The sequence below is a fragment of the Sycon ciliatum genome, chromosome 6, assembly GCF_964019385.1.
Source record: "Sycon ciliatum chromosome 6, ocSycCili1.1, whole genome shotgun sequence".
Classification (NCBI taxonomy): Eukaryota; Metazoa; Porifera; class Calcarea; order Leucosolenida; family Sycettidae; genus Sycon; species Sycon ciliatum.
In genome coordinates, this window is record NC_088648.1 from 645,983 (window position 1) to 706,575 (window position 60,593).

The following is a 60,593-nucleotide window of genomic DNA, read 5'->3' on the forward strand; positions in this document are numbered from 1 at the left end:
GTTAGCATTTCTCCGTTCACGTTATTTTTTACGGTCGGCGGGTAGAGGGCGAGTCTACTGTTTTTTTGTGTGTTTTCGAGACACGGTTAGCAGTTCGGCTTCTGAGTCCTCACTCCTGACGCAACGATCGACTTGTGACGTATCCCTAGTTGGAGTTTTACCGTTTCGTTCTGCCGCTAAACAGAGCTTTCTATCGTCGAAACGGTACCAAAACGACGGTATTTTGGGTGTTGGGTACGAGTACCGTTGGATCTAGCGCGTGAATGGTAAAATGCCATGTCGACTAGGCATGGGCGGGTAATGCTAGCATTATGGCTGGCATTACAGTCCCTTTTTCCAGGTGGCATAATGCTGGCATTATAACACCATTTCGCATGCAAAATTGGCATTACAAGCATAATTGCCGGTCGGCAACGGCGTCATGCATGAAGCTGGCTAGGTCCGGTTCCGAAAATCGTGCATCTGAACCCGTCCGGCTTCGTCGGGCGACTTCACGTTGCAAACCAACCTTCTTAGTGGATTGTCAGTGGAAGCTTCCTCACTGCTGTTTAAGTGTATTTCTTCTATGCTTTGGCCTTGATCCAAGACGGCCTTCTTAAATCGACTTTTTCAACTTTCAAACTGGCATTATGGAGTAGTGTGAGTAGGTATGGGCGGGTAATGCTGGCATTATGGCTGGCATTAAAGTCCCTTTTTTCCAGGTGGCATAATGCTGGCATTATAACACCATTTCGCAGTGGGATGGTCTAAGACCATGATTGAGAAACAGAGGGTACCAGGTTCAAGTCCTGCTTGGAAGCGGAAGGATTTTTTCCAGCCGTGCTGCGACCCACAGTTAATTGGGAACTCGTGGCCTGGCACGAGGAAAACATGGATGCAGTGAATGGGATTTTCGGTCTTTGACCACTTGCTGGTGAGCTGATCTACTCACCTCCCACCGCTTTAGGAGCTGCATCTGCGCATTGATCCTTGAAGGGTGGTGGCGTTCCTACGGATGCGGAAAACCCGGCTTCCAGCCGAGTCTCACGCGAACCGTGAAATTTTTTTTCGCATGCAAAATTGGCATTACAAGCATACATAGCAATTGCCGGTCGACAACGGTGTCATGCATGAAGCTGGCTAGGTCCAGTTGCGAAAATCGTGCATCTGAACCCATCCGGCTTCGTCCGAAGACTTGACGTTGCAAATCAACCTTCTCTCAGTGGATTGTTTCAGACAACATGCTCACTGCTGTTTAAGTTTATTTCTTCTCTGCTTTGGCCTTGATCCAAGACGGCCTTCTTAAATCGACTTTTCCAACTTTCAAACTGGCATTATGGAGTAGTGTGAGCATCACACATCATGTAAGTGGCATTATATCCTCATTATTATGAGCATTGCCTTCAGCATTATCGCAGCAAATAACTAGCATTACCCGCCCATGCCTAAGTGTGAGCATTATAAGTGGCATTATATCATCATAATTATGAGCATTGCCTTTAGCATTATCGCAGCAAATAACTAGCATTACCCGCCCACGCCTAATGTCGACACACAAAAAACGGTACAGGCCGACCGTCGAAAATAGCGTGAACGGTAAAATGCTAACCATGTCTACTGAAATGTAACGGTGCGTAACTTTTAAAATAAAGTTATAGTTCCTTGGCCATTGGACCTTCAAAAGTTGGTCCTTTTTCTTTCCCTTTTTTTAATAATATAAATATTAAATAATGGAAAGAAAAAGGACCAAGGAACTCGAACTACGGCTGTCGACTTACATAAGTTACAAGTAACAAACCTGAGCGATTATACGATTTAGAAAAAAAATCGCTCAGGTTTGAAAGAAATCTTTATCACCCCCTCCCATGGGCCATGGCCCAAGCCAAGGTCCCGGTCAAGCGTTTCTGTTCTTCTCGGTGCGATTATGGTTTGCGTGGCACGTGACCGTGGTCACTTTCATTTTGTGCATTTTTTGTTTCATTTTGTGCGTCGGGTGGGCGCACTCGAAAAGACGGACGGTGGACGTGGTGGGCCTGGTAATCTTGTCACCCGATCGAGAAGACCCTCAGTCTTATACTAAAAGTTAATGTCAGTGTAGATGTTGCTCAGCCGACCAGACTATAGAGGCAGATCGGAGGTCTCGCTCGGCTTTATCATAATCTCAGCGCAAAGGCCGGCGCAAGGGAGATCGGGTAGGGAGAATTACATGTAGATTGTAAAAAAAGAAGAAAAAGACCAACAATTATGATTGTAAATAATCGACGTGGAGACAACAATTTTATAATAGCAATCAAGAGAACAAATTCTGCAGTCATCGCCACACTACAACGAAGTTATGAAAGTTTACGAGAATTAATTTTCTTGTCACATTCATCAGTGGAAAGTCGTGACTGAAGAGTAACCATGCTGAACAATGATTAAATATACATTCAATGATGTGTTACGAGAACAAAATACAGTGCCAAAATAGAATGAGGGAAGGTGAGACAATAGAAGCGAAGTGAGAGCTAAGTGCAACGGCGGGTGAGAAACTAATAATTATAACGCTAAAACTGTGTAGTGAGACAAACAATCATGCTGTGCACCTACGAAAACAATTTTAACGCAACTACATGTTTCTTCTGCTTACAAAGATCAGGCTTATGCAAACGAATACAAACAGCCTCAAGTACTTTCAACTCCCTTCAATTTAGACTACGTCTTTGGGAAATCCTCAAATATATTATAATAATAATAAAATAAAAAATAACTGACTAGCATACCGTGCACGACAAAGAACAGAAAAAAACTAAAATCATCATACACCTGCAGACACTTAGGGTGAGACAACAAGTGAAGAAAAAGGCAGACTTCTTACGATCACAATCACCATCTGACTCCTCGTCTCCAACAACCGCAACCTCGTCCCCCGTCTCATCTCCCAACTCGTCCTCAGTGAGTCAGTGTCGTCCTCCGTGTCATTCTCCTCATCAACACCGACCGGTCCCAGGCTCGCGTCGTGTTGTTTAACCTCTGTTCGTTAACTCCTCCTTTGATCTTGATGGTAAATTGTTACCATTGTTGTTGTTGTTGTTGTTGTTGTTAAATCGTGTGTTCCCAGTGTCCTCGCCGGTGCTTGATCTCCAGTACTGTAATAATTCATTGAATAATTAGCCGTTGATCGTCTAGGTCTTTGAATGTTGATTGTGTTACTTTCTTTGTTGAATTCCGTTCCCTTCAGCCTTCTTTCTCGTTGTTCATGTTCAGTGCTTGCCTCATCCATATATGCACGTGCCACCGACACCACAGACTCAGCCCCAGCACCGCCGATGATAGATGTAGGTGGCGGTTATGGGGGAGGCAACGGCAAAGACGGCGATGAGGATATTACCTCATCACAGCGTCCACTTTGGTCTTGAGCTGAATGTTGTTGTGGTGTGTTATCTTGTGTTGTTATGGTGCATTGTGTTGTGGTGACAATATGCCCATTACCCGACTCCAAGGCTCTCGATACGGGTAATGGAGGCACTATTGCCGATGACGGAAATTGTGCTAACGATGGCTGTGGCCGAGGGTTCTTCAGTGGCCTGCCGCGGCGTTTGGGTCGCAGTGCCCGTGCCGAGCCAGTCAGCATATGCAGTGGGACGTGCTGCTTGATACGTGCGTTCAGATGTTGAAGAGTCCTACCAACGTACCGACTACCGCATTGTCGGCACTCAAATTGGTATACCAATTTAGATGCAAGTTGGGTTGGTAGGACATCCTTCCTCACCCTTGTGGAAAAGTCTAGTCAGGGTGCCGTAACATCTGTGTACAGAAAGCCTACATTCACCGGCCAGTACATAATGTTTGACTCGTATTGTTCGTACCAATACAAGGTGAATTTGGTGCGTAACTTGGTGGATCGAGCAGAGCGTATTTGCTCCTCTTCCAAACTAGCTGAGGAACTGGACTTCCTTAAGTCCGTTTTTCTAAAGAACGGGTACCCCGACGATCTATTGAAGGAACTCATGAGCGAAAGGCTGCATAAAAAGGAAAAACGTTTTGGCCCGGACAAATGTCCCACGTATCTTTCTCTCCCCTGGAAAGGTAACCTCTCATTATCCATGAGTCGCGTGGTATGGAAAATTGTACAGCAAACTTACTACGCGGTACATTTTGTACCCGTTTTCACAACTGTACGTGCGTTCACGGTGAGGAAGGATGTCCTACCAACCCAACTTGCATCTAAATTGGTATACCAATTTGAGTGCCGACAATGCGGTAGTCGGTACGTTGGTAGGACTCTTCAACATCTGAACGCACGTATCAAGCAGCACGTCCCACTGCATATGCTGACTGGCTCGGCACGGGCACTGCGACCCAAACGCCGCGGCAGGCCACTGAAGAACCCTCGGCCACAGCCATCGTTAGCACAATTTCCGTCATCGGCAATAGTGCCTCCATTACCCGTATCGAGAGCCTTGGAGTCGGGTAATGGGCATATTGTCACCACAACATAATGCACCATAACAACACAAGATAACACACCACAACAACATTCAGCTCAAGACCAAAGTGGACGCTGTGATGAGGTAATGCCCTCATCGCCGTCTTTGCCGTTGCCTCCCCCAGAACCGCCACCTACATGTACATCTATCATCGGCGGTGCTGGGGCTGAGTCTGTGGTGTCGGTGGCACGTGCATATATGGATGAGGCAAGCCCTGAACATGAACAACGAGAAAGAAGGCTGAAGGGAACGGAATTCAACAAAGAAAGTAACACAATCAACATTCAAAGACCTAGACGATCAACGGCTAATGATTCAATGAATTATTACAGTACTGGAGATCAAGCACCGGCGAGGACACTGGGAACACACGATTTAACAACAACAACAACAACAATGGTAACAATTTACCATCAAGATCAAAGGAGGAGTCAACGAACAGAGGTTAAACAACATGACGCGAGCCTGGGACCGATCGGTGTTGATGAGGAGAATGACACGGAGGACGACACTGACTCACTGAGGACGAGTTGGGAGATGAGACGGGGGACGAGGTTGCGGTTGTTGGAGACGAGGAATCAGATGGTGATTGTGATCGTAAGAAGTCTGCCTTTTTCTTCACTTGTTGTCTCACCCTAAGTGTCTGCAGGTGTATTATTATTATTATTATTATTATTATTATTATTATTATTAAATTTTGAATAGGGCAGTCCCACAGGCCTAGGGCCTTTTTACAGGGTACCCTAATGTGTATGGTGATTTTAGTTTTTCTGTTCTTTGTCGTGCAAGGTATGCTAGTCAGTTGAAAGTACTTGAGGCTGTTTGTATTCGTTTGCATAAGCCTGATCTTTGTAAGCAGAAGAAACATGTAGTTGCGTTAAAATTGTTTTCGTAGGTGCACAGCATGATTGTTTGTCTCACTACACAGTTTTAGTGTAATATGATTATTAGTTTCTCACCCGCCGTTGCACTTAGCTCTCACTTCACTTCTATTGTCTCACCTTCCCTCATTCTATTTTGGCACTGTATTTTGTTCTCGTAACACATCATTGAATGTATATTTAATCATTGTTCAGCATGGTTACTCTTCAGTCACGACTTTCCACTGATGAATGTGACAAGAAAATTAATTCTCGTAAACTTTCATGACTTCGTTGTAGTGTGGCGATGACTGCAGAATTTGTTCTCTTGATAGCTAGTATTATAAAATTATGATTGTATTGAGAATGTCTTCCTCAGTGACGTGCGACTTCACCAAGCGATAATGACAGAGTAGCCTGGTACACTGTACTGTAGCGGGCTGTTGTGTTTTCCCAGTGACCCATGGCTATGTTTGTCAGCGGAGGTGGCGAGAACTGCACGCGGATATTTTCGCTTTGTCTCTCTGTAGCTGTAGCTGTGGCGTATCTAGCTGGCGAGGTGGCTGGAATGTGCCTCGGACTCGCCATACCTGTTCTTGTCTCTCTAGTACTGTAGTGACCAGGGAGCACTACTCAGTACTCCCTGCTACTAGTACTAGTGCTAGTGACTACTCTACAACAAAAATTACTGTAGTTCGTTGTACTGCAAGCTAGTAGTAGTACTACAGCTGTAGTGTAGTATACTGACTGGTAGACTGTACTCACTACTGCTGCAAATGTCGACACTGGTCCGAATGCGAGCAGATAGTCTCAGTTTTGCAGAGCGCAACACTCAACGCGCAACAGGTAGACATCTACTAGTGTTTGCTTCCGTGTTCATGGTGTTCATGAGTTGACGGCCTCGGCGCAAGGCTGCGACAGCCAAACTCGTAGATCTAGAGCGCTGCATGCAGCCGCATTATTACATGTCCGGACTGCACTCTGATCTGTAGCCGCCGTGTAGCCCGTGTGAATGCGTGCTAGTATGCTCCGCTCGCTGTCGATATCGTATGGCTTCGTGGCTAGCCTAATCACGTCATGGTGTCGGGTCGAGTACGACTCAGAGTTCGTACTCTCTCTCCTCATGTAACTGTTGCCCTGTTCGGGATTCGAAATAGTTTGAGCAAAGCGAGGTGGCAGGCAGCAGTTGTTGCTTCTCCTGGAGATTGATGTTGAAGCAGAGCACGAGACAATCCACGCTGCGAGCATGGAGTTGCTGAAGCAATCTTTCGACTACGACAGCAAGGCATTGCTTGGCCGGTAAGTGAGTGACTTTTCGTAAGACTGTAGCTGTTCGTTGTACAACATGCTGTGTGGGGATGAACGAACTCTTACAAATTTAATTTCACTGCAGTGGAATTGCAAGTTCCAGTTCCGACCGAGCACTTCAGCAGTCAAAAACCTTACTCGTGGAAGCTCGAAGACGAGCAAGGAGGATCCTCATCCATAAAAGGACAGTAGTGTGTTTTTATGTAGGGGAGATCGAGAACCCTTTTGTGTTGAATGTTGCCCTAAACAAGGCAATTGTATAACAAAGGGTGGAGACGCGTACGGGAACTGTCATTCAAACATCGGGGTCAAACAGTAACTGAGCTGGAGTTCATTTTGTCAGAGGAAGTAAATTTAGTTCAGTGTTCTGATTCTGTCAAAAGATTTAAGTCGATCTGTACTGACTGTTCGTCTTCCGGTATCCTAGTGCGGTGACAGTAATAGCACGAGTGATGACTGTACTCTTTGCTGGTTGCGGGTAATACAGCGACAGCTGTGGCAGTGTTGAGAGTCGATGTGCCTCGAGGTGATTGGGACCGGGAGCAGCACAATACTGATCTCAGACTAAAAATATAATAAATTTAGTTGTCTATTTTGTATCATGGGATAGCAGTCTCAACTGAAAATCTGGCCATGCACTACAGTCCATTTCAAAACTATAGACGCGTACCTAGGCAAAAACCGTCATCTATACCACATAAAACCTGTGATCACTTTGTGCATGATTTTTCCAAATTGGGCCTCTGTTATCCAATCGTTTAGAAACTATATGAGAGTAATTGTGGAGCGGACCTGAGCAATATTCCGAAAACTATTCTCAAAAAGTTCCAGCCATATTTGAAATATTTCAAAAACCCTACGCGTCTATAGTTTTGAAATGGACTGTAGCTACATGTACATAATTATACTCCATAGGTACTAGGTGTACTCCAGAGACAGTAGTACTATTCTAGTTCCAAGGTGTCTGTGGACAATCCAGTGGCAGTGTGAATAGGTGTGTGTGTGTGTGTGTGTGTGTGTGTGTGTGTGTGTGTGTGTGTGTGTGTGTGTGTGTGTGTGTTTGTGTGTGTGTGTGTGTGTGTGTGTGTGTGTGTGTGTGTGTGTGTGTGTGTTGCTCCTGATGCAGCGTACATTGTATGTCCCGTAATGCCATCCTGAAGTAATACTTGTACCTGGAACCGTGTGGTGATGGCGTGTGCGGGGAAGATAGCGGGAGAGAGAGAGAGAGAGAGAGAGAGAGAGAGAGAGAGAGAGAGAGAGAGAGAGAGTGAGAGAGAGAGGTGCTGTGCGGGGCATCTGCCGTCTCCCCTCCCCCCCCTCGCTCTGAGCAAGGGGGGGGGGGGGGAGGGGGGGGGGGGAGTTTGGGACGTTTGTAATGCTAGTATTTAATTTGTAATGCTAGTATTAAATTGTTCATGCATGTTATTTTATATTGTACTTGTTGAAACACGGTATGGCCTTGTGGAATGTTGGTATTCCACATGTACCTGCATTCTCACGCTTGTGACATCTGTAGTAGAAATCACAAACTGTACGCTGCACTAGTCCCACACTAGTACAATACATGACATGCAGGTCAAGACGGGCAGCAGTCTTACTCATTGACAGGTTTCTGCCGAAATCCATTGTGCTGGAAGCAGGCATGTGGGATGGGGAAAACTGGCACAGATTGCCAAACGGGCACTTTCTGGCATACAGGACGAGGTGCTGAATTCTTTTGGTTTGGCTAAAATAGCTCTTGAAGGATGATGCTAGAAAGAGTGACAGATTCTGCTCCAAGTGCAGTAAAATTGGCAGGTTCTGTTCTAAAAGCAGTGAAAATGGCAGATTCTGCTCAGTGAAATTAGCAGAACCATACAAACTGTATGGCTGGCACTTCTTTGATCTCTGCACCGCAATACATGAGTGGCTAGCATGATACATCAATTTCTTTATCCACATGCCAAATATGCATGAAACCTACTAGAAGAAGTACCAAGCTCTGCTCATTTTTCTCCTGGCATCATCCTGCAAGGGCTAGGATTGTAGAGGTAGCGTACAGGGCCTACACATGGACGTTTTCCACCAGTGTATGCTGTGTTGACAACCACAGGAGTGATGGTATCTCATAGCATAGACAGTAGGCTGAGTGAGGTGCGCCCATTCTGCACTAATCCTGGGATAGCAGTAATCATGCATGCAGTCACTATAGTATGCAGTCACTATAGTATGCCGTGTGACACTCACTTATGCTGGCCTGGTTGACACTTGCACTGGAACATCAACATCGGCCACTTTCACCAGAACCTCACTTGAGTTTCCCACACTTGAGAGTTTGAGAGTTTCCCACACCGCATGCAATGTTGACGCTGATCTCACACATAGGGTTCTCAAGAGGCTCTAAGAGGTTTACGAGTTCTCCTACTACTACTAGTCCTCACTCCTGGCCCGGTGGACTGGTACATCTGTACAGCTGTACACACGCACACACACACACACACACACACACACACACACACACACACACACACACACACACACACACACACACACACACACACACACACACACACATACACACACACACACACACACACACACACACTGAGGGAACAATGAGTAATTGCCAAACTACATGCACTTGATTGCCTAGGAGTGTACAGTGACAGTGTAATAATTTACAGTGTCTGCTCCAGAGCCAGGTCGACCCGCTTGGGCGAAGAACACAGGGTCAGCTTGGGACTCCATCAGGGAATCCTAATCAGGGAATCCTAATCAGGGACTCCATCAGGGAGTCCTAATCAGGGAGTCCTAATCAGGGAGTCCTACGACTACCTGATGTACAATACTAGTAGACACACTTGACCGTACCGGCGGCTGGGACCCGGTTGCAATGGTTGTGCCAGGTACGTGTGTACCCGGTTGGGTTGAAATCCTAGAGTAGACACCGAGTGTACCAGCAGTAATACCGTAAAAGTCCGTAAATAAGTACGTATTTACTTTCGAATTTAGTGACCACACCCGTACTAACTTTCGGGCGGGTACTGACTTTCGGGCACGAACTAACTTTCGGACCTGACTTGTGTGTAGTGGAGAAGTCATTTTCATGTTGATGTACATGCTAGGTGCTGCATGCGCTCACCGTACCGGTACTTATTTCGGGCAGTATGTTTATCGGGCTTGACTTGACTTCAACAGACAGAGCCAAAAGAATGAAGGGGGTATTTCTTTCGGGCAGGTACTTAGTTACGGACTTTTACGGTAGTCCCCCAGGGTAGTCCCCCAGGGTAGTCCCCCAGGGTAGTCCCCCAGGGTAGTCCCTCAGGGTAGTCCCCCAGGGTAGATAATACACTCTATGCAGTAGTCCATTGGTGGATCATGTGGATGAGAAAAGCCAACAGAATATGTTGCCTCCTTCAAAGATATCTCAGAGATATTTCGGAGACATTTCAGAGACATTTCAGAGACATGTCTTGTCAGGACTGCCGGAAGCAGTTTTTGATTGGTCCGGTAGTTTCGTGACCCTTTATACTTTGCGTGTGATAATCTGATATTGCGGGTATACATGCATTAATTTTTGGTGGCCGAAAAGTTGGTCCGGTGATAACCTGACCAACCGAACCGGTTCCGGAGGACCTGCTTGTACATGAGTAAGGAAGAGGGGGTAAAATTACCCCAATTGTCCATGGTGTGGTATGCTTCCACGTATGGCTTTACTGGTACCATAACATACAAAAAGCAGTTGTAGGCAGTCAGGGAAGCTGGTGCATTTAGGGGTGTGGTGGTGGAGTTGTTCTGTGTGTGTGCATTATTGTTGGTGTTGTAGTGTTCCGTGTGGTGGCCTCTAGTTTGTGGTTACAAGCCTGTCTGGAAATGTAAAGTCGCTGATTGCATACACCGCTTAGGAGCTGCATCTGTGCCTTGACCTATGGAGGGCGGTGGCGGTCCTACGGATGCCGAAAACTCGGCCTGCAGCTGAGTCTGACGCGGGCTGTGACATTTTTGTTGTATGCACGATACGTACGGTGCTTGTCAACCTGTTGTACAGTTGCAGAGAACATCTGCTTCAACAGACACACCGCACAACACTAATCTATAACTTGGACCTGGCCTGCATGGTTGGAGTGGCGTGGTCGTATGGTATGTTCTGCCAATTGTGCAAAGTCTCACTATGACATGTTACTAGGTGTTGATCATGCGTTGTGGATGGTCGACGCAGACGTCATTGTTGTGTGGTTGGTCAAATCTTACATGCTGCACACACACACATACACGCTGCACACACACACACACGCGCGCACATGCACACACACACACACCTGCGACCTATGACAGATGTGATCTGATCGCATGGCAAGCTGACTTACTGCAACTCCTGCTGCTTGCCCGGAGCAGCTGTAAGATGGGATTTCTTTGTTTCCAACGCACGCTATCTCACCACCCACCCCCCACGTGCAGCCTATGACAGATGTGATCACATGCCAAGCTGAACTTCTGCAACTCCTGCTCCTGGGCGAAACAGCTGTATGATGGGATTGGTTGCTCGCATTCTCAGAGCACATCGTATTGTTTGCGCATTCAGCATGCCCGTGGTCCGTCTCCCTGTATTGTATCCATGTCCGTTTGTGTGTACTGTCGATGGGTGACTATGTCTGCTGTGGAAATCTGCAAACTTTCAAGTGAATAACACAGGTCTTGTATGATAGTGTAGAGCTGCTTTGGTTGTGCTAATCTGTGCTAAGTTGCTGGCTGGTTGTCGATAGTAGTGCCTAATGGGTATCAATAAGGCAATGTTCCTCTGTCCGCTCCCCGTCTTGATCGGTTTAGACAAGTGTTTCTGAAGAAGAACGACAGGAGTGTTTTGATACGGGTTTATCAATGCCACACGGTATACCAGACTAGTGTCTTGACCTGCTCAGATAGCAGCAGTGTCTGCGATGGGTCCATTGTAATTAATGGTTACTGGGGCTGACCAGGGCAGATAGTAATGTCCATGCATGCTTGGGTGGGTGTGTGTGTGTGGGGGGGGGGGGGGGGGGGGTAGAGAGAGAGAGAGAGAGAGAGAGAGAGAGAGAGAGAGAGAGAGAGAGAACCCTGTGTTTCTCACCCCATCCTCCGGCTGTCTGTCTGAGGAGAAAGAGAGCGTCTAAAAGAGAGACAAAGACGGAGACCGACTGAAAGAGACAGAAAAGGAGAGCGGCTGAAAGAGGGTTAGAGACTAAGATGGACTGAATGTGTCATGTAGATCTCTTGGTTCATCGCTGGCATGTATGTAGTGATGCATGGACAGCAGCCTGGCATGTATGTAGTGATGCATGGACAGCAGCCTGGCATGTATGTAGTGATGCATGGACAGCAGTTTTGAAATAGTTTAAAAAAAGTTTTGTGACAAGGCCCACCCACTACAGACACCTCTGAAAAGCTTTGGACGGGCACATTCCAATCTGTCATAGCCGATCTGACTCTCACTTACAGACTCACTCAGTACTTCCCTGCCTCCTTGCACAGCCCTGTAACAGCTTACATCTTTCACCCAGGGTGGGTGTATAGAGTGTTTGGATTAGTGTCACTGTGTGCATGTAATGTATGCATGTGTGTGTGTTGTTTTGTGCTCCTTGGGAGCAGGTTACACTTTCTGAGCTCCGTGTTCTTGGCTTTCTCCCAAGTTTTCTGCCTGCCCAGGGCGACTCTGGCGTAGCCAGAGTCGACCCTGGAGCACCCTCGCACACTGCCAAGGTAGTGCTGCATGATTGGAGCGTGGAATCGCGATGTAGCTTGCAGGACAATTTACTTCGATATTGTCACTGCTGCGTCGGCCGTGGTCCACCACTCGCAGTGGAGTAGCTGTCCCTCGAGTGCTGTGAAGAATCCAAGCTCGAAGAATGCAGTGGTGGGAATTGCGGATTGGCTGGTGGAGTGCTGGAACAACTCGTTGTTTTCAGTGGAGTGGACGAGCGGGTGCGGAGAGGAAGGTCCCAATGGCGGAATGGTGGGAATTGAAACTTCAATCTTTCGTCGTCATCAGTGCACTGGTCAAGCGTTGTAGAAGTCTGTCGGATCTGTGAGGCCTTGCCCTGCCGCTAACATCGTCAACGTGGAAGAACTGCTAGTGGAGTCCTGGTGGGATTTCGGATGCCCACACTCCTTTTGCCTGGTGGATTCTTTCGTGGACAGTGTTTTTCATGACGTGAAATTTTGAATTTTTTCCTTCCTGTTCATTTTCAGTCGTTGTCACTGTAGCTGTCGGGTTGTTATTACAGTACAGCAGTCGTCCGTTCTGCTGCATTGTTTCATCTGTTTTGCCAGTTCTGCTAGCTGATTCTCTTTATTTGCCACTGCCCCTCATAGTGCCCATGCTTGGGTGGAGGGCGGCGTGACCCGTTTAGGGTAGCTGTATCATAGTAGTATCATAGTAGTAGTAGTGTGTGTGTGTGTGTGTGTGTGTGTGTGTGTGTGTGTGTGTGTGTGTATGTGTGTGTGTGTGTAAAAAAAATGAAAAATAGGGATTCACTGGCCAGAAAAAGCCACTTCAATCAGCTGTGTGGTGGATACGAGGCTAGAAAATAGTGGCGGTCAATTCATCAGCCTTGCAAGCTGTTGAATGGTGTAATCCCAGCACAAGTTGCTATGTCTAACATAGCTGTTTGCTATCATCGTTTCCGCGATGGGCATGTCTGAGGTGTGTGTATGTGTATGTGTGAGTGTGTATGTGTGTGTGTGTGTGTGGGGGGGGGGGGAGGGGGTATTAGTTCACTCTTGCAGCATCTTGTTCCTCCATTTCAGCACATAATAGACCTTAACGGCATACTCATGGCTATGTGTGAGTATGTGATATTCATAAGCTGCTAGGCATGAAGGTGGCAGTTGACAGCGTACATGTAGATCAACTGTGCAGTGCATTCTTCAGCTGTTCCAGTACTGTTTGGGGTTCAGAGTCATAGCCTCGGTTGTTCCTACTTTTCACGTACTAGTTTATGTGTAGTGGAGTCGTCGCAGTGCTATTGGACATGCTACCGTGACTCTGGGGCGTGACTCGGTATTGGACATGCTACCGTGACTCGGTATTGGATGTACCACTCTTTGCCTCGGGTACCTGGTGAACCCTCAAAATGCACTGTTTTTGGTTCCAAATTTTGAACATTTTCAGCAGCCCCCCCCCCCCCCTTGAGTACATTGTACTGCAGATGTCTCGCCATACCACCCTCCAATACCTTCCGACACGCCTGTGTCACCGTGTGTATACGGGTACAGTCGGCCCTCTTTAATCCAGCGCTTCTAGTTATAAATCAGCACCCTCTGTAAACCAGCATAAATTTCAGCAACCAAAATGTCACCTTCCTGCACATTGCAGCAGTAAATCAGATTAGTTTTAAAATCCAGCACCCTTCCTAATCCTGCACCCTTCCTTATCCTGCACAATTTCCTTCGCACAAAATGGTGGCGGAATATACAGTGACCACTGCATACTGTATTTGTAACAGTAATCTTTTTCAAGTAGGAACCGGCCTCTTGTATGGGCAGAAGTAACACAATGCTACAATGATACAATAAAAACAATAATACGACGATGAAAAAAGTGTTTTTACTCCGAGTTGCACGCACTGAGCGATCATCAAAAACGTGTTTGTTCGAGGTAGTGAGCAGTCTATTGGACAGTCTGGAACCTCTCTGCTATACTGTAATTGGTGGGATTGTAACTTGTTCAGACGTCCATGCCTAGCAGTTAGACTGTACTGTACTGGCTTGCAGACCAGTGACTCTAATTGCCCAGGTGTTTGTGAAGAGTGATACGGAGACAGGTGTTGGCGTGGAAATCAGACTCTTTAGACCGAACCTTGTCACGTTGTATTCCTGTTACTGTCATGTTGGTCAGAAACTGCTAGGGCAAGGCGTTCATGGCACCATCATCCCTGACAGTAATCGTGACGCACTCAGAGTAGAGACTGAGAGGATACGTTATTTTTCGCGTAGGATGGCGTGAGCGGCTCTGAACTTCCCTTGCATCAAGCACTCTTTCAACACCAGTAGTAGTAGTAGTAGTATTTATTATTTGACTAGGGGAGTCCCAACAGGCATGGCCTTGTTACAGGGAACCCACCCCTCAGTGCCTGCCTTTATGTGACAGTTCTGAAGAACTCATGAAACAGCTCATTTGAAATGATAATTACTCACAGGGTTACGTTCATTGGAAGCTAACCTGCTCACTAGCGTCGCTCTCATCCCCATTATCGCCGATTATTCCAGAGAAACCTTGTATTCGGAGCTGCCATCCTGCTGGTGAGCAGGACGCCTTTTCATGACAGTGAGACACACTCCAATAACCACATGTCCGGACCGCCTCAAACACCAGGCCATTCTTTCAGACCATGACTACCTCTAAAGAAGATGTACCATGATGATGGGCCATGGCTGAAAATTTGCAGAAATATACTAAATGATTTGATTCGCAGTGAAGAGGCTGTTATTGGAGTGTTGGAGTGAAGTTTCGTACAGTCATTTGTAAGGGGTTGTGTTGGAGTTGGAGGACAATGAGCAAGTTAATCACTACCTCACTGTAATAGTTCGCGAACAACTGGCACCTGTGTTGCAAAGTGTGTGTGTGTGTACGCGTGTGTGTGTGTGTGTGTGTGTTGCAAAGTGTATGTGTGTGTCCGTGCATGTGTGTGTGTGTCCGTGTGTGTCCGTGCATGTGTGTGTGTCGACTGTACGGCAATACCGACATCCCAGCATACACGTCACTTCACCAAATGTCTCCTTGATTTTCCTCCATTTCTAAATGTCTTGTGTAGCGGTGCATTTGCAAATGTTTACCGCGGTACACGTCTCTCAGACCAGTGCAGTGTAGCTGTGAAGTTCATGGAAAAGCCCCGTTCCAGTTCTCGTGACTACCAGGAGAAGATAGAGACAATGCGTCGAGAGCTTAACATCATGCAGTCCCTGGATCATCCGGACGTGGTGGAGTTGCTGGGCAAGTTTGAAGACACTGCTAGCTGTATTATTGTACAAGAACTGTAAGTTAATACTCCGATGTTGCCAATGCTGATGCTGTTGCTCTTGCCTCTATGCTGGCTGCTGCTGTTGCTGTTGCCGCTGGTGATGTAGTCTCTATGGTGGGTGTGGCTGCTAGTGTTGCACTCCAACCCTCATATCCTCTCTCTTTCTGACTATTGGTGATGGTACTACTGCTGCTGCTCTTGTCGTCACCGCCGCCGTTGTTGTTGTTGTTGTTGTTGTTGTTGTTGTTGTTGTTTGTTTGAGATCTTTTATTCTCACGATGGCCTGTGGCCAATAAGAGAAATGTTGTTGTTGTTGTTGTTGTTGTTGGTGTTGGTGTTGGTGTTGGTGTTGTTGTTGTTGTTGTTGTTGTTGTTGTTGTCGTCCCCCATGCACTGCTCCTGCAGTGTTCCAGGTGGTGAACTGTTTGACTACCTCACAGAGAAAGAGACACTGGAGGAGATTGTTGCCATGGAGTTTATCAAGCAGTTACTCGGCGTGCTGCACTATCTGCATGCCACGCTCCGTGTCATGCATCTCGATATCAAGGTGAGAGAGAGAGAGAGCGCGAGCGTGTGTGTGTCAACATAGAGAAATGGGAATGGGGATATGAAGGGGCAGGAGACGGACAAACTGACAAGTCGACACTCAGACAAGTCAACAAATACAATAAAAGTCTGCGTACATTGACTACACAACCACCACCACACCAACACCACCACCACACCAACACCACCACCACCATTGTCGTGCACTGTGGCCAACCACTGACACTCCCCACAACAACAAGAGGTGTAGGTCGACAAGCACACAACTTGACAGACAGGTATATACTGTTGCGTACATTGAAATTCGTTGAGAAGTCCAGCAGCCACGGGGCGCTGGTCGTGCAGCCGTGAGCACAGGCACGGAGCGCTGGACGTGCAGCCGTGAGCACAGGCACGGAGCGCTGGACGTGCAGCCGTGAGCACAGGCACGGAGCGCTGGACGTGCAGCCGTGAGCACAGGCACAGGACGTGCAGCCGTGAGCACAGGCACGGAGCGCTGGACGTGCAGCCATGAGCACAGGCACGGAGCGCTGGACGTGCAGCCGTGAGCACAGGCACGGAGCGCTGGACGTGCAGCCGTGAGCACAGGCACGGAGCGCTGGACGTGCAGCCGTGAGCACAGGCACGGAGCGCTGGACGTGCAGCCGTGAGCACAGGCACGGAGCGCTGGACGTGCAGCCGTGAGCACAGGCACGGAGCGCTGGACGTGCAGCCGTGAGCACAGGCACGGAGCGCTGGACGTGCAGCCGTGAGCACAGGCACGGAGCGCTGGACGTGCAGCCGTGAGCACAGGCACGGAGCGCTGGACGTGCAGCCGTGAGCACAGGCACGGAGCGCTGGACGTGCAGCCGTGAGCACAGGCACGGAGCGCTGGACGTGCAGCCGTGAGCACAGGCACGGAGCGCTGGACGTGCAGCCGTGAGCACAGGCACGGAGCGCTGGACGTGCAGCCGTGAGCACAGGCACGGAGCGCTGGACGTGCAGCCGTGAGCACAGGCACGGAGCGCTGGACGTGCAGCCGTGAGCACAGGCACGGAGCGCTGGACGTGCAGCCGTGAGCACAGGCACGGAGCGCTGGACGTGCAGCCGTGAGCACAGGCACGGAGCGCTGGACGTGCAGCCGTGAGCACTTCTGGTCGATGTCTACAGTGTTACAGTGTTACAGTGTGCGCGTTAAGCAAGCAAGTACGCCATCCCCGGTCATTCCTCCGGATTTCTAGGTCCACAATAGTAGCAGAGCAGGGTAACAGGTGAGGAGCCTTGTACAGAGCGACAAAGCTGATCACAAATGAATATACTTTACGGCCTCACTGGTGTTCTTCAGAAAGTAGAAGGCAGACCTAGGCGAAAGCGCGCAGAGGCAGACCGATCTGCCATTGTTGCTCCTGTAAGCAGAATTACGAATTTGTCTGTGGGACATCTCGCGCAACTCCAAGAGTGCAATTGGTCTCTTCAAAAAGATTATCCGATGAAAGACCAAGCCTCTTGACTGGCTGCATAGTCAAATTTTCACATAATTGAGTCACAGAGGTATATATTTTCCAAACGAAGGTAAGTTCGCAAGTACCCACGTAGTTTCACACATCAATGTGTAAAATTGCTTGGGCACTTGCGAACTTACCTTCGTTTGGAAATAATCAAGTCAGCTATTATTTTTCATTGCACCTGGTAAAATCAATACTTTGTTTTTTGTACAGCCTGAGAATCTTCTATTGAATGCCGACCACACCAAGCTGAAACTGATTGACTTTGGTCTGGCACATCGCTACGATCCCAGCAAGCCACTCAAGAAGATGATTGGAACTCCGGAGTTTCTATGTGAGTAGGGGAAATCCCCGTGCAGTGGGGAGAGCTTGGGGATATTCCGTCCCCTTGTCAAGGGTTATTTGTCCTCCGCTTGTCCAGGGGCATTCCCTCCCATTGTCCAGGGGCATTCCCTCCCATTGTCCAGGGGTAATTCATTGGGAATCACACCTTTTTGCCCGCCCCGGATCTGGTGGTCCTTTGGGACTGGACAGGTGGCCTTGTGGCCTTGTTAGTCTTACAGAGAGGTTCTTTTGACATGTTTTATTATCACTGTTGTCTGTTGTCTGTTGTCTTGATCTGGTACCTATGTAGTAGTACTGTACTGCACCTTCCTCTGTGGGTAACACGCATACATATTTACCTACGGCCTGTGATCACACAGACGTGTGTGTGTGTGGGGGTGGGTGGGTGGATGGTTGGGTGTGTGGTTGGGTGTGTGTGTGTGTGTAAGCGTGTGTGTGTGTGTGTGTGTGTGTGTGTGTATGCGTGTATGTGTGTCCCATATGGTGCAGTGGTATGTGCAGCGATTTCCAATCGATAGGTTGCGGGTTCGATTCCCGACGATTATGGTCACACACGTCTTTCTTCTCTTTCTCAGACTCTTCCTGACTTTTCTTTCATTCTCCTGGGTGGTTACCAACAGCCAGTGCATGCCGGAGTATGTGGTGTGATGTGTGTGCGGGAAAAAATCAAAAAGACCAAAAAGTAGGGATTCACTGGCCAGAAAAAGCCACTTTATAGCTGTGTGGTGTAGACCAGGCTGAATAGTGGCGGTCAATTGTTCAGCCTTGCAAGCTGTTGAATGGTGCAATCCCAGCACAAGTTGCTATGGCTTCTGCTGTAGCATCGCTATCATCGCCTCCGGCGATGGGCGTCCAATGGTGTGTGTATGTGTGTGTGCGTGTGCATGTGTATGCGTGTGTATAAGCGTGTGTGCTTGCACATGTTTTTGGATACGGATACGGGATGTGTGTGCGTGCTCTAACACATGCGCTCCTTCACGTTTGTCTACGCGTGTTTGTCTGTTCAGCGCCTGAGATTTGTTCCTTTGACGCCATCACTCCGGTAACTGATATCTGGTGAGTCCGTGCATTCTTCCCAGGCGAGGAAAGAACGCAAATGACAGTGTTTCTATTCTTAGTGTCCATGCTGCTAGTTAGAACGCCACTCATCTCGGCGAAATCCTGTTGCTATTGTTGTCCGCACCGTTTACTCAACTACAACTACTGTCACTATATCACTGCAAAATTGCTTTCTGTTGAAGAACACTACGCTTTACTATTTAACACTACGCTTTACCATTTAACACTACGCTTTACCATTTAGCTGATTAAAAGATCATTGGACTCGGATGGAGAGCCCAGGATACACTTATACAAACAGTTGTTTTAAAGGGGAAGAGTGTGTTGCTCCCTACATGGGAGCTCGCGGTTTTCCTGCCGACTTGAATTCTCACTTGACTGACTGCCGACTGCCATCCAGAGCACACGAGAAGTCCACCGAACCGTCCACTCGGCAAACCTGCAGTCAAGTGAGAATTCAAGTCGGCAGGAAAACCGTGAGCTCCCATGTAGGGAGCAACACACTCTTCCCCTACTATCGCCGAAGTCGCACCAACCTCTTCTTCAAGTTATGTTAAAGTAAAGAAAAAGAACCAAGAAACTTCAAGTACTTCAAGTTAGTTAGTGGACATTATAGCGTAACTTGTAGTTTCTTGGTCCTTTTTTTCTTTACTATAAAGGATCATTTGTTGAATTTTGAATTCATTTTCTGCAAACAATATTGCACGCATATCTAGTATGTACAGTGGTGCTTGATGACATACGATGGCGTAAAGTCAAGTTTCCGCCCTGTGCCAGTGTTCGCATTCCAGTGTTCACAGGTGTGGGGCTGCACAGCACAGTGCTATGTACCAGTGAGCATCTCTGTGTTTGCAGGTCTAGGGCTGCGCAGTGCCCGCAGTGGCATTCACTCGTTTGATCGTATTTCTTTGAGAAGCACTCTACGTGTGCAGGCCGCATTTGCAGATGTTGTCATTCAGAATCCATCCAGGATTGGTAGATTAGACCGTGAGCGAACTACAGTACTTGCTTGTGTTACTTCCCACTGGTTCCCTGAATGCTATTGTAAATGTCATGAACTCTCTATCTGACACGTTGAATTGCTTTCGATGTGTGTTTCCTCCCTGGGTATGTGTGTGTGTGTGTGTGTGTGTGTGTGTATGTATGTGTGTGTGTGTGTGTGTGTGTGTGTGTGTTTGTACATGTGTGTGTGTGTGTGTGTGTGTGTGTGTACGTGTGTGTGTGTGTGTGTGTGTTCACTGCAGGGCGATGGGAGTTCTCACGTACATCATGTAAGAGTTTAGGTATTATGGGATGCTTGACCTTCGTCACTATCACTATTTTACTCTGTTCAAATATTCTGTCATTTCCGCGTACGGTCTCGGGCGCGTTCGTTTTGTAGCAATCCAGAACAGGATTCACCAGAACAGCGCGTTTGTTTGGGACTGCACCTGTTCTAGATTGGCCAGAACATGTTCTGCTTGCTCCTGCCTCGAGGCTTGAGGATGAGCTAGGGCAGTTTTATTCTTTTTTTTGTTAAAGCTTTTTGATGTGAAACCTGGTGGGAACCCTGTTTTTGTCCAAAATGATCACGTGCATACGCTTTGAGTTGCATTTGGCATTCACTTGTTGCACCGAACGAAATGACTCGTACACATTTCAATGAATGGAACTAAGTTTGGCGCACTCAGATGCACTCTGTTTCTAGAACACCGCTGGGTTGGCGTGGGGCTGCTCCTTGTGCACCAGCCTGTTCAATCCTATTCTAGATTGTACCAACCAAACGTACCCTAAGGAGTTATTGATGGTTATAATTTTGAGACAGCGTGCAGGGTCTATAGGACGGTCAGTCAGCCAGACTCAAGTCTGACGTTTGTGCTGATTTCTCGGACCATGTTCTAAATACATGTACACGTACACACAGTCTTTTGGAAGAGAATATAGAGCGGTTGCTGCTGCTGCTGGCCATAAGCGAGGGTCTCTGATTCGAGTACGGGTGGTGAAAGTCAATTTTCCTTAAAATTCTCCCTAACCAGTCCTCTAAAAATAGAGAAGAAATAGTTACTGTCACCACCAGGACTCGAGCCAGGGACCTTCACTTGAGCCAGGGACCTTCACTTGAGCCAGGGACCTTCACTTGAGCCAGGGACCTTCACTTGAGCCAGGGACCTTCACTTGAGCCAGGGACCTTCACTTGAGCCAGGGACCTTCACTTGAGGCTAGCGATGCTCGACCACCAAGCTAGGGTGTAGCCGTCATCCCAGCAGAGATCGTTCAACATTTTCTTCGGACTTTGAAATTCATGCTTCCTGGTCTTGTTTTACATTTGCGTCGCCGCCTGTACCTCGTTAGGTTGACAGGCTATTCGCCGTATCTTGGCGATGATGACCAGGAAACAATTGGAAACGTCTCACAGAATGAGCCACCGGATTTTGACGACGAGGAGATTACCACCGCACTCTCCGAAGACAGTCTGGATTTCCTCAAGTACTGCCTTCAGCCCAGTGTAAGGTAAGGACATGAGCTGTTTTTTTTTTTTTTTTTTTTTCATCAAACTCAATAGCAGTCAATAATTTTCCCAATTCGGTTTTTTTTATTTTTTTAATTTTTTTATAGCTAGTACATAAGCTGTACTGCCTTCAGCCCAGTGTGAGGTGAGTACATAGAGCTGTACTGTTTACAGCCCCCGTGTAAAGTAGGTGCAGTGGTCCCTGTATAATCCGACATGCACCTTTTGTGCTATGGAAATTTTGCTGGATTGGGAACGGTGCTGGATTCGATTATCTGATTTACTGCTGCAATGTGCATGAAAAGGACATCTGGGTTGCTGAAAGTTATGGTTGATAAATATGGTGGTAAAGACACACCTGGCAATATGGCGGTAAACACACGCCTGCCCACACACGCTCTCTAAGCTGCAAAGTTCTGGCACAGAGCTCTCCTTCTCACCACCACCACCATCAGTTTGCTGAAAGTTATGCTGCTTTATTGAGGGTGCTGGTTGAAGAGAGGCGACTGTACTGCCTTCAGCCGTTGTTTCTATTGTTTATGGAGACATTCTCCGCTGCAGGAATGCTACAGTTATAGTAAAACCGGTGCTTGCCGAACCCTGTACCAGTCGCAGTCTTGGATTGACCGGCACGATTTTTCATGTACCGACGACGTGCAGTGTATTGAACATGAATACTTGGATCAAGTGGAATCCTGTGGTATCAGGAGATTTTCCGCTGCATCAACCAAGGCTGTCCCTCGGTTAGGTCAGGTTTTCCCGTACACTCATGCGTCGGTTATCCGGACACCGATGTTACGGGCACTTCGGTCTACCGCACCCTTTGGACGAGTATAAGTGGAAATATTACTACTCTTTTGTCACTTTTTGTGGAATTAATGACGTCATATGCCATATCTATGGCCTTTCCCCATCAAAATGTAGGTGATTCTGAGTTAGTGACATTTCAAATTTACGGGCAATGCCTGGTCCCGGACCGCCCGATAAACGAGGTCTGACTGTACTTAAACTTCTCGTTGACATTGTGTATGAGGGTGGTGACCTTCTCATCGATTTTAGAGGAGGCCTTCCTCTGCTGAATCTGATCACTTGAGTGTGTATGTGTGTGAATCTCTCTCCTCTCTCCCGGGTAAACCTATGCGACGTGCGTCTGGCAGTGAGCAAGTACCAATAGCTGTGTGGTCGTGGTGGTGTGTGCGTGCGTGCGTGCGCGAAATGGAAGGATAGCTACGTTTGCAGCCATGGCTGTGTAGTGTAGACCAGGCCATGGTTGCTGCAGCATGTCCCAGTGGATTTGCGCTCTGCTGGGAGTAGGTACACAAGCACAAGCGAGACGAGGCAAAGGTGTGTGTGCGTGCGTGTGTGTGTGTGTGCCCACATTCTATGCTCTTACACTATTTCTGTAGAAAGCGTCCGACAGCAGAACAATGTCTTGGGCATTCATGGTTCAGACCACCTGAGGACGGGGTGAGGAACTCATTGCTCTCTCTCTCTCTCTCTCTCTCTCTCTCTCTCTCCTCTCTCTCTCTCTCCTCTCTCTCTGTCTCTGTCTCTCTCTCTCTCTTTCTCTCCCTCTCTCTCTATCTATCTATCTATCTCCTTTGCACCATGGCTGGAAGCTCAGCCTACTTAAAGGTCGTAGCTGTACTGATAAGGCATTTATTGCCGAAACGGGTATTTATCGCGTATTTAACTCTCTATCTATCTTTATCTCTAACACTCCCTATCCCTGTATCTCCCTGTATGTGAAGAGAAAAGGATCTATAAGGTAGGAGTTATGACTAACAGTCCACCAAGGTAATGAGATAATATAGTAAATATACAGTCAGATAGTGCGACAACAAGGCACGCGATTGACAAGGATATTGAGACGTTAGACCACCTGACATTTACATATTGCTTCTGAAGTACTATTGGCTCTACATCCGAGTTGTATTAAGCACTCCCTTAATGTGTTTTTGCTGCTGCTGCTGCTGCTGCTGTTGTTGTTGTTGTTGTTGTTGTTGTTGTTGTTGTGCTGCTGCTGCTACTACTGTTGTCGTCGTTGTCATTGCTGTTCTCAGCAAGTCCGTCCTTCCGTGTCACTGTCGACAAAGAAGTTGCGAGAGACGGCAGCTAAGCGGAGGTTTAGGGTCAGTACTAGCTCCCTGCATGTGACTGTGTGTGTGTATAAAGGGCTTGGAAAGAATGCCTTCCAACAACTAACTATTATGTTGATCATGTTGTGCTTGCAGGCTTACTATGAGTAAGGTCTTTGATTCAAGCCTCAATTTTCCAGGCTCCAACTTTCTATTATTCGAAATGGAACCCCATGCACTGATGTGTACAGCCTACCCATTGAATAATAACTTCAGATAATTATAACAACACCTCACCAATAGACTCCCTTTGATTCTAATCCCAATTTTCCATACAACATAATTATGTAAATAACTGGACCTCGCGATTCGCATACCGGTGCATGGTTCGTGTACAAAGGGGTTCAAATCCCCCCCCCCCGACCCCGGTTACGGGTGCATGGTTTGTATGCAAAGGGGGTTAAAATCCCCCGACCCCGGTTACTTGCCTGTGGATGGTCCGAATATGGAAGCCTGTTGGACCTGTTTCCCTTTCGCCGCTTGCATTTGAGGCACGTGTCTGTTGTGTTTGATACGTTTAGTGGCGATGGCATGCGCACAGATAAGGAGAATGTCCGATAATTTTGTACCAGCACTGTGATAATCACGTGCCTCTAACTGTGTTCGCTGAGCTATGTGTGTGCTTGCGTGCCTGCATACTGCTCTGGTCGACTGAGCTTAATGGGCCCCACCACCACACTCCATTATTCACCCCAGTGTTTGGAGATAATGTGGATTTTGTAAAAAAACTACTTCAAAGTATGAATATAGCTCTGCATGTGCGTATGAACCTAGACGTCAACGGCATCACACTAAGATATACAACCTTGCTCACACGATGACACACAACCTTGCTCACACGATGACACACCAGGGGCGCCGGAAGGTATTTTAGTGTGGTACGGTCAGCCATCTGAAGTACAATTGACTCGTGGGGGAGTGGTGGCTGAGCCGAAAATTCTGGAATTTTAGATCCTAGATCAGTGTATTTTGTTGATTCACGGTGTATCTGGGGCAAAAAGTGGTACGGTCAATACCGTAGTGACCGTACCGTGTGCGACGCCCCTGCACACAGCCTTGTATACTATGAATCACACAACCTTGTTAATCACACAACCTTGTTAATCACACAACCTTGTTAATCACACAACCTTGTTAATCACACAACCTTGCTAATCACACAACCTTGTTGCTGGCGTGTTGTTTATGCTGTACCATACAGGACGCAGCTAGAGCTATTCGTTTTGCAAATCGCATGAGTCGCCTAAGCCATTCCTTACTCTCACCGACCAGCCCCACCACCACTCGCTCCGAATCCGACTGCTTGCCCGCTTGACATGGTCGATGTGCCTAGTTGTCAGCTACCACACAGAGGCAGTCATGAGCTGCCACGAGGCTGCCTGTTGTGATGTTACTGTTGGCATCCTGTAGCTGAGCATGCCTAGTGCTATTGTCCCATCGTAGACATTGATGCTGGCAGGGGCAGCTCCGTACAGATGGCGTGATGTTGGAGAGAGGCAAGGCCAGTTGAAGTCTGTGATTGCGAGTTCTCTCTCTCTATCTCTCTCTCTCTCTCTCTCTCTCTCTCTCTCTCTCGCTCTCTCTCTCTCTCGCTCTCTCTCTCTCTCTGCGTCTGTCTGTCTCTGTCAGTCTCTCTCTCTCTCTCTCTCTCTCTCTCTCTCTCTCTCTCTCTCTCTCTCTCTCTCTCTCTCTCTCTCCCGTTTGCTGATTCGTATGTCCCAGACTTATGATCGTTGTGCTTATGCCACAAGTCTTGTGAGCTGATCAAGATGCAGTAATCATGACGTAATTGTCACACAACACTAAGAGTTTAAACTAACCCGGACACGATCACTACTATGATCATATACATGACAGTCACTGGTCAAGTTTAACGCACATCTTCGACGGCTGCTCCTAATGCTCACCCCGTAACCTAGAAACAATTCACCACCGTGTGCATTTTATTAATCCACCCCGCTCTGCTTTATCTGCACACACACACACACTCGCGCGCGTGCCCTGGCAATCTCCCCACACAGAATTGATAGGCATCGGAGAGATCAGTTCCCTTCCCTTAGAAGCCTTCTCTTTTTTACATTTTTAGACTTTCATGATTTTTTAATTTTATTTTCACACGATACACAACTCACCGACAGGCACATGAGGCTAGCACGTTCTTTTCTCCGGCGATGCCGGGTTCTGTATGCGTATGGTGTATCGTTAGTTCCTACGTAGCACTCACGCTGTCGGTCTCCGTTGCTTTCCTTCTGGCCACGACCGACTGCCAAGCTTTCTTCTCCATGCACAGTTATCACTGCTTGCTCGCTTTATATTTCTTAGGCAGTGCCCGCATGCCCAAGCTGGCAAGCACCGTAGCGTGCCCAAGCTGGCAAGCACCGTAGCGTGCCCAAGCTGGCAAGCACCGTAGCGTGCCCAAGCTGGCAAACACCGTAGTTGTATGATTGTGCATCATGAACTAGCCAATGATTTGCAAGTCTGAGCCTTTCTTATAATCAGCTGTAATGCTGTATAATAATTATATTCGCACATCCACAGTGTTATTTTGTTTAAGACCTGGCCAACCCCTGTAGCTTTTTTACAAATTATTGCCCTCACCTTAGAAGACGGTATTAGAGTCTTGGATCAATACGTTCATACGGCTAGTGCTGGAATCAACTGTGCTATGCTGTTTTGCCTGTGCATCTCTCTCCGTCTCTGTCTCTCTCTCCCTGTCTGTCTCTCTCTCTCTCCCTCTCTCTCTCTCTCTCTCTCTCTTTCTCTCTCTCTCTCTCTCTCTCTCTCTCTCTCTCTCTCTCTCTTCCGCTCTCTCTCTCTCTCTCTCTCTCTCTCTCTCTCTATCTATCTATCTATCTCTCTCTCTACCTCTACCTCTCTCGTGCACACATGTCATACTTAGTGCATCGCTATCATCGCCTCTGGCGATGAGCGTCAAAAGGTGTATGTATGTGTGTGTGTATGTGTGTGTGTGTGTGTGTGTGTGTGTGTGTGTGTGTGTGTGTGTGTGTGTGTGTGTGTGTGGTCAATTCTTCAGCCTTGCAAGCTGCATATTGAATGGTGCAATCCCAGCACAAGTTGCTATGTAGCATTGCTAGGCACGAGTCACAATCACGGTGATTTAAAATGATTTTCCGATTGGATGGTGACATGTACACGATGTGGTCGATTCCACCACGCACAACATTCTCATCCAAACAAAAAGGCGAGTTTGCGCGCCACCTTACTCCCATGTTAATCAGGTGATCTGCGCTCACTGGATATTCCGGAGTCCGGGTGATATCAGCTCGCACAGTATCGCCCGGAATGGCGTAGGTGGGTCTATCAACATCGTCTTCCTCTCCCAGCACCGAGGGACTTCCGCTGCGCATGCGGCAGAGCGCTTAGGAGAAGTGGCGATTTGAAGCGTCACCTCAAGTACTGCCCAACTCAGTAGCCTATCACCTCCACTGGAGATGGGGCGTCAAAGGTCAAAAGGTTAATCATGCAGCAAGATGTGCGCAGAAAAGAGCTGGGAAGTTGCTGCATTTGTACACATGCTTTTGTCTGCCATGGCCGCTACAATGTATACTTATTGAAGGGTTGAGAGTATGTTACAAGGCGGAGGATGCACTGTGTTGAAAACAGTGCTTCTGACTACAACCATGATCGGTTGGCAGAGCCCCGGAGCAGTGTTTCCAACACAGTGCATCCTCTGCCTTGTAACATGCTGTCAACCCATCAACATGTTAATCAACCAAACAAGATTTACCTCGTAACTACATCATACAATGTCTAATGTAACTGGGACGTGCTAGCTCTGTTGCAAAACTGCTGCGGCGCATGTCAGCTCATCTGGTGGTACAGACACACACACACACACACACACACACGCGCACACACACATACACGCGCACACACAGATGCACGCGCACATACACACACACAGTAGCTCTAACGAGAGAGCTTGGAAGCTCAGGGCCCTACGCTACGCTTTTTTGCCTTGATGACCTAGACAAAAAAAAAGCATAGGGATGTTATAAATTCTTTAAAAAAATCCTCTTTTTTTAAGACATAACCTGGGATTCGAACCCGCACTATCGCGCGCCCTGCATGCATCCCCCGATACACTTCGCATACATACTAATTCTTCCAACTTGTTTCACATAGTCATTGTGATCTGACGGGAAAAAAGCATAGGATGTTATAAATTTTTCAATTCTCCTATTTTTTTCAGGCATATCCTGGGATTCGAACCCGCACTATCGCCCTACATGCATTCCCCCATACACTTCGCATTCATACCCATTCTTCCAAGTTGTTTCACATTGTGATCTTGCATTAATTTTTAAAGCCCTATTTGAATATGCATTGTGGCCAGCTGTCTTTGATGGCACGGTACGGTAGGGGATAGGTACGATCGAGGGTAATGGGACACCGTCTCCCGTACCGTACCATCAAACACAGCTGGCCACATACAGCTGCCCGCAATATTCAAATAGGGCTTTCAAACGCAAGATAATAACGTGAAGCAACTTGGAAGAATGGGTATGAATGCGAAGTGTACGGGGGAATGCATGTAGGGCGATAGTGCGGGTTCGAATCCCAGGATATGCCTGAAAAAATAGGAGAATTGAAAAATTTATAACATCCTATGCTTTTTTTGCCGTCAGATACGGATAGCGCCAGGCGTGACACAAACAAACAAACAAACAAACACACACACAAATACCAAATTAAAGCTGTGTGGACCCTGGCTAGCGCCAGACGTTACTGAAGTAACGTCTTCTGCATAGCTACGGGAATAAAGTGTGTAGTTGAACGTAGCACGCGTACGTCTGTGCATTACGCAATTGCGATAATGACATGATGTCATCGGATTTCAACTACAAAGAAAGAAAACATGCTCCAAAAGCGAGCACACACTACAGCCAGCTGCAGGTGAGAGAGAGCTCAAGAAAATCAGCCTAAAAGCAGAGAGGTCACGCCAGCGTGCAATCAATAGCTCATAGCAGATCTTTTCAAGTTCGAAGCAACAGAAAGCCAGTGAATCGCATCATTCTCTGCTGAGTGAAAGCACACAGAACTCATAATGTGTGTCGTTGTGCCTGTTGATGTTATAGAGGTCATTGTTATTGAAGTATTAACTGACAATCGTACTGATCAGGCGGTGGACAGGCGTAGAAACCAGAAAGCAAGCAAGTGTACGCCGGTCAATCACTTTAATACTTAGCGTAGATGCTTGGGTTTCGTCATGTCCAGCAGGGCTTTCAGGCAATCCTCTGCTGGCTCCTGCGACTGCGACACATCCGCCAGGGGTAGGATACCTACCCTCCAGCCCTTGTCATCGAGAATGCGACGTTGCTTCTCCACCACACCACTCCAGTAACCCTTCGGCTGAACCAGCATGTGCTGGCCTTCGACCAGGAACAGGGCAACTGGCATGGCAGGGAGACGATCAACATTCTCCTTGGTGACCTGCTCCGGTGTAATGTTCTGCGGCCAGGGCACAATCGACTGTGTGTCCTTGCAGACCAGAGCCATCACTGGCACCACGCCGCACTCCAGCCACCGGTACGACAGCACGTTCGGCTGGAAGGCTTGCAACGCGTCCACCACGCCGCTGAGTCGCTGGTCACGACGCGCCTCACGGAGCATGACGTCCCGTAGCGGCGTCTTGCTCTTCTCCAGATACGGCATCAGCAGCTGCAGCTCGCGTGCCACGCGCGCATCATACCTGTAGTCGTGGCGCTCCAGGAATGACGTCATCGTCCGCAGCGATGACGTCGGCGGATCCAGGTCCTGCGCCTGCATTGCCCAGTTGAGACGCACGTACACGCGCAGGCTGTTGGTCTGCAGCTCGGTGCGCCGTCGGTTGTCGACGGCCTTGCGTATGTGTCTCAATACCTCCTTGTCCTGATGTCCAAAGTAGCTGAGCAGGTACGCGCAGCCGGACGCCTCCGTCACGTGACGCATGCCCTCGCACCTCAGGATCGAGTGCAGGCGGCGGCAGTAGCCGGCGAGGAACTCCTCGTGGCGCATGGCCACGCGCGACACGATGTTGGCGCCCTCCAGCGTGACCTGCACACCATGTATGCTCTTGCCGGGTAAACGCTCGGGCAGGTAGTCGCCGAGCCTCCTGAGCACCGCCTTGCACAGCTCCGGGTAGGCAACGTCAGAGTCGTCGTCCTTACGATACCCCACTGTGGTCAGCATGCGTAGCAACATCGGCACCGTCTTCACGGTCCCGATGTAGCGCAATACCAGGTCGTGAACGCCGCCGAACGACTTCACAATCTCCGGCGTGACGTCGTCGTTGTACGTCAGCACTCTCAGCATGAACGTGACGTCATGGATGTTCAGTGTGCACTGATCCTCCGCTGTCATAGCCCTGAGCATACTGGCTGTGAACCTCTGCAGCTCTCTGGGGGCGTCCGCTTGTCCACTGGCCAGGATCTGGTGAACATGCGCCAGCTCCTTGAAGTGAGCAAACACGGCGTCTTCTTTCTCGGCAAAAAACTGAAGAACATGTGTCGTCAGGGCGATGCGATCAACGTCTCTCAATGCCGGTCTGTTGCACAGCGAACTGGTCTGACGAATCACCTGGTCGAAATCCACCAGGTGATAAGTGGCAATGAACGCCCTGACGTCTTTGTTGATATTACGATTCCGCTCTTCGGGAACTACTTCGTACGTAGCAGCCTCTTGTGGTGTGGTACTCGTGGAGTCCCCCACGCCAGAGATCATCTGCTCCGATTCCACATTGACCACCAATGGTTCATTCTCGCTGCGAAAGCACAGATTCGCATGGAATCCTCTCCGACCCTGGCAACAAGGTAGTCTGAAGTCAGGCTTTGCTGACACCGCCCTCGCAACGCTGGCCAAGTAATGGCTACTCGCACGGCGTACTACACGGGCAACCACCAACATCTTCCAAGCTCAAGGTAGGGCCAATGAATTTCTGGACATTGCTATTTTCCTTTCTTTTCAACCTGTTTCTCCAACACTTCTTTCATTTGAACAAAAAGTGAGAGGAAAAAAACAGTTCAAACATTTTTACGTAGCGGTGACGTAATCGATCCCAAGAAGCAAAACTGTGACAACACAAAAAATCGAAATAATAATTATTTTTCAAAGCATCGATCGATGCAAGTCTTGTAGTCGTACAGCTGTTTCGACCTTCATCATGGAAGAACTAAACTACTTTGCCACTTTGTTGGGTCTGAGTCTCTGACTCTCATCAATGTTCAATGGAGCTCAGAGTAACTTACCCGCTCGCAATGAAGTGTAGCGAACAACTATTTACTTACTTGTAGAACTACAGCGTTGAATAAGCTGCCAGATCTGCTGTGTGCCATCGACATCCTCGTTCGCTGTTGTTGCCATCCATGCGTAGGCACTATGGGTTTACGAGTACTCGGTGATAAAGGTATCCCGAAGTTTTGTACTTACAGACTGTCAGTTACATGTACATATACATGTAGGTTTGCTTTGCTTCTACATGACGTCATTGTATATGTATGTCCCTCTTCATTGGTGGTACTACAGACAGTACAGGTACAAAGATAAAACAGTAAATTAAATGCTGTTGTTATCCTCAACGTTGCAAATAATTGGCCCTCGGCGCAGCAAACTGTTGAGCGGCGTACACGTACGTGTGCATGACTTTGTACAGTAACTCCAGCACAGAACGACAAAGAGCAAGGCTGTCAGGGAGGCAATTCTCACACAACCATCAGAAGCTATCCAGTTCTTGCAACTGGAGAAACTGATCTAAGTTTCTACTACATGTACACTGTACTCTCACAGTCATTTTCATATTTATTATGACTTGTAGTTACCGAAGAAGAAGAAGAAGAAGAAGGCTGAGTTTCCGCATGCTTCTGCAATCATCAGGGACCTGTGTGTAATACGCTCTGCCTCTGGGTGCCCTGCATCCTCCAGTGTAACTCCAGCACAAATAAAATTATACATTTCTTTGCCTCAGTGGCATAGAACATCTTTGTAGGTAGATCGCTAATAATATCGCTCGACGATGCCGATGGGCATGCGACTACAAAAACAGTGTAGGTACCCGTACTGATATTACTGTTTTATCTTGGTACCTGTACTGGCTGTAGGCTGCAGTACCACACATGTGCAGCTAGCCCTTGCTGGACTGGAAGTTTTGCTCGAAAAGCAGTGAAATTGGCAGATTTTGCTCGAAAAGCAAAGAAATTGGCAGAACCGTGGAAACGTTATGGCAGGCACTTTCTCATTTCTTTACCCACATACCAAACAGGCATGATGAAACATACCCGAAAATTCACCAAATTCTGCCCGTGTTCAAAGTTCTGCCGGCATTATCCCGGCCAAAAGCTATGCGCACTGCGTGCTGGTTGTTGGACTACTGGCCTACAATACAGATTATTACGTGTACATGTATATACAATGTACAGCCATTAGCTGTGCCTGTGGTCATGGTACACTGCCATGTACCACGCTACATACAATGATGAATATTCACACTCAGCAGCATCTCATGCAGCTAGCCCGACTGAATAAACACGCACTGTACATAAATTGTCACTGCGCATATGGCGACGATAAGAGTACTATGATGTCATTCCATGACGTCATGGGCCCTGGTTATAAAGTTGGTACACAACAGCATAAACAGTTGGTTTGCTGTTTCCTTAGCAACAGTACATAAACATGCTGTAACCAAGTAACCGACCAACTCATCACCGGCAGTCTTACTTCAGCATATCTCCACTATCACAGTATCAGTGTGAGTACATACACAAGTCATGTACATTGTACGTTTGCACGACTCCAATATCCAGCAGCCACTGCACTGGCCCATACTCCATAGCCTGACAGAGAGCTAGAGAGAGAGAGAGAGAGTGTGTGTGTGGGGGGGGGGGGGGGGTGTGCGAGAGAGAGAATGTGTGTGTGTGTGTGTGTGTGTGTGTGTGTGTGTGTGTGTGTGTGTGTGTGTCCAACCTGTCGGAAGGCTACCTTCTTGCCAAAGCATTTGGAAGTTGGACTAGTTTCGGCTCCACAATCCAGTGTGTCGTTACTATAATTATTATAGCTTTCATGGCTGAGGTTGTTGGTATGTCTGTTGGCTCTGGGTTCCCAGTACTCAGTAGCCGAGGCTGGTTGGTAAAGTAACTCCAATTTCACTTCAAGGTACTGTACCAGTGCATCTAGTGTCTGCTTCTATCAAAGCAGCGTGCTGTCTATACTGGTTACCCCAGCAAGTGTAGGGTGTGCATACCGTATTATCTCCAATATAAGCACGGTCCTTTATTTTTTCAATGTACCTCGCCCCGTGCTATTAATGGAGAAATTCCTTTATTGGAGACTGTTCCATTATTATTTCAACCTCATTTCAGAGGCATGTTGCCATGCCAAATTCATGTCAGACACACACATTTCAGGGTTTTTTCGCCGGTACAGATATAATGAATTTACACCGTGTGCTTTTAATGGAGACTGAGCACTTTATTTTTTGAATGCCGCCCCAAGGTGTTCTATTATTGGAGACGTGCTATTATTGGAGACTGTGCTTATATTAGAGAGAATACGGTAGGTAACTGTCTTGGCTGTCCTTGTCCGATGTACTCCGTGTTGTGTAGACCAGGTGTGCATTGGTGGTCGATTCACATGGCTTCGCCAGTTGTGTGGATTAGACACGGTTATCTGGCGCAAGTCTTGATCTGTCTCATTCAGATCTTGTTCACTATCCTTGCTATAAGAGAACATCTGTGGGTGCACATCCAGTGCATTTGTAGATTTGCGTGCTTCTCTTGCGATGGGCGTATACATGTACATGGTACATGGTGTGTGTGTGTGTGTGTGTGTGTGTGTGTGTGTGTGTGTGTGTGTGTGTGTGTGTCACGGTGTGTGTGTGTGTGTGTATGGTTATGTGTGTGTGTGTGTGTGTGTGTGTGTTAGTGAGAGAGAGAGAGAGAAAGAGGTCGTTGACCTTGTCACTATGAATCACATTTTTTATGCCATTGTTGGCTGATTAATTAGTGCTAATTGCTTGTGAAGAAGTATGTGCATATACTTGAATGGGCGTGATCAGCCCATACTCGTGTCACGTGATCAGCCCATACATCTCTGACATTGTTGTCATCTTGTGATCTTGCAAATTGCAATGCAAGCCTTGATGAATGACCAGTACATGTAGGATAGTAGCGGTAGTGGCAGTACTGCAGTCAGACTCTGCAGTAATGGTATGGTGTATGGTAGATCTGGGCCGTGAGCATACCATCACTGATCACGTGAGTAATCACGAGAGGCGTCAACAGGAAGGGGAAGTCTGGGGTACCGGGTACCAAGGTCACACACAGTAAGTAGATACTAATACCGGTATGTACCATGAATGATGTACATGTACAGTGTATGCATTCATCGGTATAATAATAATGTGTCTTAGCCCTCGGCCTGGCGCAAACAAAGACGAAAGTAGCAGGCAGATTATATCACGCTACACCTAGTAGTACGGTACTACCTGCCCTCCAGGTCTAGTTTTTATAAATCACGTGATCAAGAGCAGATCACCACATGACCTAAATTATAAGTAAAGGAAGAATTCCCGCAAACTGAAACAGCAGAATGGTTTTCAGCATACTTGTTATGACGTAATCTCAACTAAGCACATGACATGGGCCATGGCCAATGCTCCACAATTTTGTAAATACATTACTACCTCTCTGTAAGTTTGTATCCCTGGTGATGTTTGTGCCTGGAGAGCACTATAAGTGGTGCTCTTCAGGCACAATCTTCCTCAGCCTACCCAAGCTCAACTGAGTGATGAGGGGTGAATTCCCCGAAACACTGTGTATTGAGCAGGGAGTGATGCTTTCTTGCAGGTCTGCCGAGTGGACGGTTCGATGCACTTCTCGTGTGCTCTGGATGGCAGTCATGAGTCAGTCAAGTGAGAATTCTCAAGTCAGCAGGAAAACGGCGAGCTCCCATGTAGGGAGCAACACTCTCTTCCCTTACATCACTACTAGGCTGGGAGAATCCCGTGGTAGCACCGGTGCATTCCATGCTTTACTGAAACGCAGCCTAAGAAGACGTACGAATAACACACTGTATTGGAAAATTGAGTGTGGTAGCATACAGGCCGCATCCAGTCACTGACATGATATTATGGATTGGTCTGCTGGTGGTTTGTGTCTGAGATTTGAGGACAATGTCACCTTTACCGACTGTGCATTGTAGTATCATACTGATAGTCCACATCAGTGCGGGACATCGACATTCATGTACACGATTGTACAAGCAAATCCCTGAACATTAATAAACAGCGTCCGCAGCAGAGTGAGAGTTGCAGGTATACATGTACATGTACATGTTCATGTGGAGTTGAGTAATTGAGACATGTACATTGCATGAAGGCAGAAGTGGAAGGGTTACCAGTGGTTACTTGCCACCGCGGCGCCGTCTCGGACTATCGTCGGATCATGTGATCGCCAGTGTGGATCAGACAACATAATTAAAATAATCCCTTCCATTTATCTTCTTGCTTGCATGGCTCATGTGATGAAAACATCACCTAGGACTTCCGTCTGAGGACACCAGTGGATAGGTTCGAAATCACGCACTATCTCTCGCATTTCTTGGAGCGAAATCATCACCTAGCCATGCGAGACGCGACCGATGGTTCTATCAAGGCACGCAAGCTTTGGGCTCCGTCTTATCTACACTGGACAAGAACGATTTGAGCCATTCCCTGCAGTTAGCTCCACTAGTGAAGTTCGTGAGTTTTTTCCTCAGCACCGCAAGACCAGTGTTCTGTGCTCCTCCGCCGTTTGCTAGCGATGTGTCGGTTAGTAAAGGTGCGATGCGTCATGTGGCTAATGAGCCTGGGGGTTAGCTAGCAATCCTTCTCTCCCCTGCGCAGTTTTGATTCGAGATAGTAGCTGGAGAATCACCTTAGAGGTGCCCAGTTCTCCCCAATCCCTGAATTGTTCTGAGAACTAACTACTGTAGTTGCTTCCTCAGCTTGTGAAGTTGTGCTAAGCTGCAGACTGGCCGGCAGTGTTCCGATTAACCGCGGTCGGATTTCGCTAGTGCGTACTCGTACTGTGGTCCCCTGCCACGAGTATGGCATGCTGACAGTCATGACGACACTGGAACAGAAGGTGAGAAAATGTGTAGTCCACAAAATACAGATGCATGATGTATGTACAGCGCCAACAGGTACGCATAGTTTTCCAAAAGCCTCTCTTCTCATAATACACGGGCAAATGGAATTCACGAATTGTAAACCCAACGGCTTAGAAACGCAATCTGTGATTGGTACTGAGCCGAGTCTGTCACTGTAACATACGTACATGGGTATACAGTCATGTATACGTGAGCACACGTGACCCCATTTACAAGCCAGTACTGCACCGGTACGTTGGGTAAGACCGGCCCAGCCTGGGGAAAGATTTTGAGACGCAAAGGATGTGAGACAAGCAATGCTGGAATTCATCCCATATAATGCTCAAGCAAGACATCACGTGTGCTGGCCTTGACGTCACACTGTTCTACAGTAACAACATCATACCATCAACAGGAAGATTGATATCCTAAACACATACTATGTGCTTCCATAGCTTTTACTATGTTCTTCCATAGCCACTTCTAGGCTAAGCCTTCGCCGTCATGTAATTGGGTCGTCATCCCGTTTGAATGTGCGAAGTGAAATAAAAACCAACCAACCAACCAGCCAGCCAAACACTGTCAAGTGCAATGCTTGTGAACATAGCCACCTTTGCTGTCACTAGTATTCATCCGAATACTTGTACACGAATGAACATTGTTTAAAAATCTCCGCTGGCCAATATGGAATTCGTTCAATTTGTCTACATGTAGGGGAACGTTAGCTTCGCTACGAAGAGGCGTTAGTGAATTGTGCACCGCACAGCGTCGACTAGACTAAAATAAGTAATAGTATACGATTCAGCCTATAGAAGTCTTATGTCGATCACAATACGACATTGTGAGCCGGGACCTTGAACTCGCCATTGCAATTCTTCGTCTGTGAGATAGACACCACTCCTCACCCTAGAGGCCAAAACAGCGCCAAGGCAGCAGCACCGGGAACGAAGGAGTTCTGCTCCCGAAAGCACCACGTCCATTCACGCACTCTATTTACCTGACTCACACTCACACGTTTTGATGACAACGGTTTTCCTGAGAATTGCTTTGGTTAGGATGCAGGTGCAGGTACATGTACATTGTACGTGGATAGTGTAATGTACTCCCCTAGCCTAGGCCCTGGTGTTGATATCCGGGTGGACATGCAACATCCGCGGTGCCTTCCAGTGGTTATACAACTGAGCCGTGGGGCGTGGTAGGGTTGCTTTGTGAACGTATAATGTCATGCACTTGCATGAGCAACTAACGTGTTTGCTACCTCATATTAATATACGTGCATTGCAAATGAACCATCTAGTACTAGTAGACACGAGGGCACAAATGCACGTCTCTCACGTAACGTGGTTCCAAATTTCCCCCCTACCTGCCTGGGGCCGGCCAGGTGTCAATAGTTGAAGTAGACTGTCGAGTATCACTGCATAAAGACTCAAAGAGTGAATGAATGACTGATAGTGATGTAGGTGAATCCAACGCGAACACGTCCTTTCATAGAGCAGAAAATATTCGAAGAAAGAGGAATGTACATGTAGATGACGTATGAGACAGCTGACATCCAGGCTCGTAGGCGATGTGGGGCAATCCATTTTCACGTTCCATCGCAGGATAGTACTTGTCCACATACACCCTTTACTGTTCTCTTGGTGCACTGCTTGTCTGCCTCCGATCCCATTTTCTTGAACACTCGTCTACTGTGCTCAATTCAACGGTATACTGCTACCGCTAACCATTCTGTGCTTGCTAATCGTGCAGCGAGAAAGCGTTCCAATGGTAGTTGACAACAATAATGTGACATTAGCCACGTATGCTATTGACAATGTGTCAACAGCCTGCTAACCTTCCAGGCTATTGCCAACGTTATCTGTTTGTACGGTGTCTGTTTGTACTATTCGTGCTGTCTGTTTGCAATGGTTTGTAGATGTCGAAAGGCTCGAAGCGGCATTATGCAGCCTGACATCAACACACTGTAGCCATGCAACGCTCTCCCATGCAGGCATACATGTACATGTACATGTACCTGCTCAGCGATGACAGAGAGCACAAGCTCAGGGGACCTTTAGGGACAGGGCGGACAGCCTACAGAGAGAGAAGCTTGAAGCACGTCCAGCCTCGTACATGTAGACTCAGCAAAGGGAGTTTTTTTTTCTCTCTCTACTAGACTAAGACATAACAAGACAGCGGACACGGTGAGGGTGGGTAGTCAGTCTAAGAGTGACGTCGGGTCTGCCAGTCCCAAAATGCTTGTAGCGATAACAAGGGGAGAAGCTTTTAGACGGTCCTCGCGAACATACGGCAGGACCTCCATGCCTTCAAGTTGATCGAAGCGAACATTTTTTACGGTTTGCTTTGGTATTGCCGTCGTCTCGCTATGTCCCACACTAACCATTTATAGCGCCACCCACAGTCTCCTGCCTGGAGAAATGAAAACACATATAACAAGCCACCGCCAAAATGAGGCAACCACTTTAGCAGAAATGGAACTGCCGATGCCCAGATCTCCTCCCGAAATTAGTTCCTTTTCTTCGGGACGTTAGATCACTGGAACAATCTCGGAAGACGATGTTTCAGGCAAACTGGGATGGCGATGGTGCTCTGACCAACATTGATCCTAGTTGGAATTTGCTGGGGCAGACGCCAAAGGTAGGAGTGGCAACAACTGCCGACACTTGTCCTCGCCCAAATCCAATTTCACTGCTGCACCATCAGCCAATACCTCCGGCTGGGTTCGAGGCATCTCATACTACCTCAACGACGCAGTCTCTGCAAAGCCAGACGAATCCCAGCATTACAGACTCGCCGTATCTATCTGATGCTGCAGGATCCAATCCAGCATTCCACTCCTGCAACTCCGGATCCCTGCTTAGTAGAGATGACACGCAAACCTCTGCTCAGCCCACGGAGGAGGAACTACGAAGACTTCGCCTGGCTTTACAACGCAGCTCCTCTCAGATGACCAGCAGCCTTGCTTGCGACCTGAGTCGAAACATAGCCACTCCGTCGCAGATGACCAGCAGCCTTGCTTGCGATCTGAGTCGAAACACAACCACGCCGTCGCAGATGACCAGCAGCCTTGCTTGCGATCTGAGTCGAAACATAACCACTCCGTCTCCAAGCTCCTCCGCATTTTCATCAGGCCATGGTGCTCGTACTGGTATCAGCAGACCTGATTTTCGTCAAACGGCTAATCCGGTATGGTCATGGTGGGATTAAACACGTACACTCAAATTATTGATTGTGTTTATTTTGCCCGTAAAAGAGGCTGTATACAGTGCACATGCATGAAGATCAACTCGCAATTCCACATCTTTGAAAAGGGGGGGGGCTTGTATGAACAACACATCTTGTTAACAGTTGGCAGGGCATGCGAATATATGCACACATGTATTCGCATCATGGCCATACGATACTGGGCTTTGGAAATTTTCATTTTTCATTGCTATCAGGTTCGGCCTCATTTCCTCTGTGCCGAGCTGATGAGTCCACAAAGAACGAAACAGCATGCTGTCCACAGATTGAGCATACTGCACCATAGTAATCTGAGCACTCCAGGAATCTCTCCGCTCTAAAAGTAATACATTTCACCATGAGAGTACCGCATGTCCTGCTCACCCTGTAAGAAATCCTTAGGGCCTGTAGGGAATGCCCAAGTAAAATACTAAATCACCACACATGTACGTGTGCAACAAATACAAGGTAACGAAAGTTTGTTACGAGGAAGTGTTACTAAGCGCTCATCAGGGCCACTACAGCACGATCTACCACACTGTAGTATGGTGGAAGGAACCCTGTCATTGACGAATCTAGCGGAAAGGGTTCGTGGGTGAATTTCTCTACCGGGTATTTCTACACCAGTGGTGTCCAGGGAGTCGTCAAGTATTTGACGACTCCCTGGTGGCGTCCAATGTTCGAATAAATTCAGGTTGAACGTTTTTTTTCTTGTGTGCGTGCGTGCATGTTTTGATTGTCCTTATTATATCCTTTACCTTCTACATGTACATTATTGTCACCTCCAGCAGCACCACGACCTGCATCATCATAATCAACAGCAGCAACTCCAGGATACTGTGCAGGATCACCAGCAACAGCAGCTCCTGAATCCGCAAGTAGCATCTGCACCAACTATGGAGTATCAAGGTAGGCCTTGCTGTGTATACAGCTACCAGTACATGTACCAGTACATGTAGATGTAGATGTAGCGCACCAGCCCACTAGAGTACAGTTGTGTACAATCACACCCGTTAAAGCTTGGCCATGGAAAGCTCTGTCCTTTATGGTATGTAGCTCCATGTGAACAGAGGTGAGAGGACCAGCTCAACTCTGTTAGTGTTACTGCAGTAGCTTATCAAGACTGGGTATGTACATGTAAATGTACATGTAATACTCTGGGGTGAAATTAAATATGTTTTGGTACTGCTGATGATACCAAGCTACACAATGTAGAGTCAGCAGTTATAGTAACAGAGACTAAGAAACGTGTACTAGTACACACAATCCGGTCAAGCTCTTTCCCTCAAATGCCGTAAATGCATGTCACTTGAGAACATGTACCTTCATCTTGCCCAATCCCGCGGAGAGCGTTTGGTCGAGGGTTTGGAATGGCGGGGGGAGGGGAGGGGTTTCAAGTGCAAAAGGCACGCTGCAATGGAGTTTTCGAGTTCTGAAGGAGTGCCTTATGCGTCCTGTGTTTTGGCACTTCAACCTGCCACGAAGCAAGTGATTGAGGCTACTACAGAGCGGTGGGAACAGCATTCAAAGTTGAAACCATCTACGACGAACTAGGCCATGGTCAAGTGCTTTCCCTCGACAATGTTGTTGGTTACACTCTCCTCACCAAGAGCAGATCTACGGACCAGTGATAGCGTTACGAGGTCCAGAGTAATCCGGTAATGCTCTGCTGTTGCCCACAGGCACAAACCAATATCTTGCACAGCAGTATAACGATGTGCCCATATACAACAACTATTACAATGTACTGTGTATACTAGTACTTCAAAGCCATAGAACAGTAGCATATCCAGTAGGATGAATCTCGGATCTCAAGTGATCTCCATGAATGGGCTTGAAGGGGGGGGGGGGGGGGAGGGCATTGTTGGAACTCCAGTACTGTGCAATGTGGATGCGATTTGTGTCGAAATCAGTGCATTGTGCTGGTAATCTATTGTGATTGATGAATAGGCGTGTCGGGTTAAACGGGGGAGAACGTACTGGCGAACCCTGGGTATTGTTTGCACACGTACAGAAGACATGGTAAGCATTTTACCGTTCACGCTATTTTCGACGGTCGGCGTGTAGAGGGCGAGTCTACTGTTTTTTTTGTGTGTTTTCGAGACACGGTTAGCAGTTCGGCTTCTGAGTCCTGACTCCTGATGCAGCGATCGACTTGTGACGTAACCCTAGTTGGAATCTTACCGTTTCGTTCTCCCGCTAAAAAGACCTTTCTATCGTCGAAACGGTACCAACCCGACGGTATTTTGGGTGTTGGGTACGAGTACCGTTGGATCTAGCGCGTGAACGGTAAAATGCCATGTCCACACACACAAAAAAACGGTACAGGCCGACCGTCGAAAATAGCGTGAACGGTAAAATGCTAATCATGTCAAGTGATGCGCTACGTCCACCCCACTACTGGCACTACTGGCACTAGTGCATTTTGCATGTGCGTATCCTCACAGTGCACATGCTTGTGCATATTCTCGCAGTCGAGTGGTCATTTTCATTTTTCAAAACTACCAGTCATGGTTTGATTATCCCGACTTTCGATCTTGGAACATCATCAGGAACAATGATGATGGGGAAACGACGGGTATAGTGGTTATTGTTGTTGTTGTTGTTGTAGAAGTTTATTTAACGTCGCACCACAAACAGGCGATTTCGCCTCCTTTGATACATGTGGACGACAGAAGGAATGAGAGAGAGGGGGGGGGGACAGAAGTATGGAGAGAGGAAGGGTAGAAATAAATAAGCAATCAACCTCAGGGCTACACCAAAGCAAAAACGGAATGGGAACATACTATATACAAAATAGCTTCATACATATTATTGCAAAACACGTTTACTATTCTTCAGTCCGCTATACCACAGAAACACACTAGCCGAAAAGCATTTAAACGGAGCCATGATGCGCTTTTAGCAGGGCACAGAACTGAAGGTGGCTGGGCTCTGAACGGAGATCAGGCGGGAGCTGGTTCCACAGGACTGCGCCGATGAACTGCATGGTCGCTCGACCCGCAGGTCCGGGCCAAAATGGTACTCGAACGAGGTGATGTGCTGCTCCCCGAGTGCGGTCACCAGTAACTCTCACGAAGAAGCTGGTGAAGAGGGAGCTAGCTCGAGAGAACAGACAACGACGGACAAAGATGAGGAGCTTAATGTTAAACATGCCCTCCAGGGTGGTGAGGCGGAGCTGTTCAAAGATCGGGCTCGTGCGCGACCACGGTGGCAGACCGAAGAAGCCGCGGATAGCGCACTTCGTTAGACGTGTGAGGGGCTCCATGTTGCCAATTATTCTGACGGGAAAAGATACCCTGCTTCACCACCATTTCATGGTTGTATTGTCCTCGATTATTCACACCCTTTTAGTAGCATTGATGATTGTTGTTTGATGCTAGACTCGGATGGAGAACCAAGGATTTATAGGGAGAAAAAGGACCAATGAACTGCCCGTTACGCTATAATGTCCATGCGATAACATTGCATGTTTCGCATGAGCTGATTGTCGAGTATTATACTGGTTGTGTTTGTGGACATTATAACGCAGCGTGTAGTTCCTTGGTCATTTTTCTTGTTGTCTGATGGTTGGCCTAATACCCGTCAAGCTCCAGAGTAACAACACAATAAATTTACAGCTTTTGTTCAATTCCAAACTGGCATGCACCTAACAGCATGGGAGCTGGAGCAGTTGATTGACAGTGAGTTCACATGTTCAGAGTTCTTGTGAAGGGTTCAACTCACACCCATCCTACCTGCCTTTTAAAGAGTTACGCTGAAGCCCGTCAACGGACCACAGGGTTGGCTTGCTCTTGACGTCACCTGTGCCGGTGTTCATCAGACAGTGGAGCCACGATGATCAGATCCCCTCCTTTTTTCTTTTTTTTTTTCAGGAATCCGGCCACAACGCCTGCACAAATACATACGATGACATAACAAAGCCCTAAAAAATATTAAAAAAAAATTAAAATCCCCTCCTAGATCCTACACTAGGCTACAGGCTACAGTTCGTACGGACCCTGCTGACTACTGTAGTACAGGCTGTAGAGTAGCGTGTGGTGCGTAGCGCACCTGCTGCATGGCATCATTGACACTCCACCATCGCGACACAGAGGAGTGGTGGCCAAACCTTGCCAGAGGGGCCAGAGCTAACAACATTCCTCTCCGTCTCGGTGCAGCCCCTGCTCAGTAGTTATCACGTTTGTCCTAGTCTAAGCAGTAAGCATGATCTGTTTTCATCCTTGTTTTCGAGCTGTGCATGTGAACAGTAATACCGAAATGGTATCTATGGGTGTGTAGCCTGAAGGTGTGCCTGAAATACCAACCAATGTGGCAATGAGTCTCGTAGCTACATGTCTCTCTGAGGTGTTCAACTTCAAGCCATACTTTGGGCAGTCCCAATGGGGGACTATGACAAGGTCAGTGCTGAAGTGTCGCATTCGACACGACTGACATTTCAAAGCGGATGTTGAGAGGCAGTCGGGGGTGAATACATGCCAGTAGTGTCACTGAATGGAGTTAAAAAAAAGAAAAAAGTAGTTGAGTCAAGGCTGTACTACTGTAGAGAAAGCACACTGTTCGTGTTTTGTACTTGAAGACCACGTGCACAATTCGTAGAGAGAAAAGGGACGGATAACACTGTTCATGAAGTATGTGTTCATACATGTACACGTGAATGCACTACTGTATCACCTTCAAATCAAAAGTGAATGCTCCGTGATTTGTAAGCTTTGTCCGCCTGTATTCATTTTGTGTTGGAATTTCGGCAATGCACCAAATTTGTTCCTGTATTGCCCCTTCCTCCCTTTCCCCATTTCTGAATTATTGTGCCGACTTGCTCACATGTATCAAAGAAGGGCGTTATCGCCTGTTTGTGCTGGGACGTTAAATAAAATTCAGCAACACACAAAGTTAGTTATAAGCTACAGCTGAAGCCCAACTCGTTGCTGACCACCCCATGTACATGTAGGCAGCGTCACGTGACTGCATAGTACCAGTGCAGCATGCATGTACAGTGTATGACTATCAATGTACATGTACATATTGATAGTCATTGTAACTGCCTACCCCCAGTTCACCCCGCACCCGCTCCCTTCTACTATCCATGTAGGGTTTTTTGAGGTGCCCTCCAGACTTGCTGACTCATGCTACACCAAGTGCCCCACCGATGCACCTGCCACATATTCTGCCATGATCATTTCTGAACAGAAAGGAAGGACAGCTGCTGCCGAAAGCGGCTAAACCCCCGTTTGCTGGCGTACCACTTTACTGCTTTTACCGTGCCCTAATCACTTTACTGCTTTTACCGTGCCCTAATCACTTTACTGCTTTTACCGTGACCTAGCCACTTTATTGTTTGGGTTAGCACAAAGGCAATATTGATAAGAATGGCACAGGGATGACCAAACCAAATCAATAAAGGGGCTGGCACTGGCGATAGCACAACAATCATAATACCATCCAGCCGTGGCTCGGACACTGAGAACCAAGAGCTAGATAACATGCAGACATCATGCATGCAAAATTCTGAGATGCTTTTAAAAGTTGACATACATGACTGATTGTCACATGACTGATTGTACATACTTGAAGTACATGTACTGTGCTAGCAAGGTGTGCAAGCTCCAATGAAGCCACGTCCGATAAAACCGTTACTTGAGCCCATACCGTAGTGTGAACGGCTATACTGAAAGCCCTAAATGTATACAATCAAGCTACATGTACATCATCGCAAAAGCAAAACAAAAATCAATCAGATCCTGATGAGATCATGATGAGATCATGCACATCATCAAGACTATCATACACGTACGTACTTACAGCGCGGTCACTTGAAAAGGGCTCGACATCTCTTCAAATCCCTCAAGAGCTTCCTTGAATACAGCGCGTAGATGTATGTTGGACACCTTTCGGCTCTAGCTCTACACGCTATTGTCTATGTTACATGTACATAGTACTGGCTGTGTTGAGGGTTTCAACTGTGAAGTGCAAGTCGATGTGTTTGGCCCACGACGTAGACCCGTATGAAGTGCACGTTCTTGTTGAAATGCACCCTTCACCTTTGCTGCATCACCTATTATCGAACTTATCATGGATCACAGCCATCTCCGCCATCTTTGTCTATGCACTGACCGGTCGACAATCAGCAGACTAGCTTTGAGTGCTACGACCCTGCTCTACGAAGTGTGCAGTGTCCAACTACACATGTACACGGCGTAGTAAGTAAGTAAGTAAGTAATTTGTTAATGTACATGTATGTGTATAGCAGTAGCGGTATAGCATACAGTGGCGATGACTGATGTGCACTGCTGTGATGCTTGCTGTACAAGCACTGCCCCCATGAATTGATGAGTCCTATCAGCCATCATGCCAAATACAGCGACTGTATGCCTAATAATACACTTCCATACACTCGTGCACTCTGTGAGACTCTGTTGCGAGGCGCTAGGCATAGCGCTAAGCATGGCATGCCTAAATTCCTGGGGCACAATGTTGCCAGGCAACAAGTTAACTACCAAACTCGATCGATGCCACCCAGAGCGATGAATGGGGGGCTGAGGCAGTGAGACTGACTGGGCTGGCATTCCGTATCAAATACTTTACATGTACAATACCAGCATGGTCAGTTCCACATCGTGCACAATCTACCCCGTCACTATAATTATTCTGTTAGCGCCTTAGTGGTATGATCCATGTACATGTATACGAGTGACAATAATGTACGTATATACGGAGGAGCACATACACAACGATTCGCAGCGAGAGCACAGATTACCCGTACAAGCAGCGTGTAGTGAATGCCACAGAAATTCCCTTTCTGTAGAGTGGCGTGCAAAGGTCGCCGGACAAATTGTGGACATTCCTAGACCATCGGGCAAATATGCAACCAGAAGAAAGGGGAATTCTCAACTCGCTTTTGCCACAGCTGCAAATGTCATCCTGGCCATACTCGTGATGTGGAAAATATTCCAGATTGTTTTTTAATGACATGAGACCTACACCCATTACTGCAACCATCTGGGATTGTGAAGCGTTTCATGTTACAAAGACAGCGCGGGGTTATTCGTTTACTCCAAACAATTTGTTTGAGACAGCTCTCAGCTGTGAGGCGGTGGAGCAGAGTTGAAAGTGGTAAAGGGTGAACCATCGTGTCGTTGTGAGCTAAAACTCTGAACTTTCGTTGGCAAGCAGTCTATTAGCAAACACTGGCTGCTGAAGTAAAGGTCAAGAAAAGTGAGAAGTTGAAAACAAGACTAGCAATACTACAGTATAGGTTAGTGCGTGGAGCAGACCACCTCCAGACCACCTCCAAGCCACTGGCACGACCAGACGGATTGAACTGCAAGAGAACATCACTCACTATGGAAGGTAAGGCGTCACAGGATATCACCTCTCCCGCCAGCTAGTCGAGTGTTTACGCAATTCGCATGTTAGAATGATTATGATTCCTTGAAATTGCGCAAAGAATAGTTTACATCGCTGTCACCTAGTCTTAGCTGTGCAATGCGTCGCACGTGTCCTGGGTAGATCTAGAAGATCAGTCTCTTTCCCATTGCTCCCCCGCTATTAGCATGCAGTTGCGCTTGGAAGATAGCTATAATAGCTAGTATAAGAGATCACGGAATGAAGGTTGATACTTTTAAATTGGCGACATGGCATTCCAGTGAGGAACTCTGAACAGAGGAAACGTGTTCACTCCCCCTGTTCGTGCCCATGTCATTTGCGAACCTTCCAGCCAGTCCTTCGTCATGGTGGGGAACTGTTACTTTTCTTTTAAGGTTTAGAGCGCCGTCCATAACATTAGTCTCTGGATATTCCATCTTGGAGATTAGTTGTCAAGTTGACTACTGGCAGCTGATTGGAATGTGACGTGCGTAGAGCGCCAGAGGATGTGAAATTCCCTGAGCAGACACAGTCAAAGCGCAATAGCCGTGCGGAGTAGCTGTACGACATTTCCCCAGTCAGGTTGTGTCAATGCTTGTCAAGGTGGCCCTGCAGACGACCAGCATTCAACTACTACTAGTACTGGTGCATGGTTTTACAAGTCGTGTAGCTCGTTCCCAGGCAGTAGAAAGGACCTAGGGACGAAACACGTTTTTACCGTGGTTGCTCCGAAGGTGGTTAGTATCCCCATCGCGTTGGTGTGCGTTTCTCCTCCAATAAACTCAGGTAGGCTTTGACTCCCTGTCTGAGTCAATTTTCAGCAGATGTGTGTAAGATTCAAAACAGCAATACGTATTTTATCATGTGGCTACACAGCAGGGTGCCCTTTCTATTTTAAAGCCATAATTTCATGCGCTAGAACCTTGATCTCTTCTGTACCGTTCGTACTTTCTAGTGAGTGATAAGTATTAATGTTGTATACCCCGGGGGTTATGTACTCTTGATTTTACTAATGTTCCGAGATGTTGTAAACCGCACTCGCACATCTTGAACTGCAGACTGGCATGAGCTGAGATATTCCAACGCGCACAACCTCTCTGAGTCTGATGTGAACATACTGTCTGTGAGGAGCGATTTCAACTCGCCCTTCTCCTCACTCAGAGAGGAGACCGTCAAGTCCTAAGAAACTGCGACCTTTTTGTCGCAAAAAGGTTCCGAAACTTTTAAAAAATGAGACCCAGAGCACCCTCGCCGTAAGAGTCTGTGGAGAATCCTAGTAACGCTAGAAAAAGTGTGTACGCTTTCATCAGAAACTTAGAACCTCTCAAGTTGGAAGGCTGTTGGAGTGCGCATCCAAGATGTGCTAGCGCTGACAGCCAGTTAGTTGTAGGACGTCAGTACCGTCAGTCAGATTTTTGGAATGTTATCGCATGAGCTGATTGTTTAGTAGCTGGTGCTGAGTGGTGGTGTTAGTGCACATTATACCATAACTTGTAGTTCCTTACTCATTTTTCTTAACGGTATGTACAGTTGAAATTAAAGATAGAGAATGTTCTGTTGTTCTGTTGAACATATAATGTTGTTCGTGTCCTGATGGAGCCCTGTGAGCCCTGTGAGCCCTGCGAGCCCTGTTGTTCTGCTAAACATACCGTACATGTATGTGTACATGTACGGTCGTGCTCTAATGCCCTTGTATCAGTTTAGCATAGTATGCTAATATGATAATATAATCGCAATTAATTAATAGGACAAGCTGAATCGACGTGGAAACTTTACCCTTATCCATGGAAACATTAACTTTAAACTGTATCTGGTATTATCATAATGCTATAACACTCCGTCTTGTAGCGCGATGCTCCCACGCTTCATGTGCAACTAGAGAATCCTTGTGAGTGATCATGACATCATTTTGAGCGACCATGAAATCATTTCGGGTGACCATGACGTCATTATGAGCGACCATGATGTCATCTGCTTGGCTTGAGGCAGGCATCCCTGCTATGCAGCGTGAAGTGGAAAGCGTGCAAGGATGGGTCCAGGCCGTCGAACAGCAGCACCGGCGCTTCTAGTGTGACGTTGCACTGCATCCTGACGTAGCTCTCTCTGCCTTCCGTTCCGCCCTGGTAGACGAGCGTAACACTGTCTGGGTCAAAGGTACTCACACGGTATGTGACGTTCGTCTGAACTCCCAGAGAGAAGTCTACACCAGGTGGTACCAGCGTCCTGCACACGGCGATATCTTGACAGTTTTCATTCAGTTGCGCTGGGGTGAAGTTTGTGCACGGGTTATAGTAGTAAGAACTCGTGAGTCCAGAGTTTGTGTTTCGATACGTGATGGGTGCAAACGGGTTGTCAAGACTGTGTAGAGATAGAGTCCCTCGATTGTTGTCAAGACGACATGAACAGTCATCAACGCGATGGCAGGTGGTCTTGGGATTCAGGCAGCCGTTAGCACACGCACACACCGAGTGCAACTCCACGTTCAGCTCCGTGTCGGTGACTGGCTGGCCGAATGTCAGGCGTGGATTGTGCCTCTGCTCTGGGTCGCACACAAGCTTGATGTTTGTGTGCCGTTTGCCATCCGAACTGTGATAGGTCAACACCACACTGTTGCCTTGGATACCGTACTCGGCTGTACTGGCCACACCGAAGTCCTGATGGTCGTCAAGGTGCTGTAGACAGACGGTGACATCACGGCATGCCGTTGTCGTTGTGTTGAATCCAGAGCATGGATTAAGAGTGACGGATAGATCACCTTGGACGGCCCTCAGCGGGGCATCGGGTTGATCCAAGCTGCGTATGTTCACCGACTCACCATCGCTGAGTCGACACGAACACTTATCCTCTGAGTCCGGTACACATGTTGAAGACTGCAAACATGCACCTGGGCATGCACACGCACTCGTCAAATTGAACATGTACTCGCCTCGGCGTATCTCACGATTGAATACGAACTCAGGCGTTGTTGCTTCAGGATTGCAGACTAGATTGATGCTGGATGTTCTTGGCATGACGATTTCAAACGGGTGTCCTTGATACTGCAGCACTAGTCCGTTGTCCGCAGTGTCCAGGAACAGCGCTGTGCTCTGATTTGCCAGGCCATAGTAGCGAGTGCTGTTCACAATTCCGTGATCAACCTGGCAGATAGCCACGTCTTCGCACTGTGTACCGGCTGCTAGTGTGAACGCCACGCACGGATTGTAGTGGTAGTCATAGTTCTGACCGAGGTCTCTGTACACCAGTGCTGCAGTGTTGTTGGTGTTGGCCAGCGAGTGCAGGCTGACGATTTTACCGGTTTCTTCGTCAAGACACGAGCAATCATCCACTTTCTTACAGCCCCGCCGGGCAAGCACGTCTCCGATCACGGCGGACGCTAGTACAGCGACTATAGATACCCACGCAACGAGCGACATAATTTGAAGAGTAAAGTGGCGCGTTGCACGAATCACACAAGTCTAATTTCAGCCTCCACACATCGATCGTGCTTCATTCACGTCCGACACAACTCCAACCCTGCTCCAAGAGTACTGGAGTTCATTCAATGAACCCTGCGGAAAAATCATTGAGGCTTCCTTGCCAAAAAACGTCACACAATAATCGTCAGTGCAGTGCCGAGCATTACGTCATACTCATACTTCGAAGTACTCACTACTCATACTAGTCATAGCAGAGTGCCTATCAATGGAATCCGATTGTGGGAGTTAATACTGTAATTCGTAAACTTTCGGTGTATTTTCGGTACTTTCGGTGCACCTGTTTCATGCCTAAATCAATAACCGAACAAACACTAACACGCATAATCCAACAGGGGACTGCTTCTCTGTGCCTAAAATTTCTGTTCACCTAACCTGCCCTTTTTCTCTCATACCTAAAATTTGGAGCACCTAAAATTTCTTGAATTACTAGTAGTAGTATAGTACGCGGTCTGGACTCCGGCCAAAGACATTCAACCTCATGAATAAAGTAGCGCTGCGTTAGGGTGCGCAGTACAGACCAGTAATGCAGTATGTGGAGTGCTGGGCAGGCATTGGCGGATAATGCTCGAAAAGGTGGCAGATTCTGCTCGAAAAGCAGTGAAATTGGCCGAACCATACAAACCTTATGGCCTCTTTGCTTTGTCATACCACAACCATTCAATGCGGTGAACCCCTTGATAGGTTATCCTAATAAAGTTATTAAACATGCATGAAACTTACCAGAAAAAGTATCGAATTCTGCCAATTTTTCTGCCGGCATTATCCGCATATGCCTAGTGTTGGGGCTGGGTAGCGCCCCGGCGCTATTTTATTTATGAGGTTGGATTTCTTTGGCCAGTACTGTTTGATGTTCACTGGTAGATCTACGTACAGGGCACAACTTAATGTTTTAGTGTAAATAGTTGAATTATTAATTTTTCTGAATTTCATCGAGCAGCAATGTACACAGTGCATATGGTACGGATAGTGCAGCTGTTTGAATAGTTTTTAATCATGAGCCTTGAACTTGGTGTCTTTTGGCCCGGTACACCGGTGATGGGGTTCTTACCTAGCCCTCATGTCATGAGAACGTGAGTGATATAAAGACAAATCAACAATGTTGGATGCGACCCACATTGCCCCATTGAATTCCGAATCTACAGGATGCCTCACCCTGAAACTGTGGCATCACTCCAGACACACTCACGTGATTGTTATAAATATTATCTCCACGGGCCTGTCACAAGTATTAATCACGTGAAACGTAGCAATTGGCTCAGTGCACGCGTTGACCCATGGTCGCACAGTGCAGCCTCATAGTCTGCAAACCCAACGTCTAGCAGTAGAATTCAGAGAGAGAGAGAGAGAGAGAGTGTGTGTGTGTGTGTGTGTGTGTGTGTGTGTGTGTGTGTGTGTGTGTGTGTGTGTGTGTGTGTGTGTGTGTTGTGTGTGTGTGTGTGTGTGTGTGTGTGTGTGTGTGTGTGTGTGTGTGTGTGTGTGTGTGTGTGTGTAGCAGTAGATACACATGTACATGTATCTACTGCTACGAGGTGGGTTTGAATCAGTACGACACACGACAGTAGTGCGAGCACATGCATCACGACAGTAGTGCGAGCACATGTATCAGTGACTCTGGTCTTACCAGCTGTCCTTCCAGGCTAGAAAGTAAGTTGAATGGACGAGAGTTCGGAGCAATGGTAATCGAGCGCTTCTAGCCACCTACGCATCGAGAAGGAATCCATCACTGCAAGCAATAGCCGATTGGCATTGGATGAGACGTGGTAAATCATAAACTTCTCTTTTCAGCGGAGGAACTTCAAAGAGTAGTAGTAGTAGTAGTAGATTTTATTATTTTACTAGGGGAGTCCCAACAGGCGTTGCCTTTTTACTGGGAACCCTAGGAGACAGTAAAAATGATGATCATGTGGTCCGCTGTGCTGCTGCTGTTTGTAGCGGCTTTGAATGGAGTACATGTACATGTAGAGGCGCTGGCGGAATGTCGAGCGGAAGGTGCAGACAATTGTGCGTGTCGCTACGATGGTGGTGGAGGTCTGGTCAACATACGATCGCTCAATCAACCTAAATCTCCCATCATCGTACGAGGGGGCACACCGAACATTACCGTCACGTTCAACCCCTGCACGGGGATCGATGTAGGTCCAGTGACGTCACCATGTCGTAATGTTACAGTCTGTGTAGAGTTGGACGGTATATACAGGGACTTTGGGGTCCCGAGCAAAAGCGGTTTCGCGGATATTTCCGGAAGACTGTCTCTCGCCTACCAACCTGCTGATGAATCTGCCGCGACTATTATTGAGTTGGTGTGCGATGAGTCACAACGACACACACCAAAGGTGACTCTGCTAGCCGAGGAATTCCCGTTGATACTTGCTATGGAACTTCGCAGTGTCTGCGCATGCCCAGGTGGATGTCTTAATCCGCCGATAAGTTGTGATCGGGTTGACGACTGCAGTTGTCGACTTAGCGATGGCTCCGGAACTCTGTCGCTACATAACCTAGACAACCCGTTTGCACCGCTGAGTGCAAAGGCAGTTGATCATTGGAATACATCGTACACATATTACTACAACCCCTGCTCGCCATTCAGCCTACCTGCACCAGTTCAGAACTGTACGAATGTGGCTGCTTGTCAGACTATTCCCCAGAACAGCGAGGACTTCAACATCGGAGTACATAGCAACGTTACATATCGAGTGAGCACAGTGGATTCACAGAGCGTGGTGCTTCACTATATACATGGTAATGACGGAAGGAATTCGTACGTACAGCTGATCTGCAATGCAGCGCAGGAATCGCCCGTTTTCACCTTCATCAAAGAGGATCCGTTTCGCACGTATCACTTTACTCTGGAGAGCAGAGATTGCTGCACCACCCGACAGGGCAATGTAGAGCGAGACATTGCTAAATTGACGCGCCGTCTGTGAACATTGTACCGCGTAATGGACAAGGATCCGATTCACTATTATCCTCATGCTGGGGATGGCTAGAGGTGTGACCAGCGGATTTGTAACCATTATAACCTTTTAGATTTGTGTTGGGTTTCAGTTCCCGTTATTGCAACACAAGATTGAGTCTTTCCTCAGATTATTGGCATTAAGTTGGCGTTTTGATCATTTTTGTTTTGTTTTGAGATAGTGTGTCACGTTGTAAGCACATTTGCTGTGCCCGTACAAGAGACCTTTCCACATCACCAAAAATGATTTTTTTTCGAATCATTACAAGCCCTGGTAAGGCACTGGTTTTTAACTTTTTATGTTGCCCGATGATTGCGTAGTAAGGCATACTAGTCACTAAGTGGACTACATGCTACCAACCCAATATGGCCGACCTCTGCCCATCGCTATGTGTCCTTGGCTCTGTCATGTAGATCTACCACGCACGGTTTTGGCTATTTACTGGTAGACCAACATGTGTCTGAAAAGCAGGGTCTACAAGCGCCCAGAGCAATCAAGCAATCAGCTACTCTGCATTCAGGGTTCTATGTCGCACTAATACCTTCACACATACATGTAAACTGTGTACAGACACAGCTCTCCACTTCTCTCCCTCCCTTGCTTTCTCCCAACACCTTTCCCCAGTAATTCAAATAGTTGCACTATCCGTATTACCATATGCACTGTGCACAGCGAGCGCTGAACAATGAAAACCGAGAAAATGATTCAATTGCAATACAGTAAAACCTGGTGTAAGCGACCTCTCGTTTTAGCGACCGTTTGTCCATGCAGGGACAGTTCCACACAGACACTGTGGGACCTGGTTCTAAAGACCACCTGGCTTTAACGACCGCCTTTCCTTGCACCGTCGGGTGGTCGTTTAAACCAGGTTTTACTGTACACTGTATTACAGTACTTTACTTTGGTTTGTATACTTTTAAAGTGACGTCACTGACGTGTACATACATGTACATGTACATCTATGAGACATGATATTGATCTGCGTCCGTACGCATGAGCACGGCAATATTCGATAAATCGGAAGATGAGAAAAATGAGAAAACGCTCCATTGTCTACTGGTATTGTATTCAAAATACTACAAATAGTGCTGAGAACATCTATCGTGCAAAACACCTATTTTGCCATCAGTTGTCAATTGTCAATTGCGTGTTGTTCGCCCGTAAAAGAGCCTTTTGACAACCCCCTAAATAAAGAATTTTGCCATCATTGGAAAACTGGAAAAAAACTTCCGAAGTACAAATATTGCTTTCCTGAAGTAGAGCGTGGCTATGTGCGTGTAATCCAACTCTTACAGACGCGATAATTTAGCAATGTCTCGCTCTACATTGCTTCGCGTGGTGCAGCAGTCTCTGCTCTCCAGTATAAAGTGATACGTGCGAAACGGGTCCTCTTTGATAAAGGTGAAAACGGGCGATTCCTGCGCTGCATTGCAGATCAGCTGTACGTACGAATTCCTTCCGTCATTACCATGTATATAGTGAAGCACCACGCTCTGTGAATCCACTGTGCTCACTCGATATGTAACGTTGCTATGTACTCCGATGTTGAAGTCCTCGCTGTTCTGGGGAATAGTCTGACAAGCAGCCACATTCGTACAGTTCTGAACTGGTGCAGGTAGGCTGAATGGCGAGCAGGGGTTGTAGTAATATGTGTACGATGTATTCCAATGATCAACTGCCTTTGCACTCAGCGGTGCAAACGGGTTGTCTAGGTTATGTAGCGACAGAGTTCCGGAGCCATCGCTAAGTCGACAACTGCAGTCATCAACTCGATCACAACTTATCGGCGGATTAAGACATCCACCTGGGCATGCGCAGACACTGCGAAGTTCCAACCCAAGTATCAATGGGAACAGTCCTGGGCTTACAGTGACGTGAGGCGTGTGACGCTGTGATTCATCGCATATCAGCAAAATGACGGTGTTACCCGCGCCGCTCTGGTAGATAAGGGCTAGTTCTCCGGAGCTCTCCTCGAACCTGCCCAGTTCCGGCCGTCCAAAGTCCATGTATACGCCGTTGTGCTCCACGCAGACAGTAACATTACGACATGGGGATGTGGCCGGTCCCACGTTAATACCAGTACAGGGGTTGAGCGTGACAGTGACGTTCTGTCCGACTTCTGCCGCTCGCACGACAATGGGAGATTTAGGTTGATTGAGCGATCGTATGTTGACCAGACCTCCGCCACCATCGTAGCGACAAGCACAATTGTCTGCACCCTCCGCTCGACACTCCGCCAGCGCCTGGGTACCTTCCAGAGTAGCTACTCGTGCAAACAACAGCAGCACGGTCGACCACAAGACCATCATAGTTACGTCTCTGCATTGAAGGAAAAGTTTATAATGGCTGTCGTCTCAGTCATCAGTCAATTGATGGCTATCATAACTTTCTTTCAGCCACAAACTCCCTCTCAAGATGGAGTTTGGGAGCAAATACTCAACAAGCGTTGTTTCAACGCATATAGTACATGTAGTGTGCAATTCAACCCCTATGACGAAGCGTCGCAATGCCTTCAGAACAACCTAGCGTCACTGTCTTCTTTCTCGTCTGTCAATGGCACGAGCAGTATTCCTGCTGGCAGGTGGAGCCTTGTACACTGTACATGGACTTAGTTCATGCCCGGCTAGAGACGGCACTCCCTATACAGAGACCTGATCGGAGCCAACCTCAGGAAACATCCAGCCTGGCAGTCCTGCTCTTTACAATCTGACTGTTTCAGTCATACATGTATGCTGCGTCCTGCTGATTTGGATATCACGTGATGGTGATGTCATACAAGTACACAAGACGAGTGCCATACCTCACGTGATTGTGAGTGACAGATCATAACTCCCGGAGTAAACAGTTTTGAAAGTTATCATCGAGTTGTTCAATGCATATTACAGTGCTTCATCATAATTATATATTGACATAACTATAAGGCATAACCAAAGCATGCCCAAGCTCAACGCTGGGTTTTAACCTTAAAGCGTGTCGCCTTGTACAGACAATCGGAATACTCTTCATTGCGGGATTAAGCCTATTGGAGGGGAGGGGGACCTCCTGGATGGTACATATACATAATGTGAGACACTAACAGAGTATATCTACATGTACGAGTCGTACATGTTCGACTCAGTAGGCAGTCGGGTCACTATAGGCTGTCGCGAGTACAGTATGCAGTCTAAATCCCAAAAACAGTCGCATGGCGTGCTCCTAGATTGTGAGTTAGTCCTTCTGGATTTCCGACTGTTTCTAGGGCAACGGCTGCCTACAGAGTGCAACATGATATTTTCGGCTTGATAGAGCTACTTGTACCAGAGCGCATGTGATTGATCTAACGGGGAAGCAAGGAAAGGGAAAGTTAAGAAAAATAAGTCACCGAGACTATGAAAAAGGAAAAGAGGGAAAGTTACAGAATGCAAGAAATGAAATACATGTATGATAACGGAGGCCTGAATTATAGAGAGGTCTTCAACCCCATTGTGGCCAGTCAAGGATAACACAGACATGTTTATTATTCCTTTTTGATGACCACCATAGCATAAGGAGAACACTTGTGTGTATGTGTGTGTGTGTGTGTGTGTGTGTGTGCGTGTGTGTGTGTGTGTGTGTGTGTGTGCGTGTGTGTGCGTGTGTGTGTGTGTGTGTGTGTGTGTGTGTGTGTGCGTGTGTGTGTGTGTATGTATGTGTGTGTGTGTGTTTTACTGTGAACCTCAGCAGCGCACATTTCTTGTCAGACTTGTGTTTCTCTTGCTGATGCTCAACGCACCGTTGACTGATGTTAACCTATATTTATGACCTGATGACTGTGCAGGGCGAGCTAGAACTGCGCCTGGTGACGTCATACTTGGTGAGGACAAGGCAAGGCAATCACGTGGTCATATTGAGTCGCTAGAATCCACCCGCAGCGAACAGCATCTTCAAATTATCCGACTGATTCAAGCCATGCAGAGACTTCAACAGCAGCAGCAGCAGCAGCAGCAGCAGCGAGGCCATGATGCTAGCCAAATGGACATTGCCAGCAGCCTGGTGCAGACACCTCAGCATGCCAAGCAAGCTCAGCACCAACCGCAGAAAGAGAAACAAAAGCAGCAGCAGCAGCAAAGTTGCAGCGACCAGGAACACCGACGTCTTCAGCGACTGCAGGAGGAGCTGCGATGCGACTCTCGTCGCCGACAACACATGCAGCGTCATCTCGAACAAACGCAAGCACGCAAATATCACAGGAATCAACAGCAAGCCATGCAAGCACACTGGCTCAACTCCGAACGTCGCCATCAGCTGCAGCAGAAGCAAGATCAGCAAGACAAACAACAGCGACGTAAACAACAACAACAACAACAACAACAACAACCTCATCCTCAGCGGCGCCAGAGCCTGTGTGAGCTACAAACTCAACAGCAGCAGTCTAAAGAGGAGGCGGAAAGCAAGTCACCGCCACCGCAACCTCAGCGTACGCAGGCGACACCATTGGCACATTTGCAGCTGCAGAAGCCAGAGAATTTGCATCTACAACAGCAAAGGAAGCCTCAACCGCACCCTCAGACTCCACAACAACAACCACAACATCTTGAGCAAGTCCTTTCGCCACAGGAACAACCACAACATGGAACAGTGCAAGGCAAGAAAGATATGTCCGATAAACTGCCTTCACTTCATCTTCAGCACCAACCTCTGAAGCAACCACAGCAGCAACAACAGCACCATCACCAGCAACATCAGCACCATCAGAAGCAGCAGCAACCACAGCAGCAGCAGCTTCAGCAGCAGCAATCACACCAGCAGCAGCAACCACAGCAGCAGCAGCTTCAGCAGCAGCAATCACACCAGCAGCAGCAGCAACCACAGCAGCAGCAGCTTCAGCAGCAGCAATCACGTCAGCAGCAGCAGCAACCACAGCAGCAGCAGCCTCAGCAGCAGCAATCACACCAGCAGCAGCAGCAACCACAGCAGCAGCAGCTTCAGCAGCAGCAATCACACCAGCAGCAGCAGCAACCACAGCAGCAGCAGCTTCAGCAGCAGCAATCACACCAGCAGCAGCAGCAACCACAGCAGCAGCAGCTTCAGCAGCAGCAATCACACCAGCAGCAGCAGCAACCACAGCAGCAGCAGCTTCAGCAGCAGCAATCACACCAGCAGCAGCAGCACCTTCAACAGCAAGAGCAACATGTCCAAGAGAGGACGGGACTGCAGTGGTTACACGGAGCTCTGCTGGGTCAGGGACTGCAGCCGCGACAGCCTGCTGCTAGCCCACAACTTCCAGAACATGACAGCCTAACACCATCCCCAGTATCCCAACATCAACAAGAACATGGTGTGCAGGCGCAGAACCTGCGCTCGCGTGAACAAGGCATCCGCTCGCCGCCCTCGCATCATCAGCACTCGCAACATTCACGGCAACTACACACACCTCAACCTCAACTACTGCAACAATCGCGTTTACAGCACGACACGCTCACGTCCGGATGTCCTGTACAGCAACACCAGCAATGTCAGCAGCAACAGGAGCCACAAACGCAACAGCAGCAGCAACAGCAAAAGCAGCAGCAGCAGCAACAGCAGCAGCAGCAGCAGCAACAGCAGATCACCGAATCTCCCATATATCAGCATAAACAGCACCACTCGGCACCACATCACCATCATCATCAGCCACCTACTGAACAGACCTGCTCACCACCGGGCAACCCGCAGCAGCACACACCAACGGGTCATACTCTCCAGGCAGCACAGGCAGCAGTGGCCAGGCCAATACCTCTCTGGGATGAAGCCATGTGGATGCTGCCACCAGGTAAGAATCAACGCAGCGCACATAATATTTACTATAGGCCTAATTTATTATTTTTACTGGTTGGTCCCATCGGCCTCTTTGTATTTGTGCAGCTGCACTGCTGAGCATCCGATGAACAATACATGAATAAAATAGAGTTGGTTGTTCTAAAGAGAAACACAGTCAAGCTTCTTGCCGACGCTTGACTGACTCACGACCGCCATCCAGAGCAATCTCGAGGAGCAAGTTGCACCTTCCACTCGGCAAACCTGCAAGAAAGCACCACTCCCTGCTCAATACACAGTGTTTCGGGGAATTCACCCCTCATCAGTTGAGCTTGGGTAGGCTGAGGAAGATTGTGCCTGGAAAGAACCACTTTTATACTGCTTTCCAGGCCAAACCATCACCAGGGATACAAACTTACAGAGATGCTTTGTTTCCAGCGCGACAAACACCTCGTGAAGTCCCAGGCAGCAGCGTGAGTCAGAGTCGCTCTTGGAGTTGTGCTAAACAGACGTTGAGAGCCAGTAGCTATTCACAACGCTGTCACCTCCAACATCTAGTCGCACATCCGCATAAAGGACAACAATACGAACTTAGAAGTTGCGACTTCGGCGGTATTAGTCATGAAGTTGGTTGTTCCAACGAGTAACACACGCTTCTTGCCAACACTTGACACTTGCATTAGCAAACTAGCGTACAGAAACCACTGGAAATATTGAGGAGGCCTTTCGCACCAATACTCTTCAAACGCTGAGTTAAAATCTAGAGAGGATCTGGCCAACTCGATGTCCTTACTGGTATTAGTTGGAATTGCTGTGCTGTGTCGTGTATAGATCCTACCAACTGGACGGCTGGTCACGTGCGAACGTGGGTGGAACTATTCGGGCGGTACAATCCCGACTGCCGAATACACCCGGACATGATGCCTTGCAACGGGCGAGGCTTGTGCTCCGTTAGCAACGACTCAGGTACCTTCTCGCGTCTCGACCCCCTGTACGGTCCGGCCATGTTCGCCGATCTCAGGCAGCGAATCGAAGAAGCAAGCATATTCGCCAACGCGGTGTGCTAGTACACGCGCACGCGCACACACACACACACACACACACACACACACACACACATACACATACACACACATACATACACACACGGATGTTGAGACCAGGAAGAAGTATTGCATTTCTCTCTCCCTTGGTTGATAACCAAAGACTCTGTGCAGAGAAGAACCTGATATGCATACAATCAACAGCATGATTCATCTCTGAGCTTCAAGACACTAGGTAGAGTCAGTGTGACCCCTAATCGTTTACTCTACTGCTGGTCATTTGAATCTCAATCCATGTTAATAACAATACTCGAAGTACTGCCATATCCCTTGCCTTGAATTGCTAGAAAAAGCAAGCATTACGTCATCGTCCAAGATTTCAGCAACTATGAATCTGATACATCTACTATCAAGAGTAATAGTTTATGTACTCTTGGTACTATGTTAAAAGAGTATGGCGTAAGTATGACGTAACGACTGTGCAATGCATCTATACTGCTTCAGTAGGTCATCTCATACACTTATGTGACTATCCTCCCGAAATAAATCTGTATTCCCTTGATTGTAGCAGCATCCGTACAATCATGCTTAGCAGGCTCCGCCGGATTTATGCTCTCGCTAAATCATGGAATTATGCTTTCATGGATGCTCACATTATGCTCGCAAAATCCTCATATTATGCTTCGAAGCCCAAATTGTGATATACATGTACTTGTAAGAACCGTGATTCGTAGGTGGTAGGCGTGCTAACAAATCACTCGTTCGCCGTGTGAATAGTCGCTGCAATATTCCATCCACATGTACTGGCACTAGTACATGCATTTCCACAATTTTCCAGTCACATGACCCTGGATACGGAGACCACCCGGCAACAGAGACCACGCTTTGAAGGACCCTTGAGCAGCGGTCATCTTAGACAGCTGTTTCACTGTAGTTCAAAGTGCTTTCACACCCAATCCCTGTGATAAGACGGAGAAAGAGGAAGAGCAAAGGCGAGAGGCTATC

The 60,593-nt window shown here is 47.7% G+C and overlaps 2 protein-coding genes across 5 annotated transcripts; both read left to right on the forward strand.

Annotated features, from left to right (window-relative positions):
• Nucleotides 1-6,277: 6,277 nt before the first annotated feature.
• On the forward strand, nt 6,278-26,305 carry LOC135819105 (death-associated protein kinase 3-like). The gene is made up of 10 exons (XM_065332258.1): nt 6,278-6,607; nt 15,385-15,606; nt 15,997-16,138; nt 17,835-17,955; nt 18,974-19,022; nt 20,270-20,296; nt 21,357-21,515; nt 22,920-22,980; nt 23,577-23,645; nt 24,853-26,305. The coding sequence occupies exons 1-10, from the start codon at nt 6,555-6,557 to the stop codon at nt 24,964-24,966; spliced, it is 1,017 nt and encodes a 338-aa protein (XP_065188330.1). The 5' UTR covers nt 6,278-6,554; the 3' UTR covers nt 24,967-26,305.
• A 9,068-nt stretch (nt 26,306-35,373) lies between these two features.
• On the forward strand, nt 35,374-60,315 carry LOC135819100 (putative uncharacterized protein DDB_G0271606). Of its 4 annotated transcripts, XM_065332249.1 has the most exons (5): nt 38,185-38,786; nt 38,841-38,960; nt 39,785-39,905; nt 56,588-58,561; nt 59,377-60,315. In XM_065332249.1, exons 1-5 carry the CDS (start codon nt 38,331-38,333, stop codon nt 59,610-59,612), a joined length of 2,907 nt encoding a protein of 968 aa, XP_065188321.1. In that variant the 5' UTR covers nt 38,185-38,330; the 3' UTR covers nt 59,613-60,315. The 4 variants fall into 4 exon arrangements, with proteins under 4 accessions (XP_065188323.1, XP_065188324.1, XP_065188321.1 ...); XM_065332251.1 differs by lacking the exons at nt 38,185-38,786; nt 38,841-38,960 and adding an exon at nt 35,374-35,770; XM_065332252.1 differs by lacking the exons at nt 38,185-38,786; nt 38,841-38,960 and adding an exon at nt 35,374-35,770 and having other exon boundaries at nt 39,788-39,905.
• Nucleotides 60,316-60,593: the final 278 nt, after the last annotated feature.

Coding starts and splice junctions, on each gene's coding strand:
- LOC135819105 (XM_065332258.1), top strand. CDS start 6,555: ATGGAGTTGCTGAAGCAATCTTTCGACTACGACAGCAAGGCATTGCTT. Junction 16,139..17,834: donor TCATGCATCTCGATATCAAG/GTGAGAGAGAGA, acceptor TTTTTTGTACAG/CCTGAGAATCTTCTATTGAA. Junction 21,516..22,919: donor TGCCTTCAGCCCAGTGTAAG/GTAAGGACATGA, acceptor CTATTTCTGTAG/AAAGCGTCCGACAGCAGAAC.
- LOC135819100 (XM_065332248.1), top strand. CDS start 38,331: ATGTTTCAGGCAAACTGGGATGGCGATGGTGCTCTGACCAACATTGAT. Junction 39,906..56,587: donor ACCAACTATGGAGTATCAAG/GTAGGCCTTGCT, acceptor ATGACTGTGCAG/GGCGAGCTAGAACTGCGCCT. Junction 58,562..59,376: donor CATGTGGATGCTGCCACCAG/GTAAGAATCAAC, acceptor TGTCGTGTATAG/ATCCTACCAACTGGACGGCT.